This window comes from Gordionus sp. m RMFG-2023, chromosome 2, assembly GCF_954871325.1.
Source record: "Gordionus sp. m RMFG-2023 chromosome 2, tfGorSpeb1-WG-v2, whole genome shotgun sequence".
Lineage (NCBI taxonomy): Eukaryota > Metazoa > Nematomorpha > Gordioida > Chordodea > Parachordodidae > Gordionus > Gordionus sp. m RMFG-2023.
This window is the reverse complement of record NC_088776.1, coordinates 11,701,958-11,774,046: the sequence shown is the minus strand read 5'-3', so window position 1 is coordinate 11,774,046 and position 72,089 is coordinate 11,701,958. Positions and strand designations below refer to the sequence as shown.

Sequence of the window (72,089 nt, the reverse complement as noted above, 5' to 3'; positions counted from 1 at the left end):
AATGACTCCAATATAAATGCAAACCTTACTTATTTTTAATACCAGAATCCTAGGTCAATTCTAGACGATTTGAAAGATTGCATCGCAATTCTAACAGATGCATTTAATAAGGGAAATATTAAAACATTTCCCTTGATCCTTCGCTATTTCAACTAGAATAAGAACATTTCAATAAAACTGTTAAAAAATCACATAATGTAAATATAGCTGATTCAAGGTTATCAATGAATTGCATGTCAGCTATCTGCGTTGATAATGCCTCCGTAAATATTGGCAAACAAAAGTCTATTTACCTAATTGAGGCAGCACAATAATGACTAAATACCAATTGGATGTATAAGCCATATACAACATGATTCTTGCAAGAAGGCAATGAATGTACTGTGTGTGGATGTCAAAATAATTGTGATGAGTTTTAACGAATTTAGTTCATCAACTAAAAGAGTTAATGAATTAAAAGAGTTGGTGGAGTGGTCTGACTTGGAATAGTGTGAGTTGTTGCGATATATATCTATCAGGTGGTTATCATTAATACCTGCCATCGATAGAATTTTAAAATTTTACAAACCCTTAAAAAAATAATTTTTAAATAAAGATTTTAAAAGCTGACCTAAAATTTTGAAAAATTTATTGGATTATGAAATGGTAGAAGCATATTTGGGATTAGTTTCACATGTAGGAAATCTACTTCATGCAGTTAATATTCAGTTGTAATCAGAATATTCTTTATTAATAAAGATTCAAAAAATCATGCTACAGTTCTGTTCATCTCTACATAAAAATTGATAATAAATTTTATAGCGCTATTGCTAAAAATATTATATTAAAATGTTCAAATAATACTCTAATTAATACATTTTTAAATGAAGCAGATATTTTTATTATGACAATTTTAGAATATTTACAATCAAAATTTGATTTTAATAACTCTATTTACAAATGTATAAATATGACCTTGGAACAGAAACCTTCAATTGATAGTTTTCGTAATTTAATAAATATATTAAAAATACTGAAAAACATTGATGTCTTATTTGAGGAGATTGTAATTCTTTATATTTTTTGTGATTAGCCAGAATACTTAAAGTTGATGGTCTAAAAGTAGAGGAGAAATGAGTTAAATTATTTCGTAATAACAATAAATCCCCATGCTTGGAAAAAATATGCGATTATGTCTTCTCCTTACCTCATTCTAATGCCTCATCCGAGCTCATTTTCTGATGAGGACTGCCTGGAAAAAGGAGAGACATCGGATTGCTTTAACAACATTAGAGGTCGAGCTAATGGTTAAACAAATTTATAATATGTCATGCCGGGAATTTTATAAATATCTCAATAACGTCGGTAAACGTTTAGTTCCATTATTTAAATCTCAAATAAAATATAATTAACATTTTATCTATTTAATTTTCCATATTTTTTATATATTTTATAAAATCTAATTTATACATTCGCATAAAATAAATATATTTTTTACATTGTAAATCAAAAATAGAGAGCATTACAATCTCCTCAAACAAGACATCAATGTCTATCGGTATTTTTAAAATATTTGAACATTTTAATAAGGTTTTATCAATGGCCCATAAAATATTGTCAATTTTTAACTGTAAATATGAACACATGTGCAGCATAATTTTGTGAATCTTTGTTAAGATTCTTCTGATTGCAACTGCACATTAACAGCATGTAGTAGATTTCCTACATGTGAAACCAATCCTAAATATACCTCTGCCATTCATTATTGAAAATAATTTTCAAAATGTTAGGAGAGCTTTTATATTCTTTATTTAAGAAATTTATTTTTAAAGGTTTATAAAATTTTAGGATTTTATCGATGGCGGGTATTAGGAAAATATCGCAACCATCATTGGGCTGACTCAATTCTGTAAATACACTCTGGTTTTTTCCAAATTCACTGAGGCATTATCAGATCAGAGAGCTGACATGCAATTTATTGATAATCCCGAATCTGCTATATTTACCATTATATGGTTAACTATGTCTTTGGATTTTTCACTATTTAAGGGGGAAAAATTTAATCGTTTTCTTGAAACGTCCTTAATTTTGTTGAAATAGAAGAGGATCATTTCCCTTATTAGATGCATCTGTCATCTTTCAAATCGTCAAGAATTGACCACCTGAATTCAGGTTCTAAAACATTGATGATATCCTTGCTCATTTTTGTTATACTTATACAAGTAAAATTTTCAAGTCGTTAAATATTATGGGGAAAGATTCTACGCACATTGTTATGATAAGTAGCTCTGTGAATGTTGTACTACAAGATAAGTGATTACAATTGCCGTAACTGTAGTTGCATCTGTATTATTTCTTATTTTTGGAGAATATTTTTGTTTTGCAATGGATGTAGATACACTCTCTTGCACTGATTATAATAATATGATTGAACAATAATAAATAAAATAATTATCATTGAAATAAGTACAATATTACCTTATTATGTATTTAAACGTGATACGTGAATCCCTATAATGTTATACACACACACAAGGTAGATTTCCAATTGCGGATGTTTTGTGGGGGACATTCGCATAAAATATATTTTTTACATCGTAAAATTAAAATCGTTTATTTTTTTATAAAATTTTATCTTGTTTTTTTTTTTATAAATTAATATATATTTTAATAAATCAAGATGTTATTTTATTTTGAAAAACAGTTACCGACATTGTATTTATATAAACTAATTATAAAAAATAATAGGCGGATAATTAAGTCAATTCAAAATCCCTGCCGAAGACCGGCAAAAAATTTTTTTTAGCAGTTTTTATATTTCTACCACAATTTTCATATTTCTCCCGCAAAATACCAAATTTCTCCCACAATTTGAAATTTTTGACCTGGCAACCCTGTTCCTACATCATATTTTATTTTTACAAACAATACATATATATTTATGGACCTGCATGTTTTAAACTACCCTATATTCAATTATAAAATTGTTGAATATGTTGATCGATGTTATTTTATTATTTATTTTGGCAATTGATATATTTTTTTATATATCAATTTGTATTTAAATTTAATCGATAAAAATTTTATATTAACATTTTTTTTATATACATCAATTTGTATTAGTTATTTTTTTTATTATTGTTTTAAAAAAAAGATATATAAAGGGATAAAAAAAATTTGATGGATATTGAAAATAAAAATGTAATTTATCATATAATAAAATATATAAATCATGATATTATTCTTAATGGAAAATTCTATAAAATTTTAACATGTAAAATGTTAATATAAAATTTTCACCGATTAAATTTAAATACAAATTGATATATAAAAAAATAAATCAATTGCCAAAATAAATAATAAAATAATATCGATCAACATATTCAACAGAAATAACAACCTCTCTACTAATCATAAATCAAGCTATGTCTGGAGGTATTTTGGAAATCTTATTTTGAAGAATGAAATAAGAAAAGCACAATAATGCCTGTTTATAATTATTGTGAACCTAGCTTAAAATTAGGGAAACAATGATGAGGAAGATTCGGATAAACATAATCCATTATCACAGTAATTTATTTTAATTTTAGACTTATATTTATATATAATTTATTATAGTTATGAAATAAAATGTTTTAGTAAAAATATAAGTACAAGCAACCTTTCTCGGCACTTAGTAAATGTTAATAAAATATCAGAAAAATTAATAATAATAAATTCATTTAAAGTATAAAAACGTTTTTAAAGCCAACACCAAGATGTAGCAACAATATAAAAGATAAAAAATGGCTCTTAGGTTAATATTAAATTTTTAACTGTTTTTTTTTCTCTTTAGTTCACCTTTTCTGGTGGTAAGCTCCTTCAACATCTCTCTCCACTTTATGTTATTCATACAATCTCTTTTATCTAATTTATACTTCTTTATATTGCCTCTAACTTTATGGCCCCATTGAAGTTTTGGCCTTCCTCTTTTACGTTTGCCCATCACTTCCAAACTCTCAACCTTATTTCTTATGTAGTTCATATGCCTTCTCATTGTGTGCCCATACCACCTAAGTCTGTTTAAACGACGATCGATTTAAAATTGGAGAAAAGCCAGTTACTTAATTGGGTTATGTTGACCAATTCAGAATTACGCTACATAAATAAGATTATTGACATAAAAAATTGTAAAACATCGTCAAATGTAAAAGAATTACGTTCGTTCCTTGGGATCGTGAATTACCATGAGTGGTATATACAAAATTTAAATTCATTTGTGCGCCTTTACACCGACTATTGAATAAAATAGTTAGTTTTGGTCAGCTCAAGAAAATGAAATATTTAATAAAGTTAAAATATATTATCAACAGATGATACAATAATTCATTATTCAGCCGATATTTTTGTCGCGATTCTTGTGACGCTTTTGAAGATGGTCTAGGAGCTGTTATTGTAAACCTATTTATTACTGGCCAGGAGAAACCGATTGCTTTTACTCATCGAGGACACTTTTGGCGACTGAAAATCCTCCATTGATCGGAAGGCTTCGGCAATCATGTTCGCTATAGAGAAGTTCCATCAAATTTATGGAATACATTTTATTTTGATTACGGAGCACAAACCTTCACGATTATTTTAGGTTATAATAGAGACCTAAATAAAATAACATATAACCGTTTAATATGGTGGCGACGAAGTTAATAAATTACAACTATGAAATAATTTTTAGACCTGTTAATCAAAACAAATGTGCCGACGCTCTCTCCCGTTTGGGGGGAAAAAAACCAATGAGGTTACAAAAAAATTCGAAAAAGAAATCAGAGAATTAATTTAATAGAGGATTTATCTTCTCACTCACGTTAAAGTCGTAAGTGAAACAATCAATGATATCAATCTGAAAGAGATCATCAAATTAAATTAAAGTTATTGGTATATTGATAATATAAATAATTATTATGCCATCTAAAAAAAATCATTAGGATTATTATCCCTGATAATATAAAGAAAAAATGTTATTCATCAAGAACATCCTGGGATAGAATCATTATGGATACTATGTTTTTTGAGAAAATCGTGATCGTGATGTTGATGATTTTGTTAAATGCTACAAGAGTTTTCAGGAAGGAAGGCCGATAGCCATAGAAGTGCCTTTATACAATTGGAACATTCCTACACGACCTTGTGATTGTGAACGAATACACATTGATTTGAAGGTCCCGTATCTAGAAAGTATTGGTAAATTTGCGTACATCCCTTCAATAAATGGGTCGAAGTTGCAATTTTAACATATATTAATTCAGTGAGTGTGATAAATAATCTGCGTAATAAATTCGCTAGATTTGGGTTAGCTCGTTTATTACAGATAACGGTACTAAGTTACCTAATCTGAATTGGAAACGTTTCTTTTTAAAAACAATGTAAAACATTTTAGATCGGCCCCTTATAGCCAAATCGAATGGTTTGGATGAGCGCTCTATGTGTATAATAGAGATGTGGGACTTCTAACCAGTTAAATTTAGCGAATATTTTAATTACTTACAGAAATACTCCAAATGACCACCGACGAAATGCTATTTGGAAACGATGTTAAATCAGTAAAAACTATCAACGAGAGAAAGGATATAAAACGCATTATGGAAACAAAAATATTATAAATATAGGAACGTTGAACACCGTAAATTTGAAGAGAAGCAAAAGGTTTGGATATAACGAAAGGACTGCGAGATAGCATGATGTAACAGTGATTCAAAGGAAAAGTGACATATTTTATGATGTTGAGCCCGTTGAGCCTGAGAGTATTGTAAAAAACAAACATGCCAACAACTGAGGGAGGCTCATGCACAAGCATGCGAATTCAATTTGTAATGGGGAGAACAGTAAAATATTAACTTTAAATAAATTGTATTCTGTTTAACATACAATTTATGATAATAAACGTAAATGTACTTTCCATCAATATATAAACTTATTATGGTTAAAGTTGAATTATTGGACTTTTTCATTTTGTTAAAACAAAATTATTTCTTATAAAACCTTTTATTTTTTAAACACCACATTCATAAACACTATTTTGTTTTATACAACATTTTTTATGTGTCCGAAATTATTATTCTTTAAAATTTCATATGATAATTAGTTTTAATAAAAAAATTCATGCTCCAAAAAAATTTATTTCAATATAAAAAAATCCTATTCCACTCTCCCATCAAAATAAATTTCTGGCTACGTGCCTGAAAAGAAACTTAATTATTTTTTAAAAAATAAAAAGTTTGAGGCCCTCCAAGGGAGGTTTGGATGCTAGAATGTTAGATCAGCAGATTTCTTTATAGATCCTAAATTATATATAAAACCCATCTTTAGGATCTATATCTCCTGTTCTACCATAGTCTTTAAGGCCCGATTAAGAATTTGGACAAAATAATAATATGTAAGCCTGGAGATTTTGCTCAGAGATGACAAAAAGATTTAGATCTCAGTTTACCAATCATGAACCTTACAAAATATTATTTTGGCATTTTAATCGGGCCGTTTGCATAAATTTTATATTTGATATCATGTAAATCTTGGAATTCTCTTTCGGTAATTACCGGGGGCGACAGTGTTTGTCAAAAATTTAACCAGGGTCAAGAACCGTATTTTTATCTCAGTATAAATCTATGCGAAATGTTTTCGAATTTTAATAAAAGAATTAAAAATACGATATAATTTTATTTTAACAAAATGAAAAGATAAAGATACTTCAACAATGATGTGTATATATATTAACATATTTGAATTAATTATATCCTAAAACAAAAACACAATTTGCTTATACACTTTATGCATTACACTATACCCTCACGAATATGATTATTTTTAGTAATCGAGTTTTAGTGCTTAAAAATATAAGCGTAAAAATGTAGATTAGATAGATAATTATGACTCCTAAGCCTTACTCCTATTCAGTAAGTCAAATATAATTCCACTTATTTTTTTGAAAATTAATTAATATATCTCTAACGATATTTCGTATAGGTTATTAGTTTAGTCAAAAAATCTTTGTTTTTGAAAATATTTTCCTGTGCATTTAACACTTCATTATTTCTTGGATAACCTTAGAATTTAGAAAAGAATTCAATTTATGCTTATTTTCTACCAATAAACGATTTTTCATAATTTAGTTTTTCCTTTGATTTTTAATGATATAATATTTTTTAATCTAACATTTTCCAGAACATCATAAAATATTAGATTTATTCTTTTGTAATTAACGAAAATTCCTAGTTTAGTCAAAAAGAAAGTTCAATATCCAATTAACAAATTATTTCAAAATTAATATTAACATTTTCTGAATCTTTAAAAAGGCTAAACATGATTCTGCATTGTTCAGGATGCGTAAGGATTTGCATTGTATGGGGATAAGTATTTTAGTCATCAAAAAATTTTTTTTTATATTTTACCAATTTAACATTCTTTTAAAAATTGCATATAACAATTTCTATATCATCTCAATAGGCTAAACACGATTCTATATTAATTTGATTAAGTTTACATTTCTATAATAGGTGGTGATGCGTAGATTAGTCAAAATAATGCCGATATTTAAAAAAAAATTTTAAAATTAATATTAACAATTTCTAAATCCTATTGAAAAGCTAAATATGATTGTTAATTTATTTTTTTTTAAATGAGAGCTTTTTTAATAGGGAATGCGTAAAGATTCGAAGTGCAAAAATATGTTTATTTTATCCCATTAAGTAAACAAACTTTTTTTAAAATTTATTATTTTCATTTTTGCATTCATTTTTTAAAAAAATAGTGCATATTATAGAGATACTAGTTTTTATAAAATAATATTTTTAATAACATCCCAATAAACATGATTCCTAGAGCCTTTTTAATTGAGGACGAGTAAAGATTCTTAGTTTATTCAACAAAATCCTTTCAATATATCAATAGGTAATATATTTTTTTAAAATTAATATTTAACATTTTCTGAATTCTCTCGAAGAGATGAACTAGAGGTCTGCATTGGGTGGGTTTTTGAACCATAAGCCCTTCCACCCAATATTTAAAAAAAAAATTTAATCCGCCCGCCCAGTATGTTCATAGTTTTCAAAAAAATATACCCGCCAACCCGCACATGAGTCTAAAATTCCTTACCCACCTGCCCGCCCTTTAGTCTAAAAAAATTTACCCGCCCATCCATTAATTATATAAAAATTTTAAGCCAAGCCCGCTATTATAAAATTTAAATATGGCCATTCTTTCAATTTTTTAAGCATTTAATAAAAATATTTCAGCATTACACCTCTACAAGAAGTTTTATAATTTTGGATATTACTATATTAAGAATAAAAAAATATTCAATTAAATTATGGGTAATTTATTTGATTAAATAAAATATTTATGAAAAAATATAAATATAAAATTGATTATTATAAGTAATTTTAATGCAAATATAATAATGAATCGACATTTTCTGGATTCAAACACTTTCTTCTTTGTTCTAAATTCCAGCAATGATAAATTCTCGTTCAGAAGAAGCACTAGTTGCAGGAATTACCAATATTTTTCTTGCTAATCTTGATAGCTTTGGAAATTCTCTTTTTTGTTTTTCACGAAAGTAGTTTCAAATATACAAAAATGGTTTTATGATACCAAAAGGACATTTTAATATTTGAAATCCAAAAAGTTCATAAGAACCATTTTAATTAATATTTTCTTAAATGATTTTAAATTTTTTAACCCACCCGCCCATTGCTTAAATTTTTTAACCCGCCCACCCACCCGACCATAGTTTAAAAAAAAATTTGCCCGCCCACCCCTCTGTCCGCCCACCCGTCTGCCCGCCCACTTAGGTAGGCGGGTGTGGGTTGGCGGGCTGAAACCCCGCCTAATGCAGACCTCTAAGCTGAACATTTTATATTTATTTTTTAAAATTAGAGCCTTTTTAATTGGAGACGAGTAGGGATTCGTAGTTTATTCAACAAAATACTTTCAATATCCCAATTAGTTAGTATATTTTCTAAAATTAATATTTTTCGAATTTTTTCTAAAAGCTAAACATGTGATTGTAATCATTTTTTTAAAAATATCACATAATTATAGAGGATTCATAGGTCAAAAAAAGTTTTTCTGCCATCTTAGAGGAAAATTTATGTTACATATATTGCTTTGACTAAAATCTGAATTAGGCAGTTTTTAAAATTCGACCTAAATCAGGCATTTTGACAAACACCAAACATAATTCTGCATTCATTTTTAAAAAATAGTGCAAAATTATCGAGGATGTATAGGGATGCGTATTTTAGTCACGAAAATAAAAGTATTTTTTTTTAAAAAATATTTTACAAATTTAAGAAGTATATTTTTAAAATAAAAAATAACATTTTCTAAATTAACTCGATAAGCTAAACACACTTATTACGTATTAATTTTATAAAATTTGCGCTTCTAATAGCATGTGCATATTTAGTCAGGCCCAGAAATTCTAAAAAATATTTAATTAAAGATTGTAATGAGATATATTTGATATCGCAAGGCATGTAAGTAGCTTTTTAAATGTTCAGGGACAAAAAATATTTTTAATTAACACCATATTTGGAATTTCACTTGTGTCTCCAATTTTCCTATAACAATAAACATTGATCCAATTATTATAGCCGAAAGGTTAAAAATTAGAAAGTCCACGACTTCAGATTTTTACTTCATCCCAATAGTTATTTTACCAATGGGACTATGGCTATCATTTTTTTAAAGATTTCATGTAAAAAAAATTTTAAATTAATGGTGATCATGGATCCTCATTTAAAATTTTACAATCAACTCAAATCGCAGTGTTCAGAGGTAACTATCTTAGTTTTCTCGGATCTCAATTAGCCTCTCCACCCCCCCCCCCTCCTTCCATTTATAAATATTTTTTTAAATATAGATTTTAAATCCTATAAAAACTTCCTAAAAAACCTTCAGGAAAAAAACCCCGGAAAAAGAACTGCAGGAATTTTTTTTTCATGTTGATCAAATTATTTACCTATGACTAGACATGTGCGCCAACAGAATTATCGGTGGTGGCGTTTCTTTTTTTAAAATGAACGGTTGGATGCCGCCACAAAAATCAGCGGCGGCGCAGGGCATCAAATACTCAAATTTTTTTAAATTAAAATTATAAATTCATTGGAAACACTTATAAAATAAAATTTATGCTTTATTATGTTTATAACTATAATTTAAAGATGTTATTAAGTTAAAATTATCATATATAATATTTAGATTTATAGGACATAATAATGATCTTTTAGAGTTCAGAGTGAGCCCAGCTATGGAAAATACACGCTCGCTGGGTGGGCAGATAGCTGGAACGCACAGGAGCTTTCTAGCTAATATTGAATGTTTAGGAAGGTCCAATGCTCTTATCTTCCAAAAATCTAAGAAATCTTTTATCTCTAAATTATAAGACGAAAATAATGAATAACACTCTTTTTCTAAACTAGTTAAATAGTCTTGTTGTTTCAGATTATTGTTATGAATAGATGAATGTTTCGTAGCCAATGTAAGATAATCGAATTTTGAAGCAACTTCCGTCGTTTCACATTCGGTTAATTCGTCCGTGTAAGGCCATAGAGAGGTAGCGTGTTGACATAAAAATTGCACCGGAGTAATATTTTTTCCTTTAAATATTCATTCTATGTTTATATTGAAAATGAGGATGCAAAAGTGCTCCTAACACCTAAGTAAAAAATAAAACAAAGAAAAATAATTTATGTATTTTAAAATACTACCTGAAGATCGGTTATTGGAAATCTATGATCAAATTTAGTAAGCATATTTTTTTAAGGGATGCATGGGAGGATTATCATATTCTTTTACAATTAAATGATATTTAATTTCACTACGAAATAATAAGAATAAATTTATAGTAACTCCTTTTTGGACGTATAAAAATTCAAGTTTTTTGAAGGTTCTAAGAAAATTTAAAAGTTCATGCACCAAGTCCCAATCGGAGTTAAATAATTTGAAATCCGATTTCTCCATTCTATTTAATAGAATATTATAGGATTTTTGTTATTGCCAGTCACACTTTCCAGCATTATAAAATACTATGCCAACATATAGGCACATTTAATTTTAAGGTTTTTTCTCATATGATTTTTGATATTCAATCAAACCACAAACGATCTTCATAAAAAAAATTGTTATCATCCAAATCTAAAATATCCGATGTAAATAATATCGATTCAAAATATTTTCTATTTTCGATATCGTTTATATTTTCAAAATTCGTTGTGTTGAATCTTAAGGCAAATATAATTTCTCCCACTTTTTTAATGAGATTTTCTATTTTATTAACTTTTTTTTATTCCATCGACTCTCACTAGACTAGATTATGTAATCCATGCCCCAAACATAAATGATGGTCATATTCTCCTAGACGAACACTTTTCTGTACATTGGGTTCTGCATCCGTAACCATTTGAATTTTCTTTGCCCCTAAATCAAATTCATCTTCAACTTTTTCTATCTCGGAAAGAATAGTTTCAGCGGTATGTTTTTGAGTGACATGATGTGTCGCCAAAATACAATATTAAAATTATTATCTATTTCGTGAAATGTAGAGGTAATATAATTTTGCCGTCTATATTTGTCGGTCCACATATCAAAAGTTATAGCACAAAATTTAGAACCTATATTAATTTGTTGACATATATGTATGTTTTCATTGATAAATACACATCATCTAATCCACTCCGGCTAAGTTTTGTTTATCTGGTAAATCTTTTGTATCTGAAATAATGCCATTTTTCTACATAACAAAAATTTAATAATATAAATATTATGCTATAAAAAATTCTAAATGTGGGATGAGATCAGTTTTCAGGGGCGTCGCTAGCCTTTACAATCTCAAGGGGCTCAACTACCCCATACCACCAATTAAGCCGGGTTTTATATTAGTATATTATACTTTTTTAAAATTTGCTAACTCTAAACTATTATTCTGAATTTCATATTTTGTCATTTATTATATTTTGCATACAAAATAAACTAACATATAAATAATTAAAACAATACAAGACATATCTAAAATAATATTTTTTAATACAAAATCTATTTATTACAGTATAAAATATTTTCGATGGTTGATATAAAAAAAAATTGCGTCTAAAGAATTACAAGTGATAAAAAAGGTTAATTAATTCATACATATGCCTCAATTGATAATGGTTTTTAAAAACCACATAAGGCTATATAATTCTTAGCAACTTACATTGACAAAAGGTCATGAAACAATATAACTATCTGTAACCATTTTAGACAATGTTTTATAGAATGGACTAATAAGAAAAAAATTATCGGCCTTACCAAATTAACAATTCTTGAAGAAGAGAATGTAAACGACCAATCCAAAACATAAAACTATATGGTAGTTAGAGCTTCCTCTTAGATGATATGATGGAAGCTAGATAAGTAATCGAGGTGAGATATTAAATTTCTAAAAATTATCTTCCATTTTTAATGATATATAAAGAATCTAGGAAAATAATTCCCAGGAAAAAAAATCTCGGAAAAAAATCCCCGGAAATAAATTCCCTGGAAAAAAAATCTCCGGGAAAAAAATTACCCGGAAAATAATTCCCAGGTAAATAATTCTCCGGAAAAAAAATTCCCGGAAAAAAATCCCCGGGAAAAAAATCCCATAGAAAATAATTCCCCCGGAAACAATTTCCTCGGAAAAAAATTCCCCATTTTTTAAATCCTATAAAATATTAAATTATTTTTATAAAACTAACAATATAGGAAAAAATATCCCCGGAAATCCCTAAAATATTTTTTAAGAAAATCGTCAAAAATTCCTATAAAATTTTTCCAAATAAAAATTTTCAAAATAAAATAGTACTTGTGATTAATATTAAACCTAACAAAAACTTAAATGATTAATTAATACTAATAAATATAATGTATAATGTTATGCACTTATCTCGAACCCAGGTTTAGTGAAAATTAAACAAAGCAATATTTATAAAATAAACGAATTGGATACCTAGTCTCTCTGATATTATGCAAAATATTATGGCCAGCTCAACTTTTTTTGAAAATTTATAATCAGATACAATTTTTAAAATCAATAGTATTAAACATAAAAAATTTCCATTATGTTATTTTTGTCCGGGATTCAAACTGATATAAACGAACAGAACAGAATAGTGTCATAATATTCATTTTATTGTTATATATATTTTAACCTTAGTGGCGTGTTAGAAATAACCCCCCCCCCCCTCCCCCTTTTCATGGTAAATATAATGTTGTTTAAATACCTGTTTTCATAATATCTATTCAAGTCTAGATGAAAAGTGGATTATGGAAATAACCTTTCTCTTTCTAGGGAAAAATTTGCTTTTACATTTTTCTTTTCAATTTTAAATTGTAAAACCTCTTTCATAATTTTCATATATTTCTATAAAAATCTATCGTCACAAATCTATACTTTTTATGCTATCTACTAAATTATAAAATATAAAAGCTACCAACCGATTTATCAATTCTCATTTAAGGATTGTCCTTTTGGAATTAAAAAAGAAATAGGGAAATATTTTCCGGGGAATTATTTTCTAAGGGAATTTTTTTTCAGGGGAATATTTTTCCGGGTAATTATTTTCTAAGGATTTTTTTTTCCGGGGAATTATCTTCCAGAGATATTTTTTCCTGGGATTTTTTTTCTGGGGAATTTTTTTCCAGAGGATTTTTTTCCGGGGAATTATTTTCCTGGGGAATTATTTTCGGGGATTTTTTTCCGGGGAATTATTTTCAGCTTACCATATATAAACGACTACACAGTTGACCATTATTGCATATCTAAAATATGCAATCATATGCTCTAAGCAGCTGTAGTAATAATCTAAAATTACATAGCCACACAAATAATAATGCTGGTTAATTTACAGTCATAGCGATGACACTCACGATGGTAACCCATATCAGAATTTATTATGTTAGAAATGAAACAAAAACACTAAAAATCTTTAGAAGAAATTATGCAAATATATTGAAGCCTTGAGTTATTGATACGGCAAGGATGACATATTAGAAATGAAACATTTTGTAACTATAAAATAAGAACCAGAGTGATATCATGAAAGCAATTAAAATTTTAAATATTATTGTCGCACTATCTCTAGTTGATATACTATATCTTAAAATAATAGTAGTTTATAATAATATCTAAGATATATTCGCATTAAAAATTTATCTCAAAACTGTTTTTCAAAGAAGAAAAAATTAGCTTTCCTAAAAACATGTAAAAAAAGAGAAGAATAGATATCTAATTTATTACATCCATTGTGGGATCAATAATAAAATGTTAATTAAAATAATATTATAAATAAATAGATGGCGTTAAATAGTTAAATGCAAATTGTTACTTATATTTATTATCAAAAGCATTGATTAGTAAAATTTAAAAAATATTAACTGTAATATATTATATAACTGTCAAATACGTCTGCAAAAGTGGCATTTTAGCTAATATTTTATAAATAATATATATATAGAGGATTATAAACTATATGACTACTTACTTTTTATAAATAAATCTCTTATACTTATTTGGATTTGGACCTTAAAAATAATTTTAGAAAGAGATGATAATTAAATTTAAAAATCAATAATATAGTTGATTAGTGATGTTAAACTCGGCTAATTACAGTTAAATTTGTTAATTTTCAATTAATAAAGGATTATATTAATTTAATTAGGGTTATATAATAATTTAAATAATAAAAGTCCATTAAGATTCAACTGTTAATGCTAAATTAATATTTAGTGAGTGATATTGATATATCACAGAATTTGTTCGCAAGCTGACATAGTGAAAATGTAATTTATATGTATTAATCTAATCTAATAAATAAAATAGTATTATTCATTTAATAAAAATTTAGATAGTCTTATTAATTTTTAAATAATAAAATTAAATCTATATATTACTAGAATTATAAAAGAAATTGTTGAGGGAGCTATTAAAAAAATTTATTTTTAGTTCAAGGGTATATTAAGTGGTCATTAAAAAAAAAATTGCTTCAGGGGGCTATTCAAATTTTTCAGGTGCGCCCCTCCCCTAGCAACGCTACCAGTTTTATTTAAGTATTCTATTATAAAATAATTAAATATTTTAACAGTTAAAATAAAAATTAAGATTAAAATAATAAAATATATAATAATATCAATACCTTTTCTGTTTTACTATCCTAATCTTATCTTATCTAAAAGTGAGCCAAGTGTTTTATATGGATTGTTACAAATCAAATTTATAGCAAATAATATTTATTAATTTTAAAAAATAAAATCACATTTTAATAATTCAAAAAATATTTTTTATTATTTTTCTTCTAGTTACAATTCATAAATAATATATAAAATAAATATTTTTTTCAATAAAAAATATGTAACATCGGCGGCGGCGTGTTAAGCGCCGACACTTTTTTGGGGATTTCTGTGTGGTCAAAAATCACCGGCGGCACACATGTCTACCTATGACCTAATAAAACATATTTTTATTTGCATTATAATGGATACACTCATCTATACAAATAGTCAAATTAGTATTTTAATTATAATATTACAAATATAATATTTAAGTAAAAAAATATAAAATTATATTTTATTAATAAGCTAATCATTTTAATGGCTCTAATTCATTATTTGAAGGTTACTCATATATCCAACATAAAAAAAAGCCCAACCAGGATAAACTGGTAATGTTCAAGGTGATATTGAGGGAAAAAAATAACCCATATAAAATAACCCATGTATTTCTTATTTTCGTAAAAATTATTTGTAATAGTAATAAATACAATATCCATTCACAATTATGATATTAAATAGATTAAATTTTGTAATAAGATATATTTATTTTATTTATATAAATTTAATTTAGAATAATAATTAGATAGGTTGACATCGAATTGAGAGAAATCGCACTTATAAAATCTAGAGGGCTTCGTACCTCACCACCGTATTCTTCGCAAAGTATCTTCAACAGAATCTGGGTATTATAACTCTGCGATTTAGTTCTCAGTATCCGTTCAAGTTCTGTTTAATCGGTAATTTTTTAAAATTAATACCCAGTTTGATGGGACTATTTTTAACCAGATTAGAAAAACGATGATTCCATCCTTCACATTGATTATTTGTGCGTTCTTCTTCAGATAGTGTTCTGATACATTTCAGGAGGAAATCGTGGCTCAATTCGACATGTCGGATACTGAGAATTGACTATTATGACCTCCCTTGATATAATCTTTATCGAAATAATCAGGTCGTTACCATTGTTCAGAGTAACCGATCTCAAGAATGCCATTGCATTGGCTATATCACATATGGGAACAAATGCTAAGCCAATCATCATAGAGTTTGATCGCATTGTATTGCCTTTCCAGACCTATCTTAAATTTTTATATGATTTCTTTGACACAAATGGTATAAGCATCCTCTGATTACGCTGGATATTATTATTTCGAATATTTTTCATAAGTATTTGCGTTTTATTTGGAGTACACAATAAACAGATGTGACAAAAATCACATTTACCTAACCATCTACCCCCCTCCCCACCCTCTTACTTTACCCAACCCTCATATATTATTATGATAAAGCATTCCTAATAATTCCCCACCACTCTTCGATTTGAAGATCTGAAGCAAGAGATTTCCTTATATGAGAGAATTTCAAAAGTTATTTATGAACGTTAAATTTTATTAAAAATACCCTTTTTTATTTGGAATTTTTAAGGGCGGTTTTCCTATTACCAGTTGTCAAAGCAGCACGCTAGCTTTTTTGGTAGCAACATCTAATAGCGCGCTACTCCAATTATTTATTTTATTAGCGCGATCGTTTTTTTCAGAAAATAAGATGAATATAAATATAACATGAAAATTTAAATATAATATCATAATTAATTTAATATTGAAATTTATATTTTCAATTCATATTATAAGCCTAAACCATCTATTGTAAATTATTTAAAATGTCATCGAATGTATATCGAAATCGAAGTGAGTCAGACAATGGTAATATTAATGAAGTGGAAGGTACCCTGGAATAAAATGTTTTTGATAACAATAATACATATTTTCTATTTCCAAAATTTGAAAAATATTTTCAAATTAATGTAAAAACAGAAGGTGGCTAAAAATTTATTTATTTAAAATATAAAAAAAATATATCCTCAAATAAATCTAGTAGCTATAACCTCAAGAATAACCTAAAGGTATTTGTCATTTTTTAAATTTTAATAGTATTTTTATTTTGTAAGAATGTTCATACCAGCAGTTTTAAAGATAGGAAAACATATTAATTGTGGGATAAGGGAGACTGACTACATCCAAAAAAACTATTTCAATTCAAACTAAATTGAATAATATTTCACATGCCAATATTTTCCAGAAACTGGCTGATAAAGTTATTGTAGATTTTAAAATTGATACAGTTCAGCCAATCCAATGTCATTTTGGTTGATAATCCATCATTTACCATGATGATTAAAACTTACCATTTTTTGTCACCAGACACTGATGATTAAGATAGCCGTCAAAGATGGTCTAGTTAGAACCATAAAAACGGCTACCAGAAAATATTTGATAATTTTTCTTATATAAAAATATGTATATAAAATCAAATACAGCTTTGCCCTTAAGTGCTAGTGTTAACAGATTATTTAGAAAGGCGAAACTTCGTTCTGATCATCGTTTTAGGCTTGTGGATGTTAGTATAGAAATGATTTTATTATTAAAATACAACAAAATAAATAAGAAATAAATATTATCATAAATAGTTATTTTCATTACATTATTAGTCATTTTACATAAAATTTTATTAATCAATAACTAATTATATTTTAATATTTATAAATGTTAATTTTTATGTATTATAGTGTTGTGCAGATTAAAATTAAAACATTTTCATAAAAATATTTAAAATTAATTGTATATACTATACGCAAAAAATAAAACAAAATTTTTTTATAAAATGTTGCTAGCTACTTTTAAAAATTAATAGCTAAAAGCACACTATTTTTTTTTGCTCGGTACAATGACATTAATACTATAGACTGCCTATCGTAATGCTAAAATCAAATTTGAAGTGGCAAAAATTGAAGTGACTGGTGGCCATTTTGTGTTTGTATCTTTTACGAAAGAAGCATATGATAATTTCATAAATTTCAGGTATATTTTTATTGTTTATATTTATATTTATAATATATATATATATATTCTAATTAAACACCAATTTATTATTTACCTTATATATTATAGTATATATGAATCAAATGAAGGTCACTACTGAATATTTTACTTGAAATATTTCTGCTCTTTATTAACATTTGCAATTTATTATTTAATAATGAATATCTTTTATAAGAATTCAATTTAATATTTTTTAATTACTAAAAGATTTAAAATGGTAGTATATTGCTGAGGAAGCAAAATTTCCTTTCATAAGTATGATATCTCAAATTAATTATTCTATTGTAAAAATTATTTATGGTAGATTTCCTATGAAAGATAAAATATTATTACAAAAGTGGACCCATGCTGTGAAGAGAGAGAACTTCAATGTAACAAAATATAGTAAATTATGTTCAAAGCATTTTACACCAGATTCATTTATTCCATCTGTTACAAATCATGTTCAATTAAGAGAGGGAGCAATACCATCAATTTTTAATTTTCCAAAGCACCTTCTAAAAGTAACAAAATAATGAATAATAAATTATAACATGCAGGTTTCCTAGAAGCCAGATTAATTCAAAAATACATGAATATTTTTTTTTATAGAAATCAATTCTAGATTTCTTTTGTATTTTTATAATTTATGTCTTTTATGCTTTATTTTTGCTTATAATTATGTTATTCCTTAATAAATATAAACTATCCATTTCTAAATATATTTCTTTATTTAAATTTAATTCACTAAAGTATAAAAATCAATAATGTAAATATATATCATGAAAAATACAAATAATATATATTATGTTATATTTACATCAAATAAAATAATTGTATTATTATAATTAATATGTATCGCGAAAAGTAAATATTAATCTTATAAATCAATAATAAATACAAATAATATATATATGTTATATTTATGTCTAATAAAATTAATTTATTATAACCAATAAAGTCATTAGAAATTTTCAGATAATTTGTTCTTCACCTATAAATATTTAAGTTAAATAACATATTTTTATATTACTTGGTTTATTGCCCTTGAAAAAGTACAGCCTTGTTTAGTTTTTGCCTGATATTTAATTGTAATTTTTGATTTACTTTATTACCAAAATGATGCATTCTTATGTGCAGGTATCTGAAAATAATATTTTTATTAAAATCAAGTAAATATTATATATACCTTTTTATTATAAGTCTTATTATAATTTAATAATGACCTAACCCTGCTTCTTGATCAAACATATGATCTTGCAGGTCACTAAGGATATTTGTGCCTAATATTTTTGACAATATTAGACATTCTATTTTTTTAACAGCATGTCATTTGGTTATTTCATCTACTTTTCAAAAGCCCTGAATGAGCTCTCTGTTATTTTGCATAAATTTGACACGCTTTGGGATGGTATTATCAATCCACCATAATTCTTAATTTTTATTAATGTATAATTATTGTCGTTTGCGGAATTATCAATTAGGGAATGTAAACAGATATCAAATCTAACTTTCTTTTCTTCATATTCAGTAGTGACCTTTATTTGATTCATATATACTATAATATATAAGGTAAATAATAAATTGGTGTTTAATTAGAATATGTATATGTTGTATTCCATATTAAATCAACCAAAAAAAGTCGATTCTCAACCCGACCCCCTTCGATTTTTTTAAAAATTTATATGTTGGTAGTATATACACTAACTAATAAAAATGTAAAATTTTACTTTTCAAATCGGCTTACTTCATGAGATATGGCCATCTTTAAAAACGCGAAAATTCCAAAATACAGTATATTTAATTTTAAATATCTCAAAAAGTAATTAGGCTGAAGGCATGATTTAAATTTTATTAAATAGCTCTAGAATAGCCCTTTAATATGATATAAAAATTATTTTATTAATAAAAGGTCTATTACCAAAAACCGGAAAGAGAAAACCGGAAATAGCTATAAAATAAAAATTGCTCTTTTTTTTCTTTCAAATTTTTTTTACAAATAGACATTATACTTCTTAATATTTGTACAAAATTTTAGATTGGGACCATTACTGGGCCAATAGTTATTACGCTTTAAATATAAATAGTATGGCTTAAATATTAAATTATACCAAATATATAGTAATTTACGAAACAAATAAAAAGAAAATTCCTTTATGATCGGGCCGATTATATTTTTTTTATAAATGTTTCGGGCTGTGGGCCCACTAGTAGACATTATGTCATTTTTAACATATAAGTTTAGCGATTTTATTTTAGAGAGAAAATAATAGTAAAAATATTTATAATTTTATTTAGCTAGTTATTTAACATGAATATCAAATGGAAAATTAATATTGTTATAAACATATTAAATTAAATAATATCATACATTAAATTATCTAATGAATTAAAATAACGTTTGACTTTCATTTTTATTTCCATTGGAATAAATGAATGATATTTTTGTGTCCCGGGAATTAGTTTGACTGTTAAAAATCTATTTTCGAGATTGGTTTCCATTTTAAATACTCAACGTTGCTGACAAATGTATAATTAATACCCGGGATATTAATTCTCGCATAATTATATAAATCCATAGGAGTTAATATATGATTTTCATAAGGATGTTGCAGGCTTGCTGTAGCAGCTAACCTCTTTGTAATTCCCACTAAACTATAGCAAGGAGTTTTGCCATGTGCAGTTGCAAAAAAATGCCATTCTGCCTTGATCCCAAAATCATTATAATGGTTGTAGAGGTTTACAAAGTTTTTTTTGTTCTTATACTGGGTAACGGCTCCATCAGAAAAATAATAAACTATTAAAATCTTATCAAATCTTTCTTTCAAGAATTGAATTAAATTTATTTGAAATAAATAAAAGGAACAAGTATTGTGTTTTAGACAATCTGATATAAATACGTAACTTATATGTTTGATGGTGCACGCATTCGCAGTAATAAATCATAAATGGATGAAGTGTTGCCTGATTATTAGTCCAATGGAAGCCTTGAGCGTGATCTTGAACTACAAAAGCGTAGTTCTCTGCAAAATCGGATATTATTAGATATTCCTCATCCTTCAAATTCGATTTTAATGACTTAAAAAATTAAGATTGTTTCTAAGAAATAAATATATGAGGAATTGAAATATTTAGATAAACAAATTTTTTGATTAATTGATAAGCTAGAATTCACTTCTATCATCCATTGTAAAACATTTCTAAGATAGTAACGTACTGAATGAGATTTTATTCTAAAGGGATTATAGCACTTTTCTGGAATAGAAATAACTTTTCTAGACATTTAAATTTTTTTGGTAAGGAATAAAAGATAGCTATTAATTTTATATAATTATTTTAAATTAAAAATAAATTGGATAATGAATACCGATAATTAATTAATCAATAAAAATGACGGCTGTTGCTGTTGGAATTGAATTTGATTTTTATGATAATTATTTTATTTGATAATTAATTATAAGTAGAAAATAATCTTTATAAAAATATATTTCTGACGATCACAAAGATAATTTTTTATCCGGCAAATAAAATAATCTAAATAATTCATACATAGAATTGCCAGGTCAAAAATCTCGAATTTAAGAAGAAATTTTTTTTTTTTGGGGGGGGGGGGGCGAATATAAATCTTAAGATGGGGTTCGGATTTCAGTTTTAATACTATTATTCACAAATATTATCACTTTTGTTAAAAAAATCATTACTCATTTCGTATAATATAGAATTTAAGCCATACTATTTATATTTAAAGCGTAATAACTATTGGCCCAGTAATGGTCCCAATCTAGGATTTTGTACAAATATTAAGATATATAATGTCTATTTGTTAAAAAATTTTGAAAGAAAAAAAAGGGCAATTTTTATTTTATAACCATTTCCGGTTTTTGGTAATAAAATTATTTTTAATATAATAAATTTTATATCATATTAAAGGGCTATTCTAGAGTTATTTAATAAAGTTTAAATTATACCTTTAGCTTAATTACTTTTTGAGATATTTAAAATTAAATATGGTGTATTTTGAACTTTTCGCGATTCTAAAGATGGCCATATCTCATGAAGTAAGCTGAGTTGAGAATTAAAATTTTATATTATTGCTAGTTAGTGTATATACCATCATGCAAATTTTAAAAAAAATCGAAGAGGGTGGGGTTGAATCTTCAGTTGATTTGATATGGAATACAACATATATATATTATAAATATAAACATAATAAAAATATACCTGAAATTTATGAAAATATCATATGGTTCTTTCGTAAAAGATACAAACACAAAATGGCCACCAGTCACTTCAATTTTTGCCACTTCAAATATATTAATCGGCAGTCTATAGTATTAATGTCATTGGTTGGGTAGCAATAGTGGTAGCACACTAATTTTAAAATTAGAGTTTAACAACTCTGCATATTACCATAGTTTTTATATTTGTCTTGTTTAAGTTTACATGTTATTTTAATAAAGTTATATATATTATTCTATTTTTTAATATTTAACAAAAAAAGTTATAATGTAAAAAAAACCTATTTTAATAAAAATTGATAATGTGATTAAAAAAACATGTTTCTAGTAATTATTATAAGGTTATATAATATAAGTGTGTTTTATAATAATTTTTTTCTAAAAATGATTTATTTTTAAAATATGGACATCTTTGGAGATGCCCATATATAATCCTATGTAATAAACTCATACATCTAATAATAATTTGAGAATTTAGGTGATGATGGAGGATCTATAAAATTACACCTTCCTGCAAAATTTGTTATTTGGATAATTTTAAAAAATTAATTGATTTTTAAGCAATTATTTATTTTTATATCATTTATGAAATAACATTATTTAATATAAATCAAATTAAATCAATCTTATTTTTTGTAATATATTTGGCCTTTTCTCTAAAAATTTAAGCATAAAAATTATTTAAAATTATATTGCTCTTAGAGTCCGTGGAAGATTCCTCACATTTGTTCATTTACTATTAATTAAAGATAACATTCTTTCAGCATTAGTATTATGAGCCATAGCAAAAATAAAGCATGCCATAATTAGTAGTTATGTTAGGCAAGGATTGGATTAGCATATTTTTGGTGAAGAGGACTTATATTCAATACTACTTATTTTATTTGTAATAAAAAATTAAAGTTAGAAAATTGGTCAAACCACAAATCATTTAAATAAACATTTTTTTTTTCAAAAAATGGGTATAATTTTCTAAATCTGATCACTTTTAATTTAAAATTCTAATTCTTCTAAGGGTTCTGACCAAAATAATAAGCAACATCTATATACATTTAATAAATTATGTTTCATTGAACTTAATGGGATTATTTGTCCATTTTAATATTTGTTTTAAACATTGCTTTTACTTAAGGAATATAATTTTCATTTTTAAAGAAGAGGACAAATTAATAGAAAATAAAAAGATACCAGACATCTAAAAAGAAAACAATTAGATTAATTTTAGATGGCCCAACATATTTATTAAGCTTCTTAATTTTTTAAAATAATTCAACCAAAATTAAAGTAGTATATTTTAATAGTTTTTATAAAAAAATACATATCAAAGGCTAGAATGTATAGTTTCTGAATTTAATTGCTTATTTTTTTCATAAATTTTTTGTTTTGTCAAAGGGTATATTGGTAAGTAGCCAGCATATCCTAATAATATCCCGACAGGGCTAGTGCAATATGTTGATTGGCCCATCCAATAATTTAACCGTTCAAAATTTATAGCTAGAAAGATGATTTTATATAAATTTGTTTTAAATAAACCTACCAACCAATTTTTCATTGTTTGAGTTTGGTAAGGGGTCATAACTCCCAATTTGTTCTATATATGTAGACTCTCGTGTTGTTCCAGATTCGGCAACTGCTATATGATAAAACGGTCGATTGGTCCAACCTTTTAAAACTAATCTTATAACATATTGATGCCGATGCATTTCACCTAGCTTTAAAAAGTGCCATTTTATATAATCTAAAATTTTAAGCAGGGTAATGATATATGGCGTTAGCCCATTCAAATTGCAATAAGGCCCATTTTTTAATATATATTAATGGATTCACATGGAGTCCATTCTATTATATATCACCCCCTAGACAGAACCCCTTAGTTGGCTTTAGAAAAATCGAACACGAAACATTACTCGGAAGCATCAATTTTTTTAAAATAACAACGCTATTACCATTTTGAGCACGCTTTAAATCATTCAACTACCTTAAAATAGATAATCAAATAAAGCAAAAAAAATTACGGACATCGGAACAAATATCAACTGAAGAAAACAAAATTTCAATATATATTTAACGAATATCTCATCCCCTTATTCTTAAGAAAACCGTTATATTAATTTTTAAAATTAGATTACATTATTAGTTCTAACAATGTAGTTTTAAATTATTTAAAGATGGTTGCAAGATTATATGAATAATGTTAAATAATTTTAAAAATATTTTTTAAATATAATTCATAGAAAGATATTCAGTTTTCCATATTTAATTAATAAGCCTAGCTCATATTTTATTTATAAACAATATTATATCAAATATTATCCATTTTAGATGTGTTTCTTTATGTTTTAATGGCTTTATAATCTTAAATGTTTTGATAGAATATTTATGTACATAATTATTAGAATTTCAAAAATGGCTAATAAGAACATAATAAAGTATAAAAAAATGAAGTGTTACTAAAATGTTAGTAGAAACATTTATTTATACAATAATATTGAAATATATTTAGTTAAATTATAGAAGTTTTTTTATATTCGTTCGCTCAGTTTTGTTATTTGGATTCTGGTTATAATTTTATTATTTATATGAAGGTAATCTCGTTTATATAAATATCTTATTATTCAATTAAAATCCATTATTTTGACCTTTTATTAATTGATAAAGAAGTAAGAGTGAGAAGAAAATATGGAGTCGAAAATTTGAAATATGTAAAAGGACCACCTATAGATAGAAAAACGGCAAAGACTGATGAAAATTCAGGTCCATAGGATAGGATATGTCTTCATTATCTCGGGAACTAGAAGCAATAATGAGGCAGAAATCACAACGATCGAGGAAGTCTACACATCGACTGATTGAGAAGTTTTAAAATCTTAAGTGTAAGGAAATGTGATAAATGCTATCTAAGATATTATTATATTTCATACATTTTATTTGGACTATATTATATTATAAATAATTTAAAATTATAATTCGTGATGAAGTAACATATAAAGTGACAGTTTTAAACTTTACTTTAATGGCAAAATTCTCAGGATTCGCTAAAATAAATTTTTTTTTCCCGTATATTGCATTTAATAACAAAAATTTTATATAATATTTTGCTTTTCTGACAATTTTTTAACGTTTAACTATTAAATTATAAATTGATCTTTTAATATAAATATTTAAATTAAAAAAGTTATAGAATTTTAAGATCTCAAAAAGAATAATTTATAAACTCAATAAAATATCTATTTATCTATTCATATTTGCTGACCATGCAAGTTCTGATGTTAGCTAATATGAGTAGTTAAAGATATGGTTTCAGTAGAAAAAAATCAGATTTATTATAATTTTGAATATTTTGGTTATCTCAGAAATTAGAGTAAAGCACATTTTTGCGTATGGGTAATAAAAAAATAAGGACTGGGCTCTAACTTATTTGAAGCATCTGGAGCCCTAATATCTATCATCTTTTCATAGTGGTCCTATTATTATAGTTTATTTATATATAAAGAGTTATATTATAACAAGATAACCTGTCTAGAATGATGAGGAATAATATATTTCTCCGTTATTTGACGGGTAATCAACAGAGTTGTTAAACGCTACTTTTAAAAGTAGCGCGCTACCGCTATGTTAAAAAAAATAGCGCGCTACCGCTATCTATCAAAAAAAGTAGTTCGCTATTACCTAATATTATTTAAAAGTAGCTTTAGCTACTTTTTATAAAAAAAATTTACAAACAAATTTCTTATTTTTTGCTTATGTTATTGTATAGTAAATATAGAAAAATCAACATTTATAAAATTAAAATATAGTTAGTTTTGATTATAAAAAAATTTATGTAATAAAAATAAATATTTATGGTAATTTGTTGCATTTTAATAATAAAATCATTTCATTATTATCATCACCAAGTCAAGAGCGACGATCAGAAAGTATAAGTTTTGCCTTATTAAATAATCTCTCGACACTAGCACTTGAGGGTAAGGGCGTATTTTATCTTATATACATATTTATAATATAAGATAGATTATCAATAATTTTATTTGCAAGTACATCGTATGTCTGGCAATCTATAATCATTTTGACTAATGCCACAGATCTTCTTTTAAAAGTTTTAGGGTCTAATCAATGGTCTGTGATTCCCAAATAAGCTCAAAAATATTTAATCAGATCAATTTATAAATATAAATAAATTTTTACCTTCTGTTATGTGTTCAACCATCTCCCGTGGTACATATATATGATATCTCTGATAACTCTACTATTAGAGCATTCATCATTTTAAAGTTATTGCTATTTTATTCATTAGTGTCTGGCGGCATAAAATTGTTGTACCAGAGGGATAGTTTTAATCGGTTCCATGTCAATTCAGCGAAACTTTTATCGCGAAACACTTTTTCGCGAAACTTTTATCGCGAATGTCGTTTATCGCGAATGGATTTTATAGCGAAACTTTTATCGCGAATCCATAATAGCGAATACTATTCCGCGAATGCAATATCGCGAAACAAATATCGTGAATTTTTCATAGCGAAACCTTTATCGCGAAACCTTTATAGCGAATACATTACCGCGAATACAATATCGCGAAACAAATATCGCGAATTTTTTATAGCGAAACCTTTATCGCGAAACCTTTAATGCGAATACATTACCGCGAAACTTTTATCGCGAATCAATAATCGCGAAAATTTTATAGCGAAATCTTTATCGCGAAACCTTTAAAGCGAATACATTACCGCGAAACTTTAATCGCGAATCAATAATCGCGAATCAAATCGCGAAAATTTTATAGCGAAGTTATTATCGCGAAACATATATCGTGAAGATATTATAGAGAATTTAATATCGCGATAATTGCTAATAATGACTAATTTATTTTGAATCACTTTTTTATAATTAAATTATTTGAATAATATTTTTTTAAAATAGGTTGAAGATTGATTCACAATGATAGTTTGTAATTTTCTTTTAACCTTAAAAAATTTATATAATGATTAATAAACTTAGATCTGGTTTATGAAATTTGTTATTGAAATACACTTTTTCGCTATCCTATCCTTTTCTTCGAAGTTCTTATTTTATAATAATCGCGCACAAGGAACTCAGCTTTATCAATATATTAATCATTGAGTTTATTAGTTAAATCTTGATATTTACTGGCGAAATTGATATCTGGGTAGCATTCCTATTTAATGTCTGATGACCTAATTAGTGTTGTTAAACGGCTCTTTTTGAGCCGATTTTTAAAAACGACTAACTCAATATTTCATCCTGAATAATATTAAGCAAGACTGAAGATTTTGTTTGTAGAAGGAACAAAGGTTTGAACATCTATTAAAAAATCTCAAGGCTTAGGCAATATTTTTCTGGCTAAAATATTGAGTTAGCCGTTTATAAAAATCGGCTCAAAATAAGCCGTTTAACAACACTAGACCTAATATTTATAAATTTATCAATCAATTTTGGCCAGGGTTAGCAGTCAGTCAATTAACCAGTCAAATGACTAGATTTTGACGGGTCAATTAAACGGGGGAATATTTGACCTGGTCATATAGTCAAATATTCTATAAGATCTGAATATAAAAATATGTTTGAAAAAGAAAAACGATATAAATACATGTGATCACAATACTGCTATTTATTGAGTTCCTAATATTAAGGAGAGCATTTTACTCATAGTGAATTTAATGAAGTATGTAATATAATAAGAGAATTAGGCATACTACAGGTGGTGATCAAAATATTTCAAGTTATATTTTACGATCTTTATAGATATCTTTTTATCTTTTCTGTTTATTTGGGAAGGGGGGGGGGCGTGATTTAGTATAATATCTCGGCATGAATCTCAATTAATTTAAATATAATATTTTGATTTGGGTTCTTATTGAATAAATAATTTTAAAATATAATAAAAATATAGCCACACTTATAAAAATTAACAAATAATTAATGACATAATTGATAAATTATAACTATTAAAAAAAAAGTATTGCCGAAATTTAAAAAAAAAAAATTTCTCGTCTGGCTGGTGCCATTCCCTTGGTTATAAATTATAAATATTTTCGCCATTCTTTCCTCTTTATTTCAGAGTCTTATAAAATACAATAATAAAAATTTTGTTTGTTTTTATATTATAGGCTCAAATTTTTTATATTTGCATTATTTTTTGTGACAAAATATAGGAAGGTCTACTTTGGTATAAAATTTAGCAAGCTACATACCGACTCATTCGTCAAGATACAGATTTTATGAGGATATTTACAAATTCTTTTATATGTGATCTTTCTCTACCACATCAATCCTACGATTAATATTTCAAAAATAACTACCTTTCGTCATGCATTATAAAATTATTTTAAATTTCATATTCCTACCCCTTGAGTCATATAGTTGTTTTCCCTTACAAATATGATCACTTTTGATGAGCAACATTATTAGTAAAATATTATTATAAATACTCAAGTATTACACTAAAGGGCAAAGTTTAAAATGAGGATTACATTTTCCTTTTATTCATTAAAGCATGTAAATTTTTTTATATTGGGATGTTTTTGTCCGATGTTTTTTCCCATGGTTATTTTTAACCAGTCTTTGTCCAAATCAGTGATTCTTTTAAAATTTTACACTTCAGTTATATATTTAACAAACAAACTATTGGCTTAGACGATATGATATGACAATGCTCTACTTTTTCCTTCACATATTCAATAAATAAAAAAATCATTTTTTAAAAAACTTTTTATAATTAAATTTATTTTGTAAGGATATTTATTCTAAATGTGAATTAGATATCAAAAAATATGGCCTAAAGGGATCTATTAAAATAAGATAATACGCTATACCATTTCCTATTTTAACTTAAGAAAAGGACTGTGGAGAATATAATCAGGGGCTTGTATACATATCTATAAATGATATCAACCCTCTCAAAACTTTTAACCACCTACCAAATAAAAATTATTAAAAAAAGAAAATACAATTCATCCCTTTCCAATTTTATTCAAATAATGATAATTATTTCATAACTAACTATCCCCCCTCTAATTTCAATGATGCTCCTCTAATGAGTTCGCAGTTCAAGTTACGATGGAAAAAAAATTGCTTGAATTAATTTTGTTATATTATAGCTCTAAAATTCCTTAAGGTTCATAATTATTTAAATATTGGCATTTTGTTAACTTTTTTAAATATACTATATTCTCATTTGATTTGATAACAATGTAATTGAGCTTAGGTGGCTTCATGTGCATGTCATTGAATAATAAAAACTAAAATTAAAATACATCATTTTTTTTGGTTATATTTTTTTAAAAAATATTTTTATTTACCCGCGAAGAGTGGCATTAAAAATTAAAAAATCTCGCTGAATAATAATAAATCTAAATTTTTTTATGAAAACTAGATTTAAGAAATTTACGTAAGAAATGTATATGAGATGTCTTACCTTTTCACTTATTACAAAGAACTTATAGGAATTTTGAGTTATTTTCTCTAAAACATCCACCAATAATTTTAAAATCATTCTTCGCTAGGCTTTATTTTAATTGTATGCGGTTTTAGATGAAATAATTAAAATGCTAATGTAATTATAAACGATTTATTATTAATTATGGAGAATATGGTAAGAATAACTATTATCAGCTTGGATTTTACAGTTTATAAAATCGTTTTTAAATAAGTGTTCTAAACAGTGGCGTAGACAAAGGGGAAGAGCTAAACCTCCCTCACTGGGAAATATGATTAATGACAACTTTCTTGTAAATTGATAAAACTCCTTCCATAGTCTAAAGAAAATTCTTATTTAAAAAACAACATAAAAAAATCTTACAAATCTAGGAATAAACAATACCATCATTTTATTTTATAATCCATTTTTACAATTTTTTTTACAAATTATAATTATAAAACGGAACGCTTCTCAGAGAGGTTAAGCGCACTTAATATTACGTTATTAAACAATAGCTCAACCTATTCACTTGATGAAAATAATTAGCTATCCTAATTGTTTTAAATTTTACCATAACCAATCCTTCTCATTTTGATATAACATTTTCCAAAGTTGCCGCAAGTTATGTCATCTGTCGGAAAAGTTTCCAAGCTTAATTTTCTTTTGGCTAAAATATCGAGTATCTTTAAATCCTCATATTTTGAAATAGGAAAAAAGTTGATTTTATAAATAAATATAGTAATATTTTTTTAAGATATTTCATTTAATTTTTTTTATTATAATTGCCTTCTTTAGATTCTTTGTTTAATCTTATAATGTTTCAAATTTTTGAAATTCTAATACTTTTTGGTTCATACTTAAAGGTTTGCTATTGTCTATTTCGCTTATTAAAACTAGTTTTTGTTTATTGACTGGAAAAACTGATTGATGTAATACTAAGTAATAATCTGGCATTTCATATAGTAGAGCTTACCTAAAAATATTTGTTTGTTTTCGCATGTTGTTAATCTTGGCAATTTTATCTTATTTTGTCAGTAAAAACTATCTACCAAATGAATTGAAGAATCAATGTAATAATTATTGATTTAAGTTCCAGATTTATTGCTTCCGGAAATTTGGTTGATTTTACGCTTTAATGGGTGATATAGATTTTATTTTTCTTATAGCACGGTTGCCTTTTTGTGTGTGAAAAAAATGACTGAAGAATTAATAAATATTAGCGCAAACCAGCTATTTTCCATTCTATCAATAATGCCTGAATTAGGCAATTTTTCTTATTTTGCTAATAAACTTTTTCTTTATACTGTCTAAACGAATTAAATTATAATTAATAAGGAACATCGATGAAATTTTCGGAATAAATTATTTAAGTTGCTTAAATCATAGATTTGCCAAAATTTTGTTACTAATAGTTTTTTTCCTTTTACTAGCTATTATACTCGTTTAAGTACTCAATTGGTACTAATAAAGCAAGAAATATTGATATAATTTACAATTAGTTCGTAGAACTATACAGTCGCCAAATTTAACGGCGATGATATTAAGTATATAAATCCTGTCTATGCCACTGTTCTGATACACAAGTTGAAGCGATAAAGAAATTGCTCAGAATTATCAAATTATTATGGTAATTATAGATATAAATATCTTAAACATGATATTTAAAGAAGTTCGAATATTATGAAAGAATTAAATAAAAATGTAAATATAAGCCTTCCTGATATTGGAATATCTTTATTTTCTTGATTTGGAACATTTTCTATTTATTTTCAAAAAATCCTAATTTATTTTAATTCCATTTTATTAGAAAAAATGAGTAAAAGTGCTTACAAATTGAGAAGGAGCGTTTAGCGGTGTTTTCATAAAAACGCCTGATTTAAATTGAACTGGTATTATTTTATAAAATGATGAAAACTATTATACGTTTTTTTAATTTTTATATTGTTTAGTTAGACTTGTGAAATCAGCAAAAATAAAAAACTAAAATAACTGAAGATCTAATGATTTATTTCCATAATTTATTCTTCATAAATATTACAATTGTAATCCAATAGAATATTTTGAATTTTTTTTTTGATAATCATAACTTTGCAGTTATTTCTATTTATTAAAATGCGATAAGAAGAAAAAGGAGAGGTCAAAATATTCAAATAAATTAGTTACTATTATATCAGAAAGTTATATCGATGTGCATTATCTAAAAATTATAATTAGGAGGCATTAATTATCAGTAAAATCTTCTATAATTTTTAAAAATAATCTGAGAAAATCAATAAAAAATTCTTAGCTTTCTATATAATTTTTCATCTAGATTGGAAAAAAGGTATATCAGAAAATTTTCTTTAAATGACATAAAGCACATGGGGGGGGGGGGGTTAACTTATTCTGGTAAAAACTTAACCCAAAATGTCCCCTCCATACTTACAACCATGAGTGAGTGAGACCAGAAAGAGTAATGTATTTTGTATCACATCAGTTAAATGTTACATGCTTATTAAATAAACAATACGTAATAAAATATTCTTAAAACATTCGCGTTTATGATTTAAGAAACTTCGGTTGGTAAATTGATATTGAATATATCAATTTCACTTAAAATGAATTCGTAATTTTCGAAGTCATGCGCTCGCTATAATAATTTCGCGCACATACATTCGCGGTAGAAAATTCGCTATAAAGAGTTGGCGATTAAAGTTTTGCTATAAGTTTCGCTAAAATTTATTCGCTCTAAAGTATTCGCGGTTTAGGTTTCGCGGAAATAAATTCGCGATAATGAGTTCGCGATCAAAGTTTCGCTATAAAGTATTCGCGGTTAAAGTTTCGCGGAAATAAATTCGCTATAACGAGTTCGCGATCAAAGTTTCGCTAAAATGTATTCGCTATAAAGTATTCGCGGTTAAGGTTTCGCGGAAATAAATTCGCTATAACGAGTTCGCGATCAAAGTTTCGCTATAATGTATTCGCTATAAAGTATTCGCGGTCAAGGTTTCGCAGAAATAAATTCGCGATATTGTCTTCGCTATAAAAGTTTTGCGGAAAAAAATTCGCGGAATTGGTTTCGCGATATTGCCTTCGCTATAAAATTTCTTCGCGATAAAAGTTTCGCGAAAAAGTGTTTCGCGATAAAAGTTTCGCTGAATTGACCTGATACGGTTTTAATCATCATGGTAAATGATGGATTATCAACTAAGGAAATTGGCTGAACTGTATAAATTATAAAATCAACAATAACTTTATCAGCCAATTTCTGATTTGCATTATTAATTAATTTGGTTTGAATTCAATTAGTCTTTTTGGATGTAGAGTCGCCTATACTAAAATTATTTAGATGTTTCTCCATTTCCTTAAAACTCATGAACAGTCTTATAAAATAAATATTATTAGAATGTAAAAATGACAATTTACCTTTAGGTGTTTCTTGAGGTTATAGCTACTGGATTGATTTGGGGAAATATTTTTTTTTTACATTTTAAACAAATAAATTTGAAACCAGTTTTGGTTATACATTTATTTAAAAAAAATTTCAAATGTAGGGAATGGGAAATTTGTATTATAGCTATTAATAACATTTTCTTCCCTTGGTATCTTCCATTTCATTAATATCATCGTTTGAATCACTTTCAACGATTTGGATATCCATAGGCAATGACATTTTAAATTATTAACACGTGATTTAGGTTTATAATACAAATGAAAATATAAATTACAAATTGAAATAATATTTTAATTTCAAAATTAAATATAAATTATAATTAATTATGATATTATATTTATTTTCATGTTTATATTTACCTTCATTATTTTAAAAGTAGCGAAGTAGCGGCTAATTAGCTACTTTCAAAAAAAGTAGAGCGCTAAAAAATTAAATAATTACAAAAAAGTAGCCGCTATTAGGTATAGCTAACAAAAAAGTAAGCGCGCTACTTTAACAACTCTGGTAATCAGAAATTTCCCAATTATTATTTGATAATGGATGAATCAGAAATTAACCTATTTTATGAGGTATGAATAAGAAATTTATCTATGCTTTGATGAATGTTTATTTTAATTTTTTTATGTTAATAAAGTATATATTTATAGACTTTCAATACAAATAATTGGAACATATGTGAATCAGTAATTGGCAAAAAACAAAATAGAAATTAGTTAAGGCCCAGTCGTTTGGTGGCCAATTTCTTTACTAAATTTGTCTAGCCTAGTTCAAAATATAGGTTGTTGAACCAAAATAAATAACTGTTTATAATCTTGGGGAGTGATTAAATTAGAAACAGTATATTTTACTCATCAAATAGAAAAAAACATTTATATGACCTGACCAATTCACTTTTTTGTCAAAAATGGCCCAAAGATTCTCAATGTTAGGGCTTGGTCCTGGTATTGCAGACATGAGAATATATATAATATCTAAGAATGTCCTTATGTGCACAATAAAAAATTATTTTTAAATGTATTTTAATACATTTGTAATTTGTAACTAGAAATTTATCCTGCTAGATGAGAATTTTGTAGGCAATAATAAATATTAGGTATACAAAACACTGGCAAGATTATATTTAGGTCTTAAATTATAAATACAAATGTATAAAATTATAGTAATATTATATATTTTCTTTTGCATATAGTTTTGAGGCTATAAGTTAATATAATAGAAAATTTACATATTACTTTCTTTTTATTAAATAATAATAACTAAATTGATTGTATATATGAAAAATACTACACGAAAAACCATTTTTTGAATCATCATGCTTTCTTTTTTATATGATTATTTGTTTTACTAAATAAGTCGTTGTTTAAATTCTTATACGAAGCTAAATCCCTAATTTAAATTACAACAAAAATATTTTTTATAAGGGTAAAATTTTGATTTACCCTAGTAATAAAATAAAATAAAGAATACACTATCTACCAGTCACAGCTTTATCGGGTACTATAACATTCTTCAGGCCAAAGGTATTCATATTCTCAACGAATATTTATAGGCATGGTATTTGTATCAAATACATTTTTTTGAAAATTTGCTCAACCCTGGATACAATTATATTTATGGTATGTATAATTTTTGTTCAATTTAATTTGTATTTATCCTAACTAATGGATCTTTTTCCTTTTGAATTATATTATTAGAAATAAGATTTATGTTTGGATCAAATAAAACTTTCACAACTTAGGTTTCATCGTACAAAAAAAATAAAAGTGAACGCTTTATCAGATCCTTTTAAGAGCCTTACATGAGCCAATCCTATCAGCCGGACCGCAGAATTCGCACAGGCATTTTCTTTACTCGGTGGGATTCGAGCCTTGATTTTAAAATTTATACTGGACAACAAAATTCTAAATTACATCGTTTTCATAATGATTTTCAACAAAAATTTTCCGATTTTGAAATAAGATTTTTTCAAATCTAAAAAAAATTGGAAATTTAGGATCAGGCTCGAATCTTTGAAAAAAATTATCGGATCGTATTAATCAGATAAAAAAAAATTTCGGATCGGCTCGGACCTGAAAATGGGTCTTTATAATTTATATTAAAATGAATCTTTCTAGCCTGATTATTTTTTTTTATAAAATTTTGTCACAATTTATTTGGAGAACTATTATGACGTTAGATTGTATATAAATTACTACATAATATCGATATTATTAAATTGACATAAAAAGATTATAAGTAATCATAAATAATCATAATATTTCAGTATAAATTGGTGTTTTAAGACCTATAAGGTTATGAATACTTTCAGCGTTCACCAAATCTTTAGGTTTAGCGTTCATAGCTAATTTTACTAAATTGTCTCTAGCCTAAATATAAATAAATTTAAGTTTAATAAAATATATTATATATTACACAATAATAGATATTAATTCAAGTAAAGAACTATCCACAAAGTTATGTTGATAAAAATTAATGTTGTTAAGGTAACTAGTTACAAAGTATTGCAACTACTTTTTGAAAATATTTAAATAGTAACTCACAGTTACATTTTTGGAATATGGCGACAAATGTAATTAGTTACTGTTACTTTTTATCATCTTTATATATGATGATTTCCCAACATTTGTTTATTTTAGGGAATTTAATTTTGGAGAAATATTTGTACCCTTCATAGAGACTAATTTAAAAAAAGCTTATTGTTTATTAAAGTCAAATAAAAATTTGGATTAAACAAAATTTTTCGTAAAAATAAATATTATCTTATGATATTTTTTCTAGTAGGAATAAATATTATAATATTATCTCTTTTCGGAAATAAATATGATATATCTTTTTCCAGGGCAATAAATCGTATAAATAATTTATAATGCTACTTGCAATATAACTGGTCACTTCTAAAATAAAACTGAAACTAGTAATAAAATTTAGTTACCCTTTTAATAATATACCTAGTATAAAGTTTCTTTTACAAATTTAACTTGTAACTAGTTACTTTTGGAAAGCAACCTTTAAACAATACTAATAAAATCGAATTTTTAATAACTTTTTTAAAAAAATATTTCAAATAAATAGCGAATTTATAATACCCGAGAAGCTAAATTTATTTCTCTATCTGTAGGAGGAGGCGCCAAACTTAAATGCTTAATCGGTAAGGAAAGTCTACTCTTCTGCGCTTGGTTTAAATCAACTATAGCTTTAGAAGCTAATTTAAATTTCTCTATCAATTCATCCGGTAAGTCACTATAATTGTAGTAAGTTATGAATAATTGTGAACAATTAATGTATAATAATTTAAACCACGAGAAAAATGTAATGAATGCTATAGTATACAAAAAGAATCAAAATAATCCTGATACACCATTGAAATATAAAATAACTCATAACATAATAGATAATGCCTGGGGATAGACTTAAACCTCCGGAAAAAAATATCCTTTTAGTATTTTTTAAAATGGTCGAAGAAGTGTTTCATTCAAAATTGTTATTCTAATTTTGTAAGTTCCTTAAATAAGATCCATATGGTCAAAATTTGACGAAATTCCTCACTTAAATTTTTTTTTTATATATCTAAGGTTTCGCAAATTTTTTTTGAAGCAACCATTAATTAAAGGCCATAATCTTCTTCTTCTTTAAACATTCTCAAATATATCTAAAAAATATTTGATTTATATAATTTGATTGATTCGTCAACAATAATTTTTATTTTCAAGATTTATTTTAATTCTTTTTTTTTGTAAATAATCAAATTATTCATGAAACTATCTTATTTTGTGAACCGAAGTTCCGGCTAACCCTAAATCTCATTTAAAAAATTTTTAATTATCGATATTAAATTGATTATTCGTTTCGAAATTAATATTTATTCAAAGCTTAGGTACAATAACATATAAAACAAACACTTTGGCGAACATGAATCCAAAATAATTAACTAGTTTCAAAATTTAATCAGAAGAACTCATGTACAGATGCAATATTATATCAAATTAAATTTTGATAAATATTAAATAATTAAAATGTTTAAACGAAATAATAATTTTATCTTTTTTATTAAAAAAAGGAAAAGAAATATACCTATAAAATTTTTGGCTCTCTTTATCTAGCTCAGCGTTATTCCTAGAATGTTCCAACTTCTCTAAGATATCATTTATGGCTTGAGAATTCTTTCCATGGGCCCCTTGAGTCAATGAATCCAGTAAATCGTCCACGTAATTTTGAATAGAAGGCAGGCGAGAAAAAGTTTTAAGACTGAGAGCATATTCAGAATCGAGAGATAAAATACTAGTATCAAGTGTGGCCGGGGTTGTTATTTCTAATCAATAGGATGATAAGGTAAGAGTATACATATGCAAAAGTAGTATAAATTCATTATAGTAAGTATTCGACGGAGTGAAAACATTCCATTCATTATATTAAAATTCATATAATGACAAGTTTTTAAATAGATGGTAATATATCACAAAATGAAAAAATTTCATAAGCGTTCCATATTCAGATAATTTTATTTCTGACTTTCTCGATGAGCTAAATGCAATTTAGTTGAATTATTTTTTTTAACACAATTACAATTTAGAAAAAACATGACAAAACTTCGTATTATATTGAAGAGAAGAGAAAAAAACAAGGAATGCAAACCATTGGAGGTGTCATCGATTCTAGAATTGTATATGCTATCGAGTAAATCGGTTTCTTCTTTTGTTATGTTAGCATCTGTGGAGTCCCAAAATGGCGCGTATGAGGAAAAGGGGTTGTAATTGCTATTTAGACAACCATACTTTTCTAGGTATTGAACTGTTATTTTTAATTTTTATGAAAACATTATTATAGAACAGTTAATCAGCTCAATGTTCTTTTTTTTTAATTATTCAGAAAAGCATTTTTTTTAAAAAAGTATTTCTTCCTTTTTAAATGAAGGGATTATTCGGAATTATGTCTCAACATTTGCATTGTGATATATAAGAATATGTTACTAAATAATTTATTTATTCAAAGAATTTTGCAAAAAATTAAATATAGAACGCTACTTTTCTAAAAATCACAAAGATCCGAAGACTTTTTTACAAGAAAAAAATTGGAATTGTGAGCGAAATTCGAAAGGGACCTTATCTTTACTCATAATTTTTTCAGATCCACAAATAAGATTTTTTGTAGGGCTGTTCCGAGTAATTTGGTTCTGGCCAAAATCGAGAGTTAGGCGTTTTTAAAAATTGGCTAAATCAAGTGGTTTAACAACACTAGTTGAATGTGATTCGTAAGATATTTTAAAATCTTTTTCTTACTGTAAACAATTTAACAAAAAATGATGTAAAGTTTTTACCTAATTTTTAAACATTACAACAAATAAATTGTATTTTAGTTCCTTTCATTAATTTATTATTATATTTATAAAATAAAAAAAATTATATATACATACAAACATAAAATATATCAAAATAATAAAAAAATATCAGATCGGTTATTTAAATATCGGCCCGATCCGATATTTTTTGAAAACGTAAAATATTGGTGCCGATCCGATATAAAAATCGGCACCGTCCTAATAATTACAGCTGAAAAAAATTCGTTCCGATATTGTCATTGTTTTCGGTTACTTTATGATTATATATGTAATAATTATATCATATTTTTTTAACCTATTTTCTAGTGTTGTTAAACCATCTAACTTTAGCCGGCTCTAAAAAGCTTAGCCAAGTTTTTAGTCTGAAAAAATAGTCTCCATCATTAAGTTTATGTTTTTAGGAGATAATCTTGACCATGCCATATTGGAGTTGGTCAAAGTTAGGTGATTTAACATCACTACTAATTTCCTAATAATAAAAAATGAATAAAATAAACAAGAATTTAATTTATTTCTAACTATAATATTTTTTAAAAAATCGAATTATAAAGAATAAAAAATTGATAAAAGATATATTTATTTTTGCAATAAAAAAAGAATTTTAAGATATTAAACGAGTCACAATCAACCATAAACATTCTATATGATTAAAGATAGTCTTGCTGGTAAACGGGAAATGGCTCCTAAAGAAGGTAAATGTAGCATTGAAGGATTTCACAAAACAAGGGGCAGTGAACTTCATGTGGATTAAAAAACGACAGTAGCCTTAGTTTTGGCAACAACTTATGCTATTTTATTATCAGGATTCTATGTAAACATTGCCCATATTTTAAATAAAACGATAAGATAATTAACTTCTGGGCAAAAAATACACTTGATCATTCGTGATGATGTACCAAATATCGCCTTGGCCATGAGAAATATAAAATTTAAGTGTTTTTTGTTTTGCTAATAGATTATATAGATATAGGTATTTTTTTATAAAAAAAAATACTAATTTTTTTTGTTATTGGTTTAAAGATAGATGGTGCATAAAAATCAAATTGGGATATTAGCCTACCCTTTTAAATATTAAAAAAAAAATTAATTCCCCGATTCAAGGAATATCAATAAAATATATATATTTAATAATAGAATTTAACCCTTTACCACATGATGTTTTAGAAAAAATTCTCAGGTATTCCCTTTGACATATTAATTGATAATTGATCAAAAAAAAATTTTCAAACAATTTATTGTATTTTATATATTGGTATGAAATAAAATAAAACAATTTTTATTTGCATGAAAACATAGTGCGCATTGGCATTTCAGCATTTTACATGTGTAACCCCTTTACACAGTGGATTTTTGCATCTTTGACGATTATTCATCCACTCTGGGATATGTCCAATTTGATCCGTGCGAATATCTGTGGACGGTACGAAAGAAGTAGGCCCCCTTCTTTTTTTTATCTAAGTAATGCACTAATAAATAAATAATCACCTTCTATTAGATTTTCGACCATAGAAGAAGAACGTCCGCGTTTCAATTCTATTGAAGCTTCAACTTGACACATTGTTGTGGCTACTTCTTGACGAAATTCCGATAAAGAAAAAACAGAATTGTCATCTGATTTGGCTTTCTCGCCTTGAATTCGCCGATATAATAACCAGGAATTAACAACTGCTATATCAATAAGGTGTTGGAAGACCCTATATACCACTTTTTGGATCTGGTTGTATTGTGGTATCTTCCAATATTGCTGTCTAACAAATCAACCCCTCCCATATGCTTGTTATATTGCTTGAGAACCATGGGACAAGCTATATTTAGCCTTTTCTTTGTTTTGCGGTCATATCGTTCAATATCACTCTGGGGTAATTTCCCATACAATGTTGACAAAAAAGTTACTGTTTTATTATCTTTCCATACTAAGGAAGTTATATCTACCCCTTCAATATTTGCCATTTCAAAGAATGACCCTCTTGGAACCAGTTTCGAGGGCACAATCATAACAGGTTTGATATAAATGAATATCGTAAAAACAAAGAAAAATATAAATGAACAATAGATAATCGAATGTCGTATAAACAAAGAAAAATATAAATAAACAATAGATAATCGAAAGTCGTATAAATAAAGAAAAATATAAATGAACAATAGATTAGAGATCTGCAAAGTTAGGCCTGGCCAGTACCCGGCCCGGCTTGGGCCTAATTCTATTAAAATAATCGGGTTCGGGTTGAGCCGGGCCTAATATTTTAAAAAAAATTCGGGTTCGAGCCGGCAAAACTTTTTTAAAAAAATTTCGGGCCGGGTCGAGCTTGAAAAATTAGGCCCGATGCAGATCACTACAATAGATAATCGAATGTCGTATAAACAAAGAAAATTATAACGGACAATGGAATCGTAATATATTAATCGCTTATTAAAAAAATAGCATCATAAAATAATGGCTTTTATAAAACATTGTTTTTGTGAAAATAAAAATTTAGAACAAGAAATCATATTTGAGTCTTATTAGTAACATACATATATATTCGATTAAAAAATTTTTAATTAAACTTTTTTAAAATATAAAAACGGAAAAGAATATAGGAATATTTTAGTTACCTGGTTCATATTTTTTTGAAAAATAATATCAGAGTTTAATATTAAAAAAATGTAATTAAAAATTACGAAAAATGTCAATTTTGAAATATAGGGAACAGCGGACATTAAATACTCACTCTTTAAATAAATATAAGAATTTCTAATTAAAAAAATGATTTTTATATAAAAGGAATGTTACTAATCAGTCACATAGTGAATTTTCGCATCAAAATAATTTACTCTGTAAAATATGTCAGAAAATTCACTATGTGACTGATTAGTAGTCATATGTAATAAAGGGACTATATTTGTGAAATATGAATCGAATGATTAATAATTCGTTATAGGTCCTATTGTATTATATAATATTACTAATTACAAACTATTATAATATCGTTAAGTGTCAGATAGGATCGCGGTGAAAATTATATTGATTGGCACAATCCTAATCCTTTTTTGCATATTTATTCAATAGAACTATTCCAAATTATTTTTAATATTCCAAAATAATTCGCATTCGAAAATTATTAAATATATTTTCAACGAAACTTTTTATTTTTACTCTATCATTTAAAAAAAATTAAATAATAAATTGTTTCGTTTTCGGAAAACATTTTTTTATTTTAAATTTTCATTTTGTATAGAACAAAATAATAACTTTATTATTCAATAAGGCTACTAATTATTTGATTAAAAATTTGGATCGGATATGATTAGTGTTGTTGAATGGATCGATTTGAGCCAATTTTTAAAAACGGCTAATCGATATCTTAGCCTGAAAAAAAAATCGCTTACGCTTCGAGATTTCGCTAATAGCGCTTCAAACCTTTCTGCAACTAGGAGCAAATTCTTCAGGCTTGGGTAAGATTTTTTTTGATAAAATATTGAGTAACTGTTTTTAAAAATCGGCTCATATTGAGCCGTTTAACAATACTACATCTACGTACTACTACATCTACGTACGATAATAAAATTATTTAATCCGTATTTTTGTAAGCCTACCCTACAATAAGGTATATAGCCCATTTTTTTAACTTCGGAAAAATAATCAGTAAAAAAACTAGCCCTAAATGTATAAAACTGAAAAAGGGTAAATTATTCAACCGCAGAGATCTTATTAATATATAGATTTGAATTTTAAAAAGCAAGGGAAAGAACTCTAAGAACCTTCACAAAGCGTGTACATAATAAAGTAAAGAAATAGCGATTAAAATAACCACGTAATTTGATAAATCAATTTAAATCATATTCTCATTTAAGCCAAACCGGCGTTAATTTTTTGGTGATTTCCGTATAAATACATATTATCTTCTTTGGAGACTGAGTCGGTTCCAACCATAAGAGGAACTCCGTTCAAATTTGTGAGTTTTAAATTTTCTTTGAACGGATTTTGTAAGGAGTTATCATCGAAATCCGAGATATAAGGTCCTGATGGGATGAAGGATAGAGAAGTGTGACCTGTGTGGTCGGTGCGTAAAAATCCCAGCTTTAATTATTATTATATTTAAGGAAAATATGTGTTGTGAATATTCGATATAATTTAGTGAGAGAAATGGTAAATGTTTAATTTTTTGTTTCTATTTCGTAAAATTTATAATGAATAAAAGTGTCAAATTCAGTGATATAAGATAAAAAGTGGTATTCAAGCATATAGAGATAAAGTAATATATAAATTAAAAATTAAGTGTATGGGTAAAAATTTTTTTAACCATTAATTGTAACTCTATAAAACAAGAAATTACATAATACCTTATGCATATTTGTGATTTATGGAGGGATAAAAATACATTATTACTAAAAATTATATTTTTTTTTGAAAACAAGAAGTGACAATTATTGTTAAACCTAAACTAATTAAATCAACTAGACGCTTTTGGGAGTAATTCTTCCGTCGTCAAATAATTGACTAAACAATGTGAATGAAAACAATAATTTACTTTGCCATACGGATTGATAGCCTCCAATTTTTTCCTAGCATCTTCAGATGCCTTATTTGCATCGGCTAAAATTTGCTCCGGGCTCAGCTCGGAATCATTGCATAAGTGTTCTTCATCCACGATTTCCCGTTCTTCTACTATAACTTGATCGCCTATTGCGTGCATAATATCAATGTCCTGTATCATCGTGGTGACAAACTCGGCCTGGTCGAAATTGGGATGAGAGGTGGTGAGGTTTTGGCCAGTCTCGTTGAAGTGACTTTGATTGATACGTCTGTTCCTTAACCTGCCTTCCCTTTTAAGTAGTCTTTGTTTCCTTTTACGTTCGATCATATTCTTATTTCATTTTTTTTCCAGCAAAATAATTAAAAGAAAACTAAATAGAATGATAAGGCTATCTCCAAAAGTCTAATTTTTCTTTCTCTCAAAGGTTAATTTTTTTATAATTTTAAACGAAATGGTATGTTAATTTTTTTAAAATTTTCTAGAAATATGTTTAGTACATATTTATATTTCTCTATTTTTATAAAATGAAAAATTATATATATAATTTCATTAATGTTTTCGAAATTCGATTTAAAAAAACCGAAGTTCTAAACATTTTTAAATATGAGAACTTTTAAAATATAACTAACACACTTTGAGTTAATTAACGCCATAGAATATGTTAAAATTCGTTCGAATATAATTACAAAATGATTCTCTATCATTTTTTTGACCTTTTTGAAAATGAGTATAAAAAGTCCAAAAAAGTTGTATTTCTAGAAAGAAACAATTTATTTGTCAATGTTTTGGATTATCTAACAAGATCCCTTCTCGAGAGAGAAATTATGGGGAGACTAAAGCTAAAATTCCATGGAGCTATAAAATATTATAGTATTAGTACATATATATTATTATTAACTTATATAATCACAAACGCCAAAAGCTATTTTTGAATGGATGTACCAAATAATACCGAATTAGCGTTTTAAAAACAAAAGCCAGGACGCATAAATATTAAACTATTGCAGTTTTAACCAGGTTCACCGAAACTCAACATTGGCATTGACCGATATCATAAGCCAATAATTAATATATATTTTTTGATTTCCAATTTTATCAAATTTTTAAAGGCTCGTTAATTATTAGATAAAATTTTGTACTGAAAAAAATTATATTTTACTTGCAAAATAATATTAAATTTTTTTAAAATAATTTATCGTAAAAATTGTTAGTTTCTTTAAGGCCATTTTTATTTTTTATAATTAAAAAATTACCCCTCATTCACGTTAGCGTGGCGAAGTATGGGCCATGCTTCCCCGCTTTTCTTAATATACATAATTTATTATAAGAAAAGATAATAAGAAATCTTAATATGTCTAAAAAAAATATTTTTTTGACGGATTTAAATATTCCATATTTTTTTCATATTAGTCCCAATAACGGGCAGTATCAGTACATCTTCTGGGCTTAAACTAATTTAATTTCAATTATTTATATTACGTTTTTTTTAAAAAAAATCGTATTTAGTATCTTTTTTTTAAAAACACTTTATACTAAAGGTAAAATGCTATATAATAAAGTTATGTTATTTTAGCCAAGCTAGGTAAAAGTCTTTAAAATACCTTTAAATTAATATTTTTGAAAGTATTTTTTTTTATAAAACACTTCTTCTTCTGGTAGCTAGGAAAGGCTGGGTAAGCACGATATCACAAGCACGATATCACTCTTCATGTGGAGAGCAATATTGGGCTATTTTCGAGTTTACTATAATTTCAGAGAAGACATTTATTGACCTTCTTAAAATGGTCAAATCTTTTCTTTTTAGAAGTGAAATTTAGCGTATTAGCGGTAAATGTACACCAAATGCACATTGTGGATGTTTTTAACCGGATTGTATTTATTTTAAATATTTTATCCAAACCGGTAGATCTAAACCTATCCCAATTACTTTAATTAATAAAAACAATATAAAAATGTAGATAACTTAAATGCAAAGTTAAAAATTAACTTTTTCTAAATGTATTTTAATTTACATCTTTGTCATATTGCCGTATGTGACTCACATCCGTTTCCTTTTGTTCATGAAATGCTGCATTGGAATCGTCATCTCCCGATAATCTACCCTGTATATTATCATTAAAGTCGGTTTCATCAGTTAGATTAGATCCAGATTTAATGGATACTAGGGCGTTCAAATCAAAACCCAATTGTGAATAGTTTAATTTATCTATGCAACTGTAGTTGAGTCTGTATCCCACAAATTTATCCTTGATAGTTTTAAAAAACGAATTGAATTTACTACCATTTCTGTATTATAATAATGTTTAGGTGCCCCTAGTTCATTTCTTTCAATATTGCATGCATTTAAAAGACGAATTAAAGCTAGGTAAGTTAGAAGGGGTTTAATAAAATTAAAGGTATTCAATATATAGCATAAATTGTAATTTTTCTAGTTCCTCAATAACGAAAAACGAGGTATAAATATATTATAATAATAAGAAAAAAATATTGAAGAGTTCATTTAATATAATGACTAATTTTTATTAAGAAGTCAAATTTTTATGTCAAATATCTACCAAATCAAATAATAATATTGAACAGTTCATATATAATCTTAAAAACACTAAAATCAAAATTTACTTTTGCAAGATATTTGTATGAGGCTGCCAGCAATTTCTTGGCAGCTTTGTGATATATAGTATCAGGAGAATTATATGTCAAGGCATTGTTACACATTAATTTAACATCTTTCTGATATTATAAAAAATAAGGGGTAAATACACTTAGCAAATAAAAATAACAAAATGTCTAAAAAATTGAAAATAATTGACTACAAGATGAAATAAAATATTAATATTATTTTGCTCATAATTTTTTCCCTTAATTTCTCAGAATACTGAATTTCACAGACATTTTGCTTAAAATCAAGATGATTTTCTGAGCATTTCATATATTTTAAAATAATTCATTTTTTAATCGCAGTGCCTCTGTTTTATACCCAAGCAATTGGTATTTTTTCTGAACAGTTATATTTTTTTATATGTGCATTGAGAAGTAGTTCAGATAATTCAATATTTTTTCTAAGTTTTAGAATGCATTCATAGTGGGATCTGACTCAGAATGATTTAACAGCTGGTCAATTTCAAAAATCTGTAGTATGAGATTAATTTTTTTAATATTTTTAGATTATATGACCTTATTTGAATTCCCTGATTAATCTAATTCCTAACATTTCTATGGTGTGATTTGGATCTATCTCTGCCCATGGAGAAGGCATAATGACTATTTTACTTAAGTTAATCGTGATCCAGATTTCTCCAATAAATCTAGGAAGCTAGAGGCTTCTTTCATGGATTTAGTAATAATTACTATGCCACCAGATAGGAAATTATGTGGTGTTTCAAGTGGTGGTTATTACAACAAGATAAGCTTAATAAATTAAAAGCTCCAAGCGTATCCACAATAATTTTATACATGACTTTATTGAATAGAATTGGTGACAAGACATTTTTAACAAAATTTGGGTTTCAGACATTACCTCAAAAGATTGGAATTTATCTTCTAGTTGTAATTTTCCAAAGATTCCATACCTATCTACTTTCGATGACTATAGAGCTATTGTGCTCACCTCCATTGCATCAAAAGTTTTCATGGTAATCATAAAAAAATGAATACTAATGTCTACAAGTCATCTGCTATCCAACAATATATGTGCATATATACCTGACAGGAACATCTTGCAGCCTATTTTAGCTTTAAAAATTACCCTTCAGATATAAAATACCTTTATTATTATTTATTTTTGTAGATTTTAAGAAGGAATTTGACTGTATTAAACATGAAGTTGTGTGGAAAATCTTAACGGACAGTGGTGTGGACTCAAATATTATAAAAATTTTTAATAATCTTTTTGCCTCGCTAATGACTACTTTTAAAGTGGAGAATGTTCAATCTCTTTCCTTTATGATAAGGAGTTAAGCAAGGGTGTGACCTGTCACCTATTCTATTCAATATAGTCATGAATAATATTATTGCGGATAAGCTTGGAGCTTTTAATTTATTAAGCTTATCCTACTGTGATAACTTCAACTTGAAACACCGCATAATTTCCTATGTTAATGACATAGTAGTAATTACTAAATCCATAGCCTCTTACATCCTAGATATACTCAAATCATACAGTAGATAAATCTGGTTAACAATTAATTTAAGTAAAACAGTCATTATGCCTTCTCCATGGGCAGAGATAGATTCTAATCACACCAGAAATTTTAGGAATTAGATTGGTCAAGGAATTCTAATACCTTGGGGTAAGTCTTGATAATAAAGGTCATATAAAAAATGAGGTAGAAATGAGATTAAAGCATGCAAATTCATGTTGTACAAATATCTCAAATTATGGATGACTAGAGAAATATATGTAAAAAGAGTTGGCTTCCAATATATAAGAACAAAAGATATTGTAACTACAAACTTACTGGCTAAACAAAACCATATCAGACATTCTAAACATGAATATAAGCCTCTCAGTTTACTCATTTAAATAATAACAAAAGATCCATTTAAAATAAAAACCAATTACCTTATAAACCATTAATTTCCACTTAAATAAATAGTCCATCCATTTGGGGTTCAGTCATTCCTTTTCTCCTCTTCTATTATTTTATGTTAAATTTCAGAGTTTACAACATATCCTTTGCATACATAACCCTAACTTTTTACACTCATCTATGGTTATTCAATTTTATTTTGCTCTATGTAAGTTTTTGAAATCTTATTTGAATATTATCGAAATATTATGTTATTGTATTCATTCATAAGCCAAGTCCTCTGTTATATATCTCTGATATATATATGACCTTTTAGGGCTAATGCACTTAATATCAGGTAAGGAAAAAAAATTGAAAAAAAAATTAATATATAATTTACATGAAACAATCCTATTGTTTCATATTCATTGTTTTCTATTTTATTTCTAATTGTACTAAAATCCATGGGTTGTTGAATTATAGAAGAGTAGCCAGGTGCTATCAGATCATTAACTGGGTATGCAAAAAACCCATTAGGATCTTTTCTTTATATTAAATTATAAGTGATGTTATATAAAATTACTTTTCCAAAATGTTAATTAACATAAACAAACATTGCTGGATAGGTAAATCTTTTTTAGTGTTTTTAACACATGTTCTTTTCTTATCGATTTCATTTAATTCTGTGCTTTCATTTGTATTTGTAGTGACATCACATGTATTAGATAAAAAATGATTTTTATTTTCATTTAACAAAGAAGTGGATGATGATGATTGCCATGAATCCACTGAATCAATATTTTCAATTTCTTCATCATAAGATTGTATTTTTATTTTTTTCTGTATAAATATTAAAGTATTCAAATATATCTTAATTTTAAAAATACTTCTCTCATATTTTTAAATAAACTCTTGTGCTTTCTTTTTTCATTTAAAAAAGTAGGATTATAATCTGAACTATTACTAATTGATGACATTTTGTATAAGGATTCTCTCTGTGATCGTGGAATTTCCATTGATTTTATATCTTTCCCAACTTTTAAAATCAATTTAAGTGGTCTATTTTCTATAGTAATATTTAAATAATTGTATAAATAACTTAATTTACCCATTCCCAAATTTTTTATTTTAATATTTGAATCACCTATTTTGCTAAAATCAAAGAATGACATAACCAGTCAATATGTGGCAGGTATAGATAAGATTATGTGACAGGTTAGGTTAATGATTACTACCAAGTGAATGTATGGAAATATTCTAAATTCCAACCTAATTTGCTAAATACCGACCATAATTTATTAAAATGTAATAAGATCCTTATTATTTAATATATTAATACGGAATCACGTGGTCGAGTCCAGCCTCCTATATATTATCCCCCCCCCCCCCCCAAGGATGGAATCACCAAGTTAGAATAAGAAAAAAAACATGATCATTCACGGGATTCGAACCCGGGATCATGGGATAAGTAAACCAAGCTTTTGCCTACTAGGCCATATAGGCTTTCCAAAAAACACGATTTTTCAAATATATATTATAAATATATTTGGTAGTGCCTATCCAAATGAAAAATGAACAAAATTCAAATTTGATAGATGGTACCTTAAGGTACCAAGCATCATTAACCGACAGGTTACCAGTGTTGTTAAAATAGCGCGCTACTTTTTTCAGTAGTGGTAGCTTTAGCAGGCTATTTTTTTTTTAGAAAATAGCGATAGCGCTAGCTCGCTACTAATTTACAATTTTACATAATAAATACATCTAAAAATTATTAAAATATATTTTTTATTATATCTAAAATTATAATCCTTTCATTAAATTTAATTTTGAAATTTAAATTTATATTTAAAAATATACATTATAAATCTAGTTAGCATTATAAATTTAGTTATTAAAAATGTGTGAGATTGTTGAAGATAGCGAAATTTCTTTGGAAAATGAAAAAAATATAGATTATCCTTTCTCAAAATTCAAAAAATACTTTAATCTTGAAGAAAAAATTACTACTGGATATCAGTTTCGATGCAAGATGTGTCGCAAAATTTTATCCTCAAATCATACAAGCAGCTTTAATTTGAAAAAAAAACATTTAAAGGTAATATATTAAACAAATTTAATATCCATGTGTCGTCTAATCCTTTATTTTTAAATAAATTTAAAACAAAAACCAATCATTTTTTTTATTTATTCATAAATTTTATTTAAATTATTTAAAACAATTTTAAATAGTTATTTCAATCATTATTATGTACTTATCTCCTACATAATTTTTATTCTAAGTATTACTGTTATAATTTTAGACTGTTCACACCTCAAATTATAAAGAGATTGAAAAATATCTCAAAAGTTTTGGGGTAATGGAAGAAGATACACCCACTTCTAAATCAAATTTAATTCAAACAAAAATAAGCAATTTGGATTCATCAACACCAGGTATATCTCAAAAATTGGCTGACAAAGTCATAATGAACTTTATAATAGATACTGTTCAACCATTATCATTGGTGGATAATGATTCTTTTATAAAGATGATAAACACTTTTTCTCCATGTACCAAGATATTTTGCCGGCAGACATTGATGGCAATAATTTTGGATAGTTTTAAAGAAATGAAAGAATCTTTAATCTTAAATCATCAGATGTCTCCTACATCTGTACAACAGCCGATTGCTGGATGCACAGCGTCTACATGACAGCATATTCACTGGATGCAAACCCCCCCTCAAAAATATATATATACCCCCCTAAAAATTCCCGCCGCCTTCGGCGGCGTTATTATTACATAATAATTAATTTATGCTTAAATAAAAGGCTACTAGTTTTATTAAATGATTGCTTTCAGGTTTATACCGTTTGAAGAGTCCTGCTTATATATTTTTTATTAATAACTTACCTTCGCATTTTATTATTTTCCTCTTTCACTAAACTCTTCTTAAATTTTCAAAATCAACACAAGAAAACAATAAAATGATCGGAATAGTTTCGAAGAAAAATAGAATAATGATTTATTTTGTTTTTTTTCTCTTATATTAACTATAAAATAAATATTTATAATATAATTATGTTTTTTTTAACAAAATGTTTGCGCAAAATAATCACCAAAAATATTTATCATCAAAAATGAATGACTTCGCAATTTAATTACAAAAAAAACAAAGACATATATAACATTGCAATATATTATTTATTATATACTAGTATCAATACTTGAAATAGTATCATATCGAAAATAGGGAATTATTATAAAGAATAATTATTATAAAAATGATCGAAATTTAAAAAAAATATATTATATTTGTAACAATACTTTTTAATGTTGAATATATTTAAAATAATATGATGAATATAAATAAATGTGGAGCAAAAGGCTACCTAAAAATGACTAATTATAAAGGGACTAGTAAATTAAAGTTTTAAAATAGTTCTAATTTTATAAATTTATTTAAATATTAAAAAAAAGGAAATTATAATGACAAATTCATAAATTTATTGCTGTTTAATCTAAATATATGGACTATGTGATTAAAAGACTAGATAGTCTTTTAGAAGTCAGTGCAAAATCTGTAATAATATCCTCTGTATTAAATGTATCTAAAATATCAATTTCACTAGATATTAATAATAAATTTTCTAAAAAGCTATCAGAAATTTTATTTCTTATGCGAGTTTTAACTATTTTAACTTTACTCATAGCTCTTTCAGCAGAGCATGAGGTAGTTGGTAGAGTTATCAAATATTTATATAATCTTTTTAAACATGGAAAAGAATTTAATTTAGCTAATAATCTATATGGTAATATAAACGAATATTTTAGCCATTTTTTTATATTGTTGGTTTTATTATCATTTATGTTTTCATCTGTAAACATATATTAAAATTATGTTGTTATTAAAATTAATTACTTTCGTTCTATAAGGTATCATTTTATTCATGAGATCTTTACTATAAATAATTGATGAGGAATCTAAATATAAAAGTCGGTAATTGAAATATTTATCCACTATTTTCTGTGGATCAAAATGATATAAACCAGCAATTTCCGATATCTGGGAAATTTCTATACACTCATTGTTTGCTAATCCAGCAGGAGTAAATATAGAAATTTGATTTAAAAAATGAAGTGTATCATAATTAAATCTTTCATTTAAATGTTTAATTATCATGTTGATTATTGGGTAAAAATTATCGTTTTTATATCTAAAAAATAAAATGTTATTTTTAAAATAAACTTTTCTTAACTTCTCCTTTTGTTGTTCAATATAATTATCAAACTCTGTTTGATCCAATTTGAACATTGACCTAAAATTATAGATATACGATATAATATTATTTTCATCCATAAAGGATTTAACATCATGGTGTAATTTGGAGAAAATATTATCACCATTAGCTTAATTACAAAATATAAGTTAAATATATGATAATAATTTACCTCTTAATCTTTGAAATTTATTTTTTGTATGTTGTATTAATTTACTTACCATAGCTAGATCATTTTCTATAGCCTGCAATTCAATGCAGGTTTCGTGTGTGCATTTTAAGATAATTTTCAAAATAAATAAGCTTAAAATAAAATCATATTTTTTTATTCTTGATAATAATCCCTCAGCAATTGAAGATGTGATTGGGTCATCAAAATTGCTTAGCTCATTCAATGAGACTATAATATATTCATAAACATTTAAAAAAGCTTTGAAAGACGAAGCCCAATTTCTGAAAATAAATAAATTTCTTAGAAAAATTATATTCATTTACCGTGTTGTATTTTTTATTCTTTTTAGAGATTTTTTGGACTTTTGCATCTGGAATTTCATAAAAACCCCTTGACGTTTAACTCCATTCATAAAATTATAGAGTTCGTCTAAAATTCCCATCGAGTTTTTAATTTCATTTCCATGAGCACATATACGAATAACAATTAAATTAAGTCTATGAGCATGACACCACACATAAATTGCTTTAGGAGCCTCTTTTAATATTAGAGCCTGTACTCCCTTATTAACACCTCTCATATTATTGACACCATCCATACTTTGACCAATGAGGTATTTTAGTGGAAGATGTAATGCTTTTAACTTAGACAAAACATTATTTTTAATATTTTCTCCGGTTGTATCAGAAGTTGTAAAAATATTAATAATTCTTTCCACTGGATGTGGATAATCTTGAATATACCTTATAATTAAGGCAACACATTCTTTTTTTGAAATATCATATGTGCCATCTAATATTAAGCTAAAGGCACAATTTGACATAATTTGCTTAATTATTTGATTCAATATTTTTATTTTCATTATCTCAGCTAATTTTTTTACATGGCCATAGGATATGAAGTTTATATGTGGTCTCAATATTTTATTGCCATTTATTCCCCGTGAAGTACTATTTTTCTCTAGATATGCCCTTAATACTGGGACATTTTTTGAGATCAAAGTTATAAGCCTTGAAAAATTACCATTATTAGAATTGCTTCCCCAAAAAGCAACATTGCCTCGTATTAAATATACAATAGCATCAATTATATTATGGATAATAAAACGATTTTGGGTTATAATTTCTTCTCGGTTGAATAAAAGATGGTCATCAATACGCTTCCGAGAAATCCATGCCATATGTGCATATTCACAATTTGCATGAACAGGGGATGCTTCATGTCTCTCCATATCCCGAATTAAATTATTCCAGCTATCAGCACCTTTTTGAGTCCATTGTATGCTTGCTTGATGATTTCCAAACATAATACAAAAGTTACAAAATACTTTATCTAAAATAGAGCTATAGGATAGCCATTTCCTTTGTGAAAATGATTTGTCATTATTGATTTTTTTATAATACATATCTTTCATGCTCCTACATATAAAAGCAATATATTAATATATATAATTGTTGAATAATTAATAATATATAGGGTAAAATATGATATTTAGTGCAAATTAAAATATTAATTATAAGATAATTATACTTTGTTATAAAAAGTCCTTATTCTAAAATATTCATAAAAGAATATTATGGAAATAAATTTTATTTATTATAATAATAAGTACAAAATTAAATAAATATAACTCAAACTACTTAATCCACTACTACTGGCAACAATATCATTAAATCAACCGGGCATGACTAAAATACGCGTCCCCGGTCAAAGAGGTTTAATTCATATAATATTAATTAAAAATCTTATTTAGCTACATAAAATAAGTTAAAAAATGTTTATTATGATTTTTAAAAAAAATGCTATCTTAGTAAAATTTTTAAAAAATTATTTTTTTACATGAAAAAACTACGCGTCCCTACGCGTCCCCGGACAAGATACAATTTTTTTTAAAAAATAAAAGCAGATTCATATTTAGCTCATTAAATGAATATAGAAAATGTTTTTTATGATTTAAAAAAAAGTGTGAACTTAGTAAAATTTTTTTAAAATTTATTTTTTTAAAAAAAAACTACGCGTCCCCGGTCAAGATACAGTTTTTTTAAAAAAATAAAAGCATATTCATATTTAGCTCATTAAATGGATACAGAAAATGTTTTGTTTTATTTTAAAAAAAAGTGGTAACTTAGTAAAATTTTATAAAAACTAATTTTTTACATGAAAAAACTATGCGTCCCTACGCGTCCCCTATCTAGATAGAGTTTTTTTTAGAAAATAAAAGCAGATTCATATTTAGCTCATTAAATGGATACAGAAAATGTTTTTTTTTTATTTAAAAAAGAAGTGTTAATTTAGTAAAATTTTGAAAAAACACTTCTTTTTTAATTTTTTGACTAAAATACGCGTCCCTACGCGTCCCCAGTCAAGATAGATTATTTTTATAAAAATGAATATAGAATCGTATATAGATTTTCAAGGAGATTCCGAGAATGGTATTAAGAAATTTTTTTTAAAAAAAAATTAATTTTCGAAAAAATTTATTTTTGACTAAAGTACGCGTCCCCGGTCAAGATACAATTTTTTTTTAAAAATAAAAGCAGATTCATGTTTAGCTCATTAAATGGATACAGAAAATGTTTTTTTGATTTAAAAAAGAAGTGTTAACTTAGTAAAATTTTGAAAAAACACTCATTTTTTTCATTTTTTGACTAAAATACGCGTCCCCGGTCAAGATAGATTATTTTTATAAAAATGAATATAGAATCGTGTATAGTTTTTCATGGAGATAACGAAAATGGTATTAAGAATTTTTTTTTTTTTAAATTAATTTTCGAAAAACGGGGACGCGTAGGGACGCGTAGTTTAGTCAAAAAATGAAAAAAAAAAGTGTTTTTTCAAAATTTTACTAAGTTAACAGTTCTTTTTTAAATAAATAAAAACATTTTCTGTATCCATTTAATGAGCTAAATATGAATCTGCTTTTATTTTTAAAAAAAATTGTATCTTGACCGGGGACGCATAGTTTAGTCAAAAAAAATTTCTTAATACCATTTTCGGAATCTCCATGAAAAACTATACTCGATTCTATATTTATTTTTATAAAAATAATCTATCTTGACCGGGGACGCGTATTTTAGTCAAAAATGAAAAAAATGAGTGTTTTTTCAAAATTTTACTAAGTTAACACTTCTTTTTTAAATCAAAAAAAACATTTTCTGTATCCATTTAATAAGCTAAATATGAATCTGCTTTTATTTTATAAAAAAAACTGTATCTTGATAGGGGACGCGTAGGGACGCGTAGTTTTTTCATGTAAAAAATTAGTTTTTATAAAATTTTACTAAGTTACCACTTTTTTTTTAAATAAAAAAAAACATTTTCTGTATCCATTTAATGAGCTAAATATGAATATGCTTTTATTTTTTTTGAAAAACTGTATCTTGACCGGGGACGCGTAGTTTTTTCATGTAAAAAAATAATTTTTAAAAAATTTTACTAAGATATCATTTTTTTTTTAAATCATAAAAAACATTTTTTAACTTATTTTATGAAGCTAAATAAGATTTTTAAATAATATTATATAAATTAAACCCCTTTGATCGGGGACGCGTAGTTTCCGGGGACGCGTAGTTTCCGGGGACGCGTATTTTAGTCACACCCAAAATAAAACTATTGGCTATATTTTCCATTTGCTATATTTTGAAGAGAAATTTAATTAACATTCTACAGACAAACTATTAAAACTTATAAATTTTATATTATAAATTTAAAAATATTATGTTTCATATATATTTTAAAAAAAATTATAGTTAAAAATTATAAAACCTGGGCTTCATCATCTAACAATGATATAATTTCTGAATAGGGACATCTAAATGAGATTGCTATTAATTATAAATATAGAAAATGATCTTGATTTATTAAAATAATCATATTTAAAATATATAACCTGGGCTTTATCATCTAACAATGGTATAATTTCTGGATAGGGGGCATCTAAATGGGATTGCTATTAATTATAAATATAGAAAATGATCTTGATTTATAAAAGAATCATATTTAAAAATTATAAAACCTGTGCTTCATCTAACAATGGTATAATTTATGGATAGGGGGCATCTAAATGAGATTGCTATTAATTATAAATATAGAAAATGATCTTGATTTATTAAAATAATCATATTTAAAATATATAACCTGGGCTTTATCATCTAACAATGGTATAATTTCTGGATAGGGGGCATCTAAATGGACATAGAAAATGATCTTGATTTATAAAAGAATCATATTTAAAAATTTTAAAACCTGTGCTTCATCTAACAATGGTATAATTTCTGGATAGGGGGCATCTAAATGAGATTGCTATTAATTATAAATATAGAAAATGATCTTGATTTATAAAAGAATCATATTTAAAAATTATAAAACCTGGGCTTCATCATCTAACAATGGTAAAATTTCTGGATAGGGGGCATCTAAATGAGATTGCTATTAATTATAAATTTAGAAAATGATTTTGATTTATAAAAAAAATAAATGATTAAAAATTATAAAACCTGGGTCTCATCATCTAACAGTGAAATAAATAAATTACATAATATATTTACATGTGATATAAGAATGTTTTAAAATTAGAAAATAGTTTAACCTTTTGAAAATATGTTGCAATTGATTTATTTTTTTAAAATTGGGTATTGATTCCATTTGTTATTTTGTATTTGTATTTAGACCAATATTGCTCCATATATTATCTTTTTTAATAGCTATAACCTCAAACTTTACTTCACTATGAGGATGTCTTATTTTGTAATGTAAATTAATTTTATCTTTTCTAATTTTTTTGGAGGTACCCTGTATGCAAACATATTACCTTGTAACATATTTTATTGCTTGGCATCTAACTTAAAAAATTTATATAGATTGTAAAAATTAGATTGTAAAATTGATTTAATTAAAAATATTTATAATTTAATAATTTAAAAAAATATTGTGAAATTGTGTAGACGGGAAATTACGTGATACGTGATATATAGCGCTTATGCCCTCTAGTGTTGAAATGCAACAGAGCTAGGTTAGGTTTTCCTCATTTCCATCTAATTGGATCAATTTAATCTGGGTATAAAAGTCAAAATATGAGGAGCCCTCCACACTTTTGTGGGTAAGCCGCACGTACTTGTAGGTGCAACATTTCGAAAAATATTACTTAAACCTCTATAGGCTTATTTAAAAGGGAGTGGGACAAAAAGAGAGCCTATACCCAAGAACTACAGTGAAAGTTAATTACATTATGGTGGGTCGAGGACAATTTTACATTAAAAATCTTTACTATATTAGAACAACTTTTAGTAAGGAAATACAAAAGCATACTTATAAGAGGATTTGAATGTTTGTTGGTATTGGAAATATTTGATAATAATGAGTTTAAATTTTAGAAATTTATTACGATAGGAAATAAAAGATAGGGATTATTAGGTAATGATAGTTAATCTTACATTCTGAGATGTATTTTTATTCATATTAGAGGTAACATTTCTTGATGCGAAACAGCTTTTTAATGGATCTTTTATAGTTATTCAGTTTAATGAATTGTTTCATGTTCACGTTTAGGTCATTTATATTTTTTATAGTTTTATAATACCATAATGTTTTGTATTTTGTGTATTGTTTACCATTATATAAGTACAACCATATTATGGCATCGTGGACTAAGTTATTATCTGAGTTTCTTATAATGTGGCCTAAGAACTGAATCCGTCTTTTTTTAAGAGTAATATTTATTGGTGTGTGAGTTGACTTCCTCCAAAGATTTGAGTTAGAGATAACTCTTGGATAGAAAATCCCGTGTATAGTGCGAAGACAATTATTTATAAAAGATTGAAGACGCCTTATCTCTATTTTATTTGCCTCCCAGATATCTCCACCATATAATACAATTGGAACTATCAACGAGTTGAATATCCTCAATCTAGTAAATACTGAAATTTCTTTCATATCTTCATATAGAACGCGCCTCTAGCTTTCTGTATTCTCATCTTCATTTCATCTTTACAACTTCCTTTATTATCTAAGATTACACCTAGGTATTTTATTTTCTCTACAATTTAACTGTATTCTCTCCAACTGTAAAATTTTGAATTGAAGGCGCGTTTGTAGAGGGAAGAATAACAGTTTTGTTAAAGTTGATCCTAAGTCCAACTCTATAGCTTACTGTCTCAATTAGATAAAGTAGATTCTTGGTCTCTTCAATACTTCTTGAGATTACTACAATGTCGTCTGCATAGGATATCCTATTTACAAAAAAAATCTTCTCATTTGATCCTAAATCCACTAGATCGGCAGCTCCCAGTACTTCTTTTATTATTTTATTGATAATTATGTTAAAAAGGAGAGGTGAGAGGGTGCAGCCTTGTTTAACCCCTTTTTTAATCCTGAAAAAGGGAGAGATTTTATTATTTATTTTGAAACAAGCAAATAAATTTGAGTAGTGATTTTTCAAGATACGAATTATCTGGGTTTCAATACCACATTCTACTAGCGTTTCCCTAGAGCTACATGGTTAACATTATCGAATGCTCTACTAAAATCAATAAATGTGTAGAATGCAGGTATCTTATATTTATGACACTTCTGCATTATTATCTTCAGAGATAATATTAGTTCCAGTATATTTTTATTTGGCCTAAGCACAAATATGTTTAGGAAAAAGATATGGCGTCGATTGAACAATTTTATTCTTTATAAGTACCATAAATATCTTAGACACACAGGATGTTAGAGCACACGCACGATAATCAGTAAATTTTGGGGGATTTGCAGTTTTAGGAAAATTACATAATAGGGACTTGTTCCATTCAGTTGGCGAAATTCAAAAAAAATGGGGTGCTATATATTATGATTGTAACGGTCGATATTTAGCAGTGTATTTATATTATAATAGGTCTACAATTATATTATAGATTATTATACCAAAATATTATCCATAGATAATTTAAAAATGTAATGGAAAATTTTCTAGATTACTATAGCCTACCCCCAAAAATGCCTACCCCCTACCCCTTTATAGATATTAGGATGCAAACTGTTCCTACCCCCCCCCCCCCCCCCCCGGCTCATGTAGACGCTGTGGACGCACAATAGAAGGTAAAAATATTTATTTTCTAATTTATAATATGATATTCATATTTTTAAAGCTTATTTAGGAGTGACCGCACATTGGATTGATCCAAAAAATCAAAACGAAAATCTGCAGCATTAGTTGTAAAAAGAATAATTGGCTGTTACTGTCAGACTTATGACATACTAGCAAATATTATTTCAGAAATCCATATGTCTTACAACATTCAGAACAAGGTTTGTAAGATGATTAAAGATAATGGGTCTAATTTCCTGAAGGCCAATGTTATGCAATATGTTGCTGCCTCACTTAAGATCTTGGAAGGGCAAGATAATATAAGCATGGGATGTTATGTTCCCACACTGAGTATATTAATTACCAAACTCAAACGAATCATCTAAAATTTTGCCAACCACTGGTAGAGTCTATACTAAAAGGCATTGAGAAAAGGTCAACACTTTATTTTTATTTTCTATTATACAATTATATAAAATGAATGATTTATTGCTTGATTAGACATAATTTAAATTGGCTTAATTTACAACATATCTATAACATTAATATATAGTATTAATATAAAATTCAAAATTAATATAATATTAATTACCTTGTGCATAATAATTATATTTTTAAAATCTTTATTTATCATAATTTAATGCTATTTTAATATTTTTTTATAAATGAATCTAAATCTCAGATAAATTTAAATTTTGAAAATTAAAAAGGTATTCTTCTTCTTTTATAATAAATACAATCGCTTTATATAAATTAGATTTCCAGATCTATATGATGATGATAATGTAATAGCTGCTATCGTTCATCTTAGTTTCAAGTTAAATTGGCCATACATTAATATGACTGAATCTAAAGGGCAACATGATAGGCTGATTGTAACGTTAAAAAATGCTATGCCTATCCACGATACTAAATAGCAAGATCTAAACCGCGGCCTTCCATAGACGATATTTTTGAAATAAATAATAATAATATTATTGAACCTCTAGATGCTTTTTTTAAATCTAAAAATACTCATTTAAATATTTTTGATGATTTTTTTTATATAAAAAGTGTGTTTATTAAATTTAATACTGCGTTGCCCTCAAATGCTAGTGCTGAACGATTATTTAGTATGGCAAAGCTTATACCTTCTGATCGTCACTCTAAATTTGGGGGTGACAGTACCGAAATGTTATTATTATTAATGTGCAATAATAATTAATTTTTATATATAGTCATATTTTTATACCAATATTTTATTTGTGGAAATAAAGATACGTAAAAAATATTTTAAAAAAAAATCAAAATAGCGTAAAAAGTAACTTTAGCTACCTTTTTATAAAAGTAGCTAATAGCGCGCTACTCATTTGAAAACGATAGTGGTAGCGATAGCGCGCTATTTTTCTTATAAAATAACGGTAGCGATAGCGCTCTACTTTTAAAAGTAGCGTTTAACAACACTGCAGGCTACTATATTAAAAAAGATTAAAAGAATGCAAAAATATTATGATCGTTTGTTTCTTCACATAAATCAAGAAAGAGCTGATTTTATTAAAACAGTGATCATCATTTTAATTTCACCAAATGCATATACACGACGTAATTACATATAATAATCATTATTTATTATAGACATAAAATATTTCATTATTGTTAAAATATTTTATATATATATTAAATAAGATTACAAGATCCTATATAACCTTTTTAAGACAAAACTTATTTTTTTTTAATCTATCTTAACAAGATTTTTATTATAAAATTTGAATTGCTAGCTTTCTTTGATTCGTCTTTGTTAGAGAATCATATTCATATTCATATTCTTATTTTAAATTTTACTTTATTAAAAAAATATATATATATCTTATTTTTTTTATCTATCATTTATTCAGAACAAACATTTTAGTTATATTTTATATTTTTCCTCTCTCCTCTCAGTTAATTATTTATTATAAGTTTTCATAAGATGATATTCAAAATTTTTTTTTGCTTCTAATTTTTCCTAAGGGGGCTAAAGGGTAGACATTAATGGGGGAGGTAGGCTATGGGTAGGATAAATTTCTTGGGAGAGGGGGGGGGGTTATCTATTTAAATTTTTAATGAAATAGGGCAAATGTATTGCTGTATAAATTAATACTTTTATCATAATATTTTAATACAATAATATTGCTAAACATCGACTAAATTTATAATTACATAGAATCATAGACGATATTTTCTAAATGATAATATTTATAGATAATTTTCTGCTATACTTTTAAATGTAATTTAAAAGGGGATAGGATTTTCATCAGTAAACTCGTATTCATGCCAAAAAATATACTATCGTAATGATACATTCATTGCAAATGAGGGGGTTTAAAATTAAATTTGTTTTCTAAAAATTAGCTCTTTTACAATCACTATTTTTATAGTTGGTGTAGAGCTTTAATAATATAAAATTTATGAAGTGAGTGTAATTTTAATTAAATAGATGAATAATGAGATAATATCGCGGCAGAAAGTTACAATTTTTTTTAGGGGGTAAGTATAAATTTATGAGGGGGGCTAGCATCCAATGAAAATCCTATCATGTAGATGCTGCAGAGACATACCAGATTTTTTTTTAAAATTTAAAATATAATATATTATTTTAAAATTATTGTAAATAATAATATCGATTTAAAATATTTAGTTTTAAAATATTCTGCCCGGCGTATTTGAAAAAAAATTTTTTAAGCCCGGCCCGGTTATATTCAAAAAATTATTGTCCAACAAAATATTGATAAAAAAACAAAAATATACAAGGCAATGCAAGAAATATTATAAAAATATGAAATTTTTATATTATCATTGTTGTCATAAGAATATAGATATAAAATATACAAATAAAGGTTAAACTGTGTGAAAAAGGAAGTAATGTCCAGAATATATAAAAAGTTAACTAATATTGTATTTATGTTTTACTTTTTTTCTAATAGCTAAAGCTATACGCAGGACATGGATCTTTAATCCCTTTCTATAATTATTTTTTTATATATAATAAATAATGTTTTAAATTTGGCTGGGGTTTTTAATTTATAAAATAAATTTATTAATTCGAATTAAATGACTTTAATGCATATATCCTGGGATATATATATCCTCTAATGTCATTTATTCTGGCTCCTCAGTAATATTATCATCATTATTATTAGAAAATTAATTTATAGGCATACTTTGCACATTCTGACTTGGATTTTTTAGTTTCTATAAAATTAAAAAGTAAATTTAAAATTTACCTCATTTTTTCTTTTATATACTATTTCCAAGCCCATGCTTATATTTAGTAAAATTTTCCAAGCATTATTTTAAGATGCCTAATTATATTTTGTATCGACTCTCTTGATTTATCTGATAAATTTATATTACCTTTAATATTTATTGTATATTATGGTAATTAAATACAAATAAACCTCTGGAAAAATTATTTTGAATCGTGGCATGATGAGCTTTTGTTCAAATGCTGGCATGCCTACAAAATGGTGCAAGGTGGTATTTTAGTTGAACCAATATCAATAATAGTAAACCAATAATATATTAAAATTAGTCTCACCTATTATTTTTAAATGGTCTACTTTTTTGGTCCCTGAACCTATAAAAAATCAAGAAATCGGCTCTGCCCTAATCTGGGACGAAAAATTTTTCATGACTGAACTAGATCTGATGGGCTTTTCATGCCATCCGATAAGTCAATTGCTTTGTTATAATAAAGAAAAATTTTCTTCTTTTTTTTATAAAATTTTTAGTTTTATTTTCCTTATGCGATTTAAATAATGCATGAACTTATTTGTGAACCTTCTAAGGGCCGTTTATCGTGGAATATTAAATCTAACACTATCAATACCAGGATCGGATGAGCCGTGACATCCTTTATAAAAAATTGGGCATGCTAAATAGTCCATTATTACTGGTTGAATATGACAATTGAGGAATAACTAAAAAACAAGAAATTCTTAAATCCAGAAGTGAAACCAAAAGACGGTAGATAAAAAATTATTAGCGATGAATGCATTTAAATCTAAATTTTTAATTCTACTGTTGATCCATTGCAGTAAAATAATTAGTTTCAAGGGCCTGGAAGAGAATCAATTTTGCATTTATTTTGCAAATGTTATGTTTTAGGTTTTGGATCAGAATGTCTTGCTGAAAAATATGTTTTCTTTATATCATTAATCTAAACAATATTAATACATTCTCTAAAGGATTATATTTTTGTATTTAGCTGTGGTGTTTTTAAAATTATTATATAATATTAATTTTATAACTAAACTTAAAACTATTTTAAAAAACTAAAGAGTTATTTGAAGTAAATTAAAATTAAATAAAGTAAAATGAATAATCATCGAATGGAAGACTCGAATTATTGTGGATCACCCTCTTCCCGAATCGAATAAGCAGAAGGACTGAGATAGGCCTATTATTGCACTCTGTGTTGAATCACTCCTTTCCAGAATGCAATTATTTGACCGTCCCTTATTCTCCTCTCAGCTTAATGGTTCAGGCCATGAGTTTCTTGAAGCTATTCCGTCTGTTAATCTGCAATTAAAACTGAATAAAAATACTCACGCGATTGGTATTCGATTAAATTGTCTAATTACCCAACCCCACACATGTTCAGGTTGCAGTTCTGCAGTTTTGGGCAATGGTAGACTTAGTCTTCACTGTCGCTCGTGTAAAGATCGAATTGTTAGACATAATCTACGCAATTCAATCATCCTTAGAGCTCTTATATCCGCTCAAATCCCCTCTACTCTTGAACCTTCTGGTCTTTTCAGATCTGATGAGAAACGGCCTGACGGGATTTCTCAAATTCCTTGGAAGCGCGGTCAATTGGTCTGGGACTACTCTTGCATTGATCCACTTGCTCCATCAAATCAAACATTTAATATACTTGAAAAAAAGGAGTCACTCAAAATAGCGAAATATTCCGAAATCTCTCTAGAATATATTTTCATCCCCATCATTTCCACAACCCTTACTACTTTTGGGAAATATGCCTTATCCTTTTTCAAGGAACTCGGCTCCCACATTCGTCAACTAACCGGTGAACCCCGCGAGGGCTTCTTCTTAAGACAAAGGCTCGCCATTGCAATACACAAGGCTAATTATATTAGCTTCATAGGCAGTCTCATTCCACAAAATGATCCTTCTTAACCTCAATACTTTTTATAATACCGTTACAAATATATTCTCCAATTAATAATAATATTCTTGTTTGTTTGTTTTTTTATATCATTTATTAAAATTTTTTTTCTTTATCGATAAAAATATATTATAAATTTATATTATAATTAAATATATTAATTTTTTTTTTTATAAAACGATCTTATATATTCTTTTTGTATAGTTTTATTTTATTATATATTTTCGGAAAAAAATAAATATTATTAATTAATACAAATGATATTATTATCAAAATATAAACTCAAATAAATATTTTGTTTATTTTCTACTAGTATTATAATTACAGATCTAAGACAAGCCTTGCAAAAAATAAATTATAAAGTGAATTATTTCGGAAATGCATCAGAATTCCTAAGTGTTCCCGTTGTGTCGGGAAGCTGTCGTCCTTAATTTAAATTTATTTTATTTAAATTCCTAAATTTTCATTTTTATATTGACACATTCTGGCTTTTTTAACCTTTTTTGATATTTAAATTGCATATATTTATATTTCGTTTTAATATATATATATATAAACTTTCATTTTGGCTTCTAACTTTTAATCTGAAAATTAAATCTAACTCATTTTTTAGTTATGTATTGATCGATGAATTATAGTGAAATAACAAGCCATTGCATATTCATTAAGTTATTAAAGCATTTTCGCATTTCTATGTATTTTAACCAAATGAAAAGGATTTCTTCATTTTTATGTTTTAATTCCAACTAGGATTCTTCCGCTACAATTCCTAAATGCGTTATGAGAGAATTTTGTACTTTTCTTTCGGGTTTGAGATATATTTCCTAATTCTATTTATCGACAACGGGTCGTGCGGGTACAAGCCTTAAGATTTTCAAAATAATCGATTTTATGCAAGTCTCTAAACAGAGTATTCGACTTTTAATTGATAAGTCTACAACAATATCTATTAAATGTTTTTGAAAAAACCCTAGACAAACCCATTGCTAAAATAAAGCATGAGCAAAAATTATAACCAGGTTGATAAAAATAATATTTATATTCAAAAAAAATATATATAAATATTTTTAAATTGACCCTCGGCTGCTTTTCAAATTAATTTCATTAAATCAGAAACCTATATAATGTTAATTATACTTCCTTTTAAATTTACTAACTTATTTACAACACCCCTCCAATCAACTCAATAAGCCAATCAACTCAATAAGCCAATCAACTCAGCCAATCAACTCATTAATCTTATTAATATTTATTAGATGGAGAGAATCTTAACACATCAATAAAACAGCAAAAAAAATACTATTTCACAATTACCTTTCCTAATAGTAAACAGGTTAAAATCATAATTATAATAAAAAATTATTAACACCATACTACTTCTATAAACATTACTAAAACAAATTAAACACAAAATCTACGCTTTATTTTCTCGATGAAGTTGTGAAATTAGATATGCATCTTTAACCATAAAACTATATATTTAATAAATTTATGAACTCCTAAATTAATTTTTTGAGGACATTATATTAAAATATTTATATACTTTTTAGTTTTTCAATCGTAAATTGAGTTTAAAAGAAATATAGCATGACGACGATATAATATGAGTTATTCTCTTTTATTTCGAAACAATTGTAACAAATAATCAATGTCTTGATTAATTTTATTTATAGATATTGGTGCATTTCGCGTGTTGGCAATATAAATCCCAGCAAAATTGTTGTTCAGTTCAGGAGTCATACGATGTGCTGGGATCCAATCATTAAGATCTTCCTCTTTCAAATTATTAAATCTATATAACACACCTCTCTTTTCAATACTTTCACCTTTTAGCCAGTAAGGCATTAATTTTTGCAGGGTATCTTTCAAATTGTCAATCAAATTAGTGGCATCATCTATTTTAACACTTTTGAGGGAGTTATGTATACTCCATAACTTGGGCTCTTCGATGATTCCCGCCTCTAATTGACAAGTTCTAAAAAGTATGGAAACTTCCAAGTCAACAAAGCGTGAATACAAATTTTGAAGATATAATAAATGTCTCTCTAATTGTATTAAGACGTTTCTATCTTCTTCCTCCAATCTTTTAGTAGATATTTTTGCTAATTCTTCAATTTTTGTTACTTTCTTCAACGAATCCTTTTCAAATTCATCCAAATCCCCAGTCAAATTAGCCACTTTAGCCGCAAATAGCAAAGCACAAGCCTCGTAAATAAATAGATATTGTTCATAGGTTTGTACCATCAATGGTCTTTGTTTGCGTAACTCGATGACTCGATTATATATACTAAAATCAGTAGATAATTTATCCAGACTGAGACAATTTGTGATCATATGAATTGCAATAAACACGCCGGTTCTTCCAACACCCGCCGAACAATGTATTAAGATGTAAGTTTTGCTAGAGTTCTTGACTAAATCTATTTCATTGTAGGGACTGACTTCATTTATTTCTTTTAAAATGTGTATGATGCCTTTAATATCCGTAGGCTTAGAAGCATCAGGCCAATCTAGAATTTGAAGATGAACAATATCTCGGAAGTCCACACCAACATATACTCTCAATATTCTCTTGATAAATCCATATTCTGTATTAGCTGCAAAATTCATCAATTTTATACTCAGATTTCTAGCATTTCCTTCATCTATCAAATTTAATTTTTCACCTTCACTAGGCCAGTATCGTTCACATTTTGTTTTTCCGTCTTCAACCAGATTACAAATCATCAGTATGATTTTAATATCTTCCTGCCAGATGAGTTGCCAAAAATCTATAATTGTGCTTTCTAAAGGACCCTGTGATGCCACATACTCCCTTTCGGAAATCACACCTTTGATATAACTGGCATTAATATAATCATTATTGATAGGGTTTGGTATCAGATCTGATTTATTTGGAGAATCTGTAAAAGGTTTTAAGATCACTCTATTATGGTCGAATGGATTTACATCTTTGTAACGATTTTTTTTTAGATTTTCTGGTAGATTAGCTATTTCACAGGTATATTTTATATCTAGAGAATTTTTTAAATTATCAGAATCTTTTGAACTAGATGCTTCTGAACATTTGTTTATTATATCAGGTTTAATTTTCGAATCGAACTCTTGAATATTATCAATTTGAAATGCTTTAACTTTAATAAATTCATTTTCCACTAATTTAAAGTTGCTTTTCTCGTACTGTGAATAATTGTTAAGGAAATTTTTGAGAATAGCTATCATTGCCAGACTTTATATAATTACATTCTTAGAATGTGTATAAAAAATTATTTCTTAATAATTTATATACATTTGCTACAACGAACGACTGTATGTTAAAAGGGATATGATTAAGATAATCATGTATACCGTTAAGGTTTCGATTATATTGATGAATAATAACAACATGACTATGCTACTCATTTCAAATCAAAGTGAATTGTTATGAAAAAACTGTTAAGGTATTCAAATTTTTCTGTATATAGAAAATAATTCCTTTGATCGTTAAATTTTTATAATTGTTTTGTTAATATCGTATACGAAATATTTATATTATTTTATTTATTTAATTCATTCTGCTACTTATTAAATATTTAAATGAAGTTGCTAAATTATATTACAAAATATTTAATTTCATTCGAATTATAATAAACACGCTAATGAAATTTTAACATTTATATTGAAAATGCTTATATTTAAAATATGTTAAAAGTCTTTACTTTGTAAAAAATAAATAAATGATTAGTTTTAAATAATTAAATTACTATAGGAGACTACGTAGTGTTGTGAAAAGTAACTAGTTACTATTAATATTTGTATCCTTAAACCGATAACTAATTACATTATTCCTAAAGTAACTATTTAAAGTTAAATTTCAAGAATAACGAGTAAAATTGCAAGTTACTTTATAAAAAATTTCTATAAACCATCATTTTTAATTTGCATTTAAAAAAAAATATCATAATATAATATTTTTTTTCATAAAAATTTGAGCTTAATAGTTTTTAATTTGACTTTAACAATGTACTATTTTCAAAATTTGTGTTAAAGGTGTGATAGTTTAATTTCAAAATTAAGCTTCCCTGAGAAAAGATTAGAATAATTAGTGAATGCAAATATTTATAATTATCCTGTAATAGCTGTGTCATAGAAAAATATAATTTTATAATTAAATATTATATAAATATAAGGATTTCATAAAGCATTGATAGAAGTCATTATTCCCATGAAAGTATTGTTTATTTATTCTAATAATAGATTTTGATTTAAAATTATATCTTTGTATTGCAAAATAATATTTCTCTCTTTTCAGGACCCTAACAAACACGAAGAGAGTGGGGGGGGGGAGGGTTGCGGATCAGGGCTCAAAAATATATTTTGCCCACAAACAATAACTTTAGGAATTTTTTTTTTCGCGATTTAAAGAAAATTATAATTTTTAAAAAAAAGTATATATATAACATTTATGCTTTATAAAACCCATTTCAGTCATTTATTATTTTACTATGTTATATTACATATAATACAATATGAATTCCCTTAAAATAATGAAACTTGTATATTATTTTTGAATAAGAAAAGGATAACAGAAAGAACATAATAAATATACATTTTTTTTTTGAAAGTGCGTTCCTCACCCTAGTGTTCTTAGCCAAAAATATTAGTTATGGCCCTACTCTTCTATATAAAAATATTTATATACATATTCAAGGTCACAAATAAGAAAACTTGAGAAATTCGCATATACTATATAATTTAAGTTAATTAAATAAATTGTTTTACCTAAATATTTAAATTAAGTCAAAGTGATAGTTTACAACGTATCCATTAACAAACAAACTAGAGAATAAAAGTTGTCAATTGGATTTTAACGCGGCTCGGCCCGCGGACCAGGTACAAAACAAAAATTGGGCCAAACAGGGCTGGACTACTTGTGCAAAATATTTTATGGGCCGGAAATTTGCAAAATTCCTTTAAAGCTTACAATTAGGCAAATTTACGACTCTTCTCCTTCATAAAAAATTATTACGGGTTTTCAAAAAAAAATACCATAAAAGAAAAATAATATATCACTCTGTTCAACAAACAACAACCATCTTGAATTTATCATTATCTCAATTAGATGGGTTAAGACTGGATGATATGAAAACTATACCTTGGCTATCAGAAAATTACTAATCTGGGACTACACTTGCGTCTCTTCCTTCCACGCAAACATCAATCCGCTAACACAAGCGGAAGCAAAAAGGTTCAATAAATACAATTTTAACAACTTCCCATTTATTCCAATAATGACTTCCACAAAAGGCCATTTTTCACCATTAATCTATAGGTTTCAAAATCCAGAATTTTGTAAACGAAAAAATTTTAAATATAATTATGGTTTCTTTTTGGGAATACATTTATGAATTTGTATTTTTTTATAGTGTTTTATAGAAATTTTTAATTAACAATTTAAAAAAAATATATAACACATTAATTTTTGAAATAAAAAAAACAAATGAATGACAGTTTTTTTAATGAGCCTTTAGGAAATTATGAGTCTTGTAAGTTTTAAAATTCAGTTATGTCACCGTTTGCCATGAAAAGAGTTGATTGACGTTAACAAGTCTCGAATACTATTTCTACATTTGTTAATATTTTTTCTGTATATCCTCATTTGTATAAGAATGATGGTTCTCGAAGCTCTCTCGTAATAATTCCTCATAGATTTTTATTCGATTAAAGTTGAAACATAGATTGTTCTAATACCTTTATTCTTGCTTATTTCAATGAATGACACGGAGTTTACTGTGTAAATTTTAAAAAGCTCTTTGGGTCGATTTTAAAAAGCTAATTAAGATTTTCACCAAGATAATATTATGTGAGCCTTAGATAGATGCATTTTATTAATTCTTTAGAATCCTCTATTTTCTTATAAAATTAAAAGATTTATATATTTTATTTTGCATTTATATGAACAATTTATACCCTTATTGATATTTAAGGATTGATTTGGCAAGAATAATTATGAGATAAAGAATAAAATAAATTTTTGGAAGAATGTTGGAATGATGATTTATAGAGTATTATAATAGAAAAAAAAATTTCAAAGAATATTTATTACTATAATTGCAGAAAAGAAGATAAGGATATTTTACCCAAGATTATAAACATACGGGTGAACTCCCTATTTAGGTTCAAAAATCTGTAATTCTCTATTTAGGAATTTTCCCAACAAATATAATCTTGATATATTTTCCAGAGCATGAACCCACCCTGGTTACAAGATATCCCGTGTAGTGGCCCCCAAAAAATCGATCCCTGTTAGGTCCATGTTCACAAAATGTCAAAGAAACAATTACATATTTTGAACCCCGAGCTGGTCCAGAAACCTGATAAATGTAACCTATATAGCATAGGCAGGTTTCCTCGAGAGATGATAGGATACATATAATTTATTATAACCCTAATCGCCATAACTTAGCCCGAAAATAAAAAAATTGAATTTACTTGATATTAGCACTATTTTTGATTGTCACTAAAATACTAATTTGCCTGAATTCAGTGCTAGCTATGCCTGTGATTATTCATTTATAAAGTTATGTTTCCTGTCAATTTCTTCTCGAAGTCTTATATATTACTTATAATTTATGGATAAGAATAAAAGATAATAACAACTTCTTAATTTATAACTTTTATTTTATTTGTTATATTACATTTTTCTACAAAAAAACAATATTAATCCACTCGATATCACATTAACATGGTTATAATTGAAATAATATCACTTTGACTTGATTTCGTAGAATTGATAGTTATGTATATTAATTTGCAATTTTGTATTTGTTTATATTTATGTTTAATATTTCTCTATTTAACTTATTGTAGATAATATTGAATTTATGATAACTATATTAAATATTAATTATAAATCTGCCTAAATAAAAAAATGAATTCTGGAATCTAAACCAAACCTCGAAATCTGTATTAACTTTATCAAATCCGAACCGAACCTAAACCATTAAATAATTGCCTATCGGAACTTGAACCGATAAAAATGTTTGTGAAAAGGTTTAAGCCTCATAATTTTGTGTATAAAATATGACCTATTATTAATATATTGCTAAAATTATAATTTATATAAGAATTACTATTATCAATCAATTTTGACTAAGTTTCAGTCAGTTTTTATAAATTTTTCTATATTGCTATTTTAAAACCTTTTTAGCTTCCTTTTCTATATTGATCAAATAAAAAAAATGTGCTTCTTTATAAATAATTCGAATGTAAGTTTATATACAAGATAGTTCAAGTAGGTTTTTAGAGGTTCGAACATATTATTAACAAAACCTAACCTTCGAATCATTATTTTTATATGAACCAAACCAATATTCGTTTCGGATCCCTGCCTCAACTTTCATGCAACATTATTTTTAAAATTGAAAAGTTATATCTTTCATTTTTTTACAATTGGACATTAAAGTATGTGTATAAAAAAGAGTTTGAAACATTTATTTTCCTCCATCCATTATCGAATTATTGCAAAATTAAAACTTGGGCGTGATTTATATAAAATTTCTAGCAATTTTATCTTTAGTTTAATTGTTTTAAAATATTGTAATAATGCTTAAATCAGGGCTGGGAACCATAACCCTTCGGACCCTCAATGTTTTACTAAATCCAAACCCTAACCCTTTTTTAAAATTTAGGGTTCAGGGTTCTAGAATGTAATATTAAATTTTTATTTATTTAAAAAACATATTAAAAATAACATATAGAAAACTATATTAAAGTTAAATATAAAAAAAAACATGCAAATTATTAACATAACATATTTTTTTATTTATTTAAAAAACA

At 26.3% G+C, this 72,089-nt stretch overlaps 1 protein-coding gene across 2 annotated transcripts; it reads right to left on the bottom strand.

Moving 5' to 3' along the window:
* Nucleotides 1–35,479: 35,479 nt before the first annotated feature.
* On the bottom strand, nucleotides 35,480–48,839 carry LOC135924326 (bromodomain-containing protein 7-like). Of its 2 annotated transcripts, XM_065459381.1 has the most exons (12): nucleotides 48,733–48,839; nucleotides 48,512–48,690; nucleotides 48,208–48,464; nucleotides 48,025–48,169; nucleotides 45,736–45,846; nucleotides 45,129–45,362; nucleotides 43,111–43,446; nucleotides 42,440–42,659; nucleotides 37,897–38,052; nucleotides 37,336–37,573; nucleotides 36,351–36,504; nucleotides 35,480–35,630 (listed from the first exon to the last, which is right to left on the bottom strand). In XM_065459381.1, exons 1-12 carry the CDS (start codon nucleotides 48,794–48,796, stop codon nucleotides 35,514–35,516), a joined length of 2,211 nt encoding a protein of 736 aa, XP_065315453.1. In that variant the 5' UTR covers nucleotides 48,797–48,839; the 3' UTR covers nucleotides 35,480–35,513. The 2 variants fall into 2 exon arrangements, with proteins under 2 accessions (XP_065315453.1, XP_065315454.1); XM_065459382.1 differs by lacking the exon at nucleotides 36,351–36,504 and having other exon boundaries at nucleotides 35,536–35,630.
* Nucleotides 48,840–72,089: the final 23,250 nt, after the last annotated feature.

What these genes read in the sequence shown, in the direction of transcription:
- LOC135924326 (XM_065459381.1), bottom strand. Translation starts at nt 48,796, where the DNA reads ATGTCATTCTTTGATTTTAGCAAAATAGGTGATTCAAATATTAAAATA. An exon ending in AATAAAAAATTTGGGAATGG is followed by an intron (nt 48,691 to 48,732) that starts GTAAATTAAGTT and finishes ATATTACTATAG; the next exon opens with AAAATAGACCACTTAAATTG. An exon ending in TATTTAAAAATATGAGAGAA is followed by an intron (nt 48,465 to 48,511) that starts GTATTTTTAAAA and finishes ATATTTATACAG; the next exon opens with AAAAAAATAAAAATACAATC.